The sequence below is a fragment of the Hyperolius riggenbachi genome, chromosome 2 (assembly GCF_040937935.1).
Source record: "Hyperolius riggenbachi isolate aHypRig1 chromosome 2, aHypRig1.pri, whole genome shotgun sequence".
Classification (NCBI taxonomy): Eukaryota; Metazoa; Chordata; class Amphibia; order Anura; family Hyperoliidae; genus Hyperolius; species Hyperolius riggenbachi.
In genome coordinates this window covers 572511539-572583627 of record NC_090647.1, presented here as the reverse complement: position 1 = coordinate 572583627, position 72089 = coordinate 572511539, and the positions used below count along the sequence as shown (strand labels likewise).

The 72089-nt window shown below is 49.9% G+C and overlaps 1 protein-coding gene across 1 annotated transcript; it reads left to right on the top strand.

The window, feature by feature from the left end:
* The first annotated feature begins 21934 nt into the window (after nucleotides 1-21934).
* Nucleotides 21935-53782, top strand: CRYAA (crystallin alpha A). Its single transcript, XM_068271041.1, has 3 exons — nucleotides 21935-22157; nucleotides 49115-49237; nucleotides 53441-53782. The coding sequence occupies exons 1-3, from the start codon at nucleotides 21969-21971 to the stop codon at nucleotides 53648-53650; spliced, it is 522 nt and encodes a 173-aa protein (XP_068127142.1). The 5' UTR covers nucleotides 21935-21968; the 3' UTR covers nucleotides 53651-53782.
* The last annotated feature ends 18307 nt before the right edge of the window (nucleotides 53783-72089 follow it).

Here is a 72089-nt window from a genome sequence, read left to right as displayed (position 1 = left end):
CACTGGGCGGTAGTTAGCAAGTTCGGTGGGGTCTAGAGATGGTTTTTTAAGTAGTGGTGTTACAACAGGTAATTGGGTTCCTTGTTGTCTGCCACCCTGCAAATGTGGGGCATTGCTTTGATCTTTTGTATTAATGTAGACGGCTGCCTGTTAGTCAAAACAATATCCGACTAAGTGAGTCTGCCAAGTTCAAAGTGGACAGGAATGTTTGACATTTACATATGACAGGCCTACTGGAATGGGGAGGAAGCCTTAATCAATGGTCACCTGGCGTGGGGGAAGTCCTTTTTGATGACCTGAAAACTGAGACAGGAAAAACCTTGACATTTGCATGTCACAGCTAGCCAAGACGTGACAAGTGGCTCGGCAGACCGTGATGTCACAAACGGGAAAATTGCGTTAGTCTTGGGGCAAGAAACTGCCTCTGGCCAGGAAATGGCTTATTATGCCAAGAGCAGTCAAGTCCCCACCTTTGATCTGCTGTGAAATACACTTTTAAAACTAGTTCCTCCCCTCCCCAAGGAAGTTGCAGCCTCCAGGCGTATCTCACAGTATAAAACAGCAGCTAGGATAACCACAACTCGTAGTTCTTGGAGGTAGCACACACGGCTAGAACTGACCTGGTACCTGACCAGAAGTGCGTACTCCCGCAACAACGCCAGATCGATACGCTGGTACGTTTATTTCCCTTTTATTTTGGTAAGCAAATCGCTTGTGTGTATCTTTGTAAACTCTTAATTTTGTATCTTTTTATTTTGTTTTTTATAATCTTTTGTATATACTCTGTTCTGCATTGTTCCACTTTTTTCCTGCAATATTAAATTATTATTTAATAAGCTTGACTTCTGCTGTACTAAACTAACACTCATAGCCTAAAGGAGACTGCAGTGTAGCTGTGTATAAGTCCATGCCTAATTGTATGCTTGAGCAACACTACCATATGAAATTGTAATTGCAATGTGTGTATGGGGCACTTCTGCACTCGACAGCAGAGTGGGAGTGGCTAACAGTATCGTTCGCAACGACTGTTAGTGGTTTTGCTGCACGACAGTGTAACTTGCATTACAAATCACTCTCTGATTGTGCTGTGCTACTGTACAACTGTACTGTGTGTGTGGGTGCGTGGCGTTCCCGTTTTCGGCCTAAGCGCAAAGCTGACCCGAATACAAAAACGCAGATTGCGTATTGAGCACTCGACAGCTGAGTGGAAGTGTCTAGCAAACCGCTAGTGGTGGCAGTAAGAAGCTTTTTAGGGGTCCCCGCCTTGTTTGTAACTCGAATAAGGCTGCTCCCTGCTTGATCTGGTCAAATCCGCAGTCGGGAACCGTCTACGCAGGCATGCCGCGGGCCGGTTCCTGACGGGCCCTCAGAATGTGGCGCAGGGAAGGGGCCCTCAGAATGTGGCGCAGGGAAAGGTTCCTTAGAACAAGACTGTGGTGAGCTGAAGTTGCTGGGGATACGAGAGGTGGGGGCTGATGATGCGATCCTCCACTACTTCTCGTAGCTCCACTAGCAGGTCTGTCAGCGGCTCTGCACACTGCTGTCTCCTCTCCTTTTCTCAGCAGTAGGGTGATATCCTGCAGGTTGGCAGTGGGTGATATCCTGCAGGTTGGCAGTGGGTGATATTCTGCAGGTTGGCAGTGGGGGGTGATATTCTGTAGGTTGGCAGTGGGTGATACTCTGCAGGTTGGCAGTGGGGGTGATATTCTGCAGGTTGGCAGTGGGTGATATTCTGCAGGTTGGCAGTGGGTGATATTCTGCAGGTTGGCAGTGGGGGGTTATACTCTGCAGGTTGGCAGTGGGTGATATTCTGCAGGTTGGCAGTGGGGGGTGATATTCTGCAGGTTGGCCGTGGGTGATACTCTGCAGGTTGGCAGTGGGGGTGATATTCTGCAGGTTGGCAGTGGGTGATATTCTGCAGGTTGGCAGTGGGTGATATTCTGCAGGTTGGCAGTGGGGAGTGATATTCTGCAGGTTGGCAGTGGGTGATACTCTGCAGGTTGGCACTGGGGGTGATATTCTGCAGGATGGCAGTGGGTGATATTCTGCAGGTTGGCAGTGGGGGTGATATTCTGCAGGTTGGCAGTGCGTGATATTCTGCAGGTTGGCAGTGGGTGATATTCTGCAGGTTGGCAGTGGGTGACAGTGGTGCTCAGCAGAGCTCGAATATTCGAGTAGCTCGAATATTCGAGCTCTTTTTTCAGCTATTCGAGCTCGAATACCGACCTCGAATAGCTGCAGCTATTCGAATGGGCTATTCGAGTGAACTCGAATAGCCCATTCACTATTCGAGCTATTCGATCAAACAGCGCTATTCGAGCTCGAATACCGAGCTCGAATAGCGTCATAGCCCAGATTGATGTCCTTAGAGCCAATCAGAGGGCTCCCAGGCCCTCTGACGGCAGCCAATCACAGAGGGGGACCCTGGCCAGCCCCTACCCTATAAATAGCGGCCGCCATGTTCCGTTTTTCCGTCCTTGCCTGACTTTGTACAGAGAGAGATCTGCTCCTTTGTGCTTTGGCTTAGCAAGAGCTTTATTGTGGTCAACTACCTAGCGTTTTTGCTCACATACACCTCCTATACACACCTATATTGTTGTTAGTTAGATAGACATTGTATTTTAGTTAGTAGCTTGTGTGTTACATAGAGACAGACACAGCTGCTGCAGGCAAGCTTACACTGCTTTAGGCCTCAGGGCCTTGCCTGTGTGGGCAGCTGTCCTCCTGTCCTCTGTTAGTTTATTATACCAGTGTTTCTGCTGTCCTTTACTACTGAGTGATTGTATTTTGTAGTAACTGTACTAGGACACTCACTGTCACTGTTTGTTCATAGCTCCTGCATGTGTGCGTGCACAGTACACACACTCTATTTCCTTCTGATTACTACTGATTATTGTAATTTCTAGTTGTACACTTACTTACTACTTACTACTAGGGACACTCAGTCACTGTTCATAGGCTAGCTCCTGCGCTGCGTGTGTGTGTGCGTGCACTGTCTGTACAGTACACACACTCTATTTCCTTCTGATTACTACTGATTATTGTAATTTCTAGTTGTACACTTACTTACTACTTACTACTAGGGACACTCAGTCACTGTTCATAGGCTAGCTCCTGCGCTGCGTGTGTGTGTGCGTGCACTGTCAGTACACACACTCTATTTCCTTCTGATTACTACTGATTATTGTAATTTCTAGTTGTACACTTACTTACTACTTACTACTAGGGACACTCAGTCACTGTTCATAGGCTAGCTCCTGCGTGTGTGTGTGCGTGCACTGTCTGTAGTGTACAGTACACACTCTATTTCCTTCTGATTACTACTGATTATTGTTTTTTCTAGTTAGTGTACTAGGGGACACACTCACTGTTCACTGTTCACACTTATACTGATTACTGAATTATTGTATTTTGTATTAGTACTGTACTAGTAATCACTTAGCGATCTAATCACTTAGTGATTAGTGTCACCTCACCCACCAACCCACTCCATTAAAGTACCCCACTTTTTCACCCGCCCTTTTAAAAAACTTTAGTGTTTACGCCCAAAACATCTAAGATGTCTGGAAGTGGCAGCCAGCGCGGTTTGGGCAAGGGGAAGGGCAGCAAGGGAATCAGGAGGAGAGGGAGCAGCATTGTGGCAAGCCGCGCCACCATGCACAGTTCCGCAGCAGCAGCAGCAGCGTCAGTGGCTTACATTCCTCCCATAGCTACTGGCCGTGGACGCCTTGGGCGCCGCCCAGCAGGAGCAACTCACGCTGCAGAGACACAGCAGCAACAGCGTGTAGCACCTGCTCCTATTTTCCTCCAGCCGGGTCGGAAACGTCCCATTGAGGAAAAGGATGCAGACACTGTGGTGCAACTGATGACGGAGGATGAGCAGCCCGCCATCAGCTCTGCATCCGAGGCCTCCACCCTCACCACCACCACCACCCCTGTTCGCAGCAGCCGCCCAGCAGGGCCTAGGGAGGAGGCCAGTTCACCGTCAGTTGGCGATCTGTCATTCAGCAGTCTTTTGACCCCAGGCATCATGAGTAAATTGTCTGCTGTTGTTGGCGATCTTGAGGAGGAGATGCTGATGGGCACTTTGGGGGAGGAGGGATTGGACAGCAAGACTGTGGCGACAGTCAAGCAGCCCATCCATGCATCAGGAGAGGAGTTTGGGGGGTCATCATCCCAGCAGGACATGTTTCAGGAGGGGGAGGATGATGATGACACGGTGACAGACAGAGACTGGGTGCCACCACCTCCAGGGGATGTCGTCCTCAGCAGCTCTGAGGAGGAGGAGGAGGATGCGCTTGTGGGCCTTGCAAGGAGGCGCATCATTGCAAGCATTGGCAGCAGTAGGCAGGTCCCACAGCCTGCTGGTGTCTCAGGCTCAGCAGCAGCAGCAGCAGCATCTGCCAGTACCACCACCAGCCGCACCCAAGCCCCCCCCCCCAACCACCACAGGGAGACAGGCAGCAGCGGTTCCATGCCGTAGGGGGTCGTTTTTGTCACCAATCTGGCGTTTTTTCACCATGCCCACAGTGTACAGCAAGTACGCCACTTGCAACCACTGTCAGCGGAAGTTGAGCAGAGGTGCAGACCCCTTAAAGTTCAGCACCAGCTCGCTCATCAACCACCTTGCTGCGAAACATTTCCACCAGCATGAGGAGTTCCAGAGGCTGAAGGCATCTGGTGCTAGCAGTGGCACCACACCCATCACTGCACAGCCTTCAGCAGCAGCAACAGCAGCCACCCGCCCTCCTGCTCCCCCAGCAGCACCAGCAGGAGTGCGGAAACGCACTGCTCCTCCCCCCTCTACAACTCCTGCCGCCGACACTGAGGCCTGTTCTGGCAGCCAGTCCTCAGTGGCCTCCTCTGCTGTGTCCGCTGATTCCCGTGCCAGCAAAAGGCCACGCCAGAGCCTTTTGAGCGAGTCCTTCCAGGGGGTGGTTAGAGCTCTGCCTCCCAGCAGCCGTCGCGTGCGGCAGCTGAACGGCTTGCTGGCACGGGCCATGAGCTCCCAACTCCTGCCGTACACGGTCGTGCAGGAGGGGAGCGACAGGTTGCTACCTGTCCACTGGGTCAGCTTGGTGGAAGGGGGTGAGGATGGGAGAGCAGCAGGTTCCTCCGATCCTCTGCCATCCTCCGGCACACCTGGCCAAACCCCCCGCCTCAGCAGCAGCGTGAAGGCCCGCCACTGCCAAGCGCTGCTGCACTTGGTCAGCCTTGGGAAGACCAAACTGACGGCAACCCATGTGTTGGCCAAACTCCAGGAGCAGGAGAGGATTTGGCTGACCCCCAGAGGCCTCAGAGTCGGAGAGGTGGTGGCCGACAATGGGGCCAATCTGGTTGCCGCAATAGACAGGGGAAACCTGACCCACATCCCCTGTCTTGCCCACGTGCTGAACCTGGTGGTGCAGAAGTTCTTGCGCACCTACCAGGGGATGGGCGAACTGCTGGAAACGGCAAGGAACGTTGTGCGTCACTTCCGGCGCTCGGCTGCAGCCTGTGCGAGCCTGGAAGACGTGCAAAAGGAGCTGGAGCTGCCACGCCATCGGCTGATCCTTGACGTTCCGACTCGCTGGAACTCCACCCTGGCGATGTTGGAGCGTCTGGTTGAACAGAAGCACGCTGTCAACCAGTACCTTGCCCAGGCCACTGTTTCCGCCGCTCAGAAAAGGGACAAGACCAGCAACATCCCGTCTATCGTCCCCAATGATGACTGGAGGCACATGCAGCAGGTGTGCTTAGTGCTGGCTCCCTTTCTGCAGGCCACTAACATGGTGAGCAGGGACCATGCTATGGTCTGCGAGTGGGTGCCCCTGGTTTGTCTGCTGAACAGGGCCCTCGATGCTTTGCTGGAATAGGGAGCGGCAGCCTTGGCCCAGCAGGAGCGGCATGCAGCTGCACAGTCCACCTCTGAGGGGGAGGAGGAGGAGGACTTGGTGGAGGTCCCTGACCTTGCTGCTGATGAGGGGGATCAGCACAGCGCAGCTGAGTTGGTGCGGGGGTGGAGAGAGGATGAGGCGGCAGAGGAGGAGGATGAGGCCAGCACTGCCGTCGATGTGCCAGCACACGTGGCCCGCCTCTTCCCAATGGCAGCGCACATGCTGACGTGCCTGCGCAAGGACCCCAGGGTGATCCAGATGAAGCAGAGGGAGGACATCTGGATCAGCATGATGTTGGACCCGCGCCTCAAGGGGAAGTTGAGCCAGTTCCTGCCTCCTGCAGGAGGAGACCCAGCACAACAAATAAGGAGCTTGCAGCAGGCCCTTGTTGAGCGCTTGGAGGAAGCCTTCCCCCAGCCTTCCACCCCCACTGTCCAGCCAGAACAGAGGCAGCAGAAGGTGCCTGCATCCAGCAGCAAGCGCCCCACAGACCTGCTGTCTCTCAGCAACGAGCTCTACAGGACTGTAGAGGCTCCAGCAGTGACTAGAGAGGAGGTGCATGCAGCAGCATCCTCCTCCGGTCACAGCCAGCGCCTGACCCGCATGGTGGCTGACTACATGGGGTCCTACAGCGGGCTTGACAGCGATGCCCCTGTTGATCCCATGGAGTATTGGGTCAAGTGCCTGGAGATCTGGAGCGAGCTGGCGCAGTACGCCCTGGAAGTGCTGTCCTGTCCCCCTTCCAGCGTGCTGTCCGAGCGCTGCTTCAGTGCAGCTGGTGGCGTGGTCACCGAGAAACGCTCACGTCTGTCTCACAGACTGACGTTTCTCAAGATGAACCAGGTGTGGGTGGAAGGCGAGTTCCTGGCCCCTGTTGTCGGCGAGAGGGGGACATGAACTGGCTAAGAACCATCGTTAATGTGCCTTACCACCCTTTACCACCTCCTGGCTCCTGCTCACTAAGCCAGCCTGGTTCACTTTGACTATTACGTCGCCTGCAGCCACACATTTTACATCTACAGTGGGCTGCTGTGTACTGCCCTTCTGCTGTCTGTCTGTGTTTCCCACTGCCAGGGTACACAGATTTACCTTCTGCTGCCACTCTGCCACCAGCTATTACGTCAAACAATAGCTGCCCCTGCTGCCTGTATTTACCTTTAAAAAAAAAAAAAAAAAAGGTTTAATTTTTCTGAGGTGCCCGGGTTGAAAACTGTGTTGTCCCAGTTGTGTATTGGACACGATGTGGGCTGCACGACCGCTGTCTGGGACCTCCTGTTGTGTTTATTTACAGCCCTGGTATCAATGCTAGGTACCAGGGCTATTATGTCACGCTGCCTACCTACCTGCTGCCACACTCACACTACTCCTCCATTCCTCCTGCTGCTGCTGCTGTCTGTCTGTGTTTCCCACTGCCAGGGTACACAGAATTACCTTCTGCTGCCACTCTGCCACCAGCTATTACGTCCAACAATAGCTACTCTCATTACTCCTCCATTACTCCTGCTGCTGCTGCTGTCTGTCTGTGTTTCCCACTGCCAGGGTACACAGAATTACCTTCTGCTGCCACTCTGCCACCAGCTATTACGTCCAACAATAGCTACTCTCATTACTCCTCCATTCCTCCTGCTGCTGCTGCTGTCTGTCTGTGTTTCCCACTGCCAGGGTACACAGAATTACCTTCTGCTGCCACTCTGCCACCAGCTATTACGTCCAACAATAGCTATATCTGTGTAATTTGCTGTAAAAAAAAAAAAAAAAAAGTAAACCATTAAAAAAAAAAAAAAAGGTTTAATTTTTCTGAGGTGCCCGGGTTGAAAACTGTGTTGTCCCAGTTGTGTATTGGACACAATGTGGGCTGCACGACCGCTGTCTGGGACCTCCTGATGTGTTTATTTACAGCCCTGGTATCACCGCTAGGTACCAGGGCTATTATGTCACGCTGCCTACCTGCTGCCACACTCACACTACTCCTCCATTCCTCCTGCTGCTGCTGCTGCCTGTCTGTGTTTCCCACTGCCAAGGGTACACAGATTTTACCTTCTGCTGCCACTCTGCCACCAGCTATTACGTCAAACAATAGCTATATCTGTGTAATTTGCTGTAAAAAAAAAAAAAAGTAAACCATTAAAAAAAAAAAAAAAAAAAGGTTTAATTTTTCTGAGGTGCCCGGGTTGAAAACTGTGTTGTCCCAGTTGTGTATTGGACACAATGTGGGCTGCACGTCCGCTGTCTGGGACCTCCTGTTGTGTTTATTTACATCCGTGGTATCAACGCTAGGTACCAGGGCTATTATGTCACGCTGCCTACCTACCTGCTGCCACACTCACACTACTCCTCCATTCCTCCTGCTGCTGCCTGTCTGTGTTTCCCCACTGCCAGGGTACACAGATTTACCTTCTGCTGCCACTCTGCCACCAGCTATTACGTCCAACAATAGCTACTCTCATTACTCCTCCATTCCTCCTGCTGCTGCTGCTGTCTGTCTGTGTTTCCCACTGCCAGGGTACACAGAATTACCTTCTGCTGCCACTCTGCCACCAGCTATTACGTCCAACAATAGCTACTCTCATTACTCCTCTATTCCTCCTGCTGCTGCTGCTGTCTGTCTGTGTTTCCCACTGCCAGGGTACACAGAATTACCTTCTGCTGCCACTCTGCCACCAGCTATTACGTCCAACAATAGCTACTCTCATTACTCCTCCATTCCTCCTGCTGCTGCTGCTGTCTGTCTGTGTTTCCCACTGCCAGGGTACACAGAATTACCTTCTGCTGCCACTCTGCCACCAGCTATTACGTCCAACAATAGCTATATCTGTGTAATTTGCTGTAAAAAAAAAAAAAAAATAGTAAACCATTAAAAAAAAAAAAAAAAAAAAAAAAAAAGGTTTAATTTTTCTGAGGTGCCCGGGTTGAAAACTGTGTTGTCCCAGTTGTGTATTGGACACGATGTGGGCTGCACGACCGCTGTCTGGGACCTCCTGATGTGTTTATTTACAGCCCTGGTATCACCGCTAGGTACCAGGGCTATTATGTCACGCTGCCTACCTGCTGCCACACTCACACTACTCCTCCATTCCTCCTGCTGCTGCCTGTCTGTGTTTCCCACTGCCAAGGGTACACAGATTTTACCTTCTGCTGCCACTCTGCCACCAGCTATTACGTCAAACAATAGCTATATCTGTGTAATTTGCTGTAAAAAAAAAAAAAAGTAAACCATTAAAAAAAAAAAAAAAAAAGGTTTAATTTTTCTGAGGTGCCCGGGTTGAAAACTGTGTTGTCCCAGTTGTGTATTGGACACAATGTGGGCTGCACGTCCGCTGTCTGGGACCTCCTGTTGTGTTTATTTACAGCCGTGGTATCAACGCTAGGTACCAGGGCTATTATGTCACGCTGCCTACCTACCTGCTGCCACACTCACACTACTCCTCCATTCCTCCTGCTGCTGCCTGTCTGTGTTTCCCCACTGCCAGGGTACACAGATTTACCTTCTGCTGCCACTCTGCCACCAGCTATTACGTCCAACAATAGCTACTCTCATTACTCCTCCATTCCTCCTGCTGCTGCTGCTGTCTGTCTGTGTTTCCCACTGCCAGGGTACACAGAATTACCTTCTGCTGCCACTCTGCCACCAGCTATTACGTCCAACAATAGCTACTCTCATTACTCCTCCATTACTCCTGCTGCTGCTGCTGTCTGTCTGTGTTTCCCACTGCCAGGGTACACAGAATTACCTTCTGCTGCCACTCTGCCACTAGCTATTACGTCCAACAATAGCTACTCTCATTACTCCTCCATTCCTCCTGCTGCTGCTGCTGCTGTCTGTCTGTGTTTCCCACTGCCAGGGTACACAGAATTACCTTCTGCTGCCACTCTGCCACCAGCTATTACGTCCAACAATAGCTATATCTGTGTAATTTGCTGTAAAAAAAAAAAAGTAAACCATTAAAAAAAAAAAAAGGTTTAATTTTTCTGAGGTGCCCGGGTTGAAAACTGTGTTGTCCCAGTTGTGTATTGGACACGATGTGGGCTGCACCACTGTCTGGGACCTCCTGTTGTGTTTATTTACAGCCCTGGTATCAACGCTAGGTACCAGGGCTATTATGTCACGCTGCCTACCTACCTGACTGCCTGCTGCCACACACTCATCCTCCTCCTCCTGCTGCTGAATTTACCTCCTGCTGTCTGTGTGTTTCCACTGCCAGGGAGCACATACAATGGCGCTTCCAACATGCGTGCGCCACCAGCTATTTATTACGCTCAAAAATAGCTGCATTTCTTTAAAAAAACAAAAAAAAAATATATTCTTTTTATTAATACTTTGTGATATTATTTTTAGAGGTGTCCGGGTTGAAAACTGTGTTGTCCCAGTTGTGTATTGGACATGATGTGGGCTTCACGACCGCTGTCTGGAACCTCATGCTGTGTATTTATGGCCTGGTACCACCGCTAGGTACCACACAGCCTATTATGTCTCGCTGCCTGCCTCATTGACTGCCTGCTGCCACACAATCATCCTCCTCCTCCTGCTGCTGCTGCTGAATTTACCTCCTGCTGTCTGTGTGTTTCCACTGCCAGGGAGCACATACAATGGCGCTTCCAACATGCGTGCGCCACCAGCTATTTATTACGCTCAAAAATAGCTGCATTTCTTTTAAAAAAAATATATAAAAGAGAAATAAGTGAAGAAGAAGAAGACGATATAGAAGAAGAAGAAGATATAGAAAAAGAAGAAGACGAAATAGAAAAATAATAATAAGAAGAGGATATAGAAAAAGAAGATATACAAAAAGAAGATGAAGAAGATGAAGAAGAAGAAGAAGACGATGAAGAAGAAGATGATGAAGAAGATGAAGATGAAGAAGATGAAGAAGAAGAAGAAGAAGAAGATGAAGAAGAAGATGATGAAGAAGATGAAGATGATGAAGATGAAGAAGAAGATATAGAAGATGATGAAGAAGAAGAAGAAGATATAGAAGAAGATATAGAAGAAGAAGATAAAGAAGAAGAAGAAGAAGTATATACACTACTGAACAGAATTTTGGACACAACTTCTCTTCTCTTTCCACCTTTTTTTTTTAAAGGAACATCCCCACATAATCACTTGCTGTTGTTACTTGGAAAAAAAGATGTTTCTTGCATCATTCACCCCCAAAACAAGTGTTGGAAGCTATTTAAGGCCAATTCGAATAGTCAGCTCGAATAATGAGCTCGAATACCGACTCGAATAGTGAGCTCGAAGTCCGAGGTCGAATCGAATAGTAAAAAATATTCGACTCGAATATTCGACCGAATTCGAATAATTTACTATTCGAATTCGACAAAACTCGAATAATAAAAAGGGGTATCCGAGCATCACTGGTGGGTGATATATATTCTGCAGGTTGGCAGTGGGGGTGATATTCTGCAGGTTGGCAGTGGGTGATATTCTGCAGGTTGGCAGTGGGGGTGATATTCTTCAGGTTGGCAGTGGGTGATATTCTGCAGGTTGGCAGTGGGGGTGATATCCTGCAGGTTGGCAGTGGGTGATATTCTGCAGGTTGGCAGTGGGTGATATCCTGCAGGTTGGCAGTGGGTGATATCCTGCAGGTTGGCAGTGGGGGTGATATCCTGCAGGTTGGCAGTGGGTGATATCCTGCAGGTTGGCAGCGGGTGATATTATGCAGGTTGGCAGCGGGTGATATTCTGCAGGTTGGCAGTGGGGGTGATATTCTGCAGGTTGGCAGTGGGGGTGATATTCTGCAGGTTGGCAGTGGGAGTGATATTCTGCAGGTTGGCAGTGGGGGTGATATTCTGCAGGTTGGCAGTGGTGGGTGATACTCTGCAGGTTGGCAGTGGGGGTGATATTCTGCAGGTTGGCAGTGGGTGATATTATGCAGGTTGGCACTGGGGGTGATACTCTGCAGGTTGGCAGTGGGGGTGATATTCTGCAGGTTGGCAGTGGGGGTGATATTCTGCAGGTTGGCAGTGGGTGATATTCTGCAGGTTGGCAGTGGGTGATATTATGCAGGTTGGCAGTGGGTGATATTATGCAGGATGGCAGTGGGTGATATTCTGCAGGTTGGCAGTGGGTGATATTCTGCAGGTTGGCAGTGGTGGGTGATATTCTGCAGGTTGGCAGTCGGTGATATTATGCAGGTTGGCAGTGGGGGTGATATTCTGCAGGTTGGCAGTCGGTGATATTATGCAGGTTGGCAGTGGGGGTGATATTATGCAGGTTGGCAGTGGGTGATATTCTGCAGGTTGGCAGTGGGGGTGATATTCTGCAGGTTGGCAGTGGGTGATATTCTGCAGGTTGGCAGTGGGTGATATTCTGCAGGTTGGCAGTGGGTGATATTCTGCAGGTTGGCAGTGGGGGTGATATTCTGCAGGTTGGCAGTGGGGGTGATATTCTTCAGGTTGGCAGTGGGGGTGATACTCTGCAGGTTGGCAGTGGGTGATATTCTGCAGGTTGGCAGTGGTGGGTGATATTCTGCAGGTTGGCAGTGGGTGATACTCTGCAGGTTGGCAGTGGGAGTGATATTCTGCAGGTTGGCAGTGGGTGATACTCTGCAGGTTGGCAGTGGGTGATATTATGCAGGTTGGCAGTGGGGAGTGATATTCTGCAGGTTGGCAGTGGGGGTGATACTCTGCAGGTTGGCACTGGGGGTGATATTCTTCAGGTTGGCAGTGGGTGATACTCTGCAGGTTGGCACTGGGGGTGATATTCTGCAGGTAGGCAGTGGGGAGTGATATTCTGCAGGTTGGCAGTGGGTGATACTCTGCAGGTTGGCACTGGGGGTGATATTCTGCAGGATGGCAGTGGGTGATATTCTGCAGGTTGGCAGTGGGGGGTGATATTCTGCAGGTTGGCAGTGGGGGTAATATTCTGCAGGTTGGCAGTGGGGTGATATTCTGCAGGTTGGCAGTGGGTGATATTCTGCAGGTTGGCAGTGGTGGGTGATATTCTGCAGGTTGGCAGTGGGGGTGATATTCTGCAGGTTGGCAGTGGGTGATACTCTGCAGGTTGGCAGTGGGGGTGATATTCTTCAGGTTGGCAGTGGGTGATATTCTGCAGGTTGGCAGTGGTGGGTGATACTCTGCAGGTTGGCAGTGGTGGGTGATATTCTGCAGGTTGGCAGTGGGGGTGATATTCTGCAGGTTGGCAGTGGGTGATATTCTGCAGGTTGGCAGTGGGGGTGATATTCTGCAGGTTGGCCGTGGTGGGTGATACTCTGCAGGTTGGCAGTGGGTGATATTCTGCAGGTTGGCAGTGGGTGATATTCTGCAGGTTGGCAGTGGGGGTGATATTCTGCAGGTTGGCCGTGGGTGATATTCTGCAGGTTGGCAGTGGGGGTGATATTCTTCAGGTTGGCAGTGGGGGTGATACTCTGCAGGTTGGCAGTGGGTGATATTCTGCAGGTTGGCAGTGGGTGATATTCTGCAGGTTGGCAGTGGGTGATACTCTGCAGGTTGGCAGTGGGGGTGATATTCTGCAGGTTGGCAGTGGGGGTGATATTCTGCAGGTTGGCAGTGGGGGTGATATTCTGCAGGTTGGCAGTGGGGGTGATACTCTGCAGGTTGGCAGTGGGGGATATTCTGCAGGTTGGCAGTGGTGGGTGATATTCTGCAGGTTGGCAGTGGGTGATATTCTGCAGGTTGGCAGTGGTGGGTGATATTCTGCAGGTTGGCAGTGGGTGATACTCTGCAGGTTGGCAGTGGGGGTGATATTCTTCAGGTTGGCAGTGGGTGATATCCTGCAGGTTGGAAGTGGGGGTGATATTCTTCAGGTTGGCAGTGGGTGATATTCTGCAGGTTGGCAGTGGGTGATATTCTGCAGGTTGGCAGTGGGGGTGATATCCTGCAGGTTGGCAGTGGGTGATATTCTGCAGGTTGGCAGTGGGTGATATCCTGCAGGTTGGCAGTGGGTGATATCCTGCAGGTTGGCAGTGGGGGTGATATTCTGCAGGTTGGCAGTGGGGGTGATACTCTGCAGGTTGGCAGCGGGTGATATTATGCAGGTTGGCAGCGGGTGATATTCTGCAGGTTGGCAGTGGGGGTGATATTCTGCAGGTTGGCAGTGGGGGTGATATTCTGCAGGTTGGCAGTGGGAGTGATATTCTGCAGGTTGGCAGTGGGGGTGATATTCTGCAGGTTGGCAGTGGGTGATATTCTGCAGGTTGGCAGTGGGGGTGATATTCTGCAGGTTGGCAGTGGGGGTGATATTCTTCAGGTTGGCAGTGGGGGTGATACTCTGCAGGTTGGCAGTGGGTGATATTCTGCAGGTTGGCAGTGGTGGGTGATATTCTGCAGGTTGGCAGTGGGTGATACTCTGCAGGTTGGCAGTGGGGGTGATATTCTGCAGGTTGGCAGTGGGTGATACTCTGCAGGTTGGCAGTGGGTGATATTATGCAGGTTGGCAGTGGGGAGTGATATTCTGCAGGTTGGCAGTGGGGGTGATACTCTGCAGGTTGGCACTGGGGGTGATATTCTTCAGGTTGGCAGTGGGTGATACTCTGCAGGTTGGCACTGGGGGTGATATTCTGCAGGTTGGCAGTGGGGAGTGATATTCTGCAGGTTGGCAGTGGGTGATACTCTGCAGGTTGGCACTGGGGGTGATATTCTGCAGGATGGCAGTGGGTGATATTCTGCAGGTTGGCAGTGGGGGGTGATATTCTGCAGGTTGGCAGTGGGGGTAATATTCTGCAGGTTGGCAGTGGGGTGATATTCTGCAGGTTGGCAGTGGGTGATATTCTGCAGGTTGGCAGTGGTGGGTGATATTCTGCAGGTTGGCAGTGGGGGTGATATTCTGCAGGTTGGCAGTGGGTGATACTCTGCAGGTTGGCAGTGGGGGTGATATTCTTCAGGTTGGCAGTGGGTGATATTCTGCAGGTTGGCAGTGGTGGGTGATACTCTGCAGGTTGGCAGTGGTGGGTGATATTCTGCAGGTTGGCAGTGGGGTGATATTCTGCAGGTTGGCAGTGGGTGATATTCTGCAGGTTGGCCGTGGTGGGTGATACTCTGCAGGTTGGCAGTGGGTGATATTCTGCAGGTTGGCAGTGGGTGATATTCTGCAGGTTGGCAGTGGGGGTGATATTCTGCAGGTTGGCCGTGGGTGATATTCTGCAGGTTGGCAGTGGGGGTGATATTCTTCAGGTTGGCAGTGGGGGTGATACTCTGCAGGTTGGCAGTGGGTGATATTCTGCAGGTTGGCAGTGGGTGATATTCTGCAGGTTGGCAGTGGGTGATACTCTGCAGGTTGGCAGTGGGGGTGATATTCTGCAGGTTGGCAGTGGGGGTGATATTCTGCAGGTTGGCAGTGGGGGTGATATTCTGCAGGTTGGCAGTTGAGGTGATACTCTGCAGGTTGGCAGTGGGTGATATTCTGCAGGTTGGCAGTGGTGGGTGATATTCTGCAGGTTGGCAGTGGGTGATATTCTGCAGGTTGGCAGTGGTGGGTGATATTCTGCAGGTTGGCAGTGGGTGATACTCTGCAGGTTGGCAGTGGGGGTGATATTCTTCAGGTTGGCAGTGGGTGATATCCTGCAGGTTGGAAGTGGGGGTGATATTCTTCAGGTTGGCAGTGGGGGTGATATTCTGCAGGTTGGCAGTGGGGGTGATATTCTGCAGGTTGGCAGTGGTGGGTGATATTCTGCAGGTTGGCAGTGGGTGATATTCTGCAGGTTGGCAGTGGGTGATACTCTGCAGGTTGGCAGTGGGGGTGATATTCTTCAGGTTGGCACTGGGGGTGATATTATGCAGGTTGGCAGCGGGTGATATTATGCAGGTTGGCAGTGGGTGATATTCTGCAGGTTGGCACTGGGGGTGATACTCTGCAGGTTGGCAGTGGGTGATATTCTGCAGGTTGGCAGTGGGTGATACTCTGCAGGTTGGCAGTGGGGGTGATATTCTTCAGGTTGGCAGTGGGTGATATTCTGCAGGTTGGCAGTGGGGGTGATATTCTGCAGGTTGGCAGTGGGTGATATTATGCAGGTTGGCACTGGGGGTGATACTCTGCAGGTTGGCAGTGGGGGTGATATTCTGCAGGTTGGCAGTGGGGGTGATATTCTGCAGGTTGGCAGTGGGTGATATTCTGCAGGTTGGCAGTGGGTGATATTATGCAGGTTGGCAGTGGGTGATATTATGCAGGATGGCAGTGGGTGATATTCTGCAGGTTGGCAGTGGGTGATATTCTGCAGGTTGGCAGTGGTGGGTGATATTCTGCAGGTTGGCAGTCGGTGATATTATGCAGGTTGGCAGTGGGGGTGATATTCTGCAGGTTGGCAGTCGGTGATATTATGCAGGTTGGCAGTGGGGGTGATATTATGCAGGTTGGCAGTGGGTGATATTCTGCAGGTTGGCAGTGGGGGTGATATTCTGCAGGTTGGCAGTGGGTGATATTCTGCAGGTTGGCAGTGGGTGATATTCTGCAGGTTGGCAGTGGGTGATATTCTGCAGGTTGGCAGTGGGGGTGATATTCTGCAGGTTGGCAGTGGGGGTGATATTCTGCAGGTTGGCAGTGGGTGATATTCTGCAGGTTGGCAGTGGGTGATATTATGCAGGTTGGCAGTGGGTGATATTATGCAGGATGGCAGTGGGTGATATTCTGCAGGTTGGCAGTGGGTGATATTCTGCAGGTTGGCAGTGGTGGGTGATATTCTGCAGGTTGGCAGTCGGTGATATTATGCAGGTTGGCAGTGGGGGTGATATTCTGCAGGTTGGCAGTCGGTGATATTATGCAGGTTGGCAGTGGGGGTGATATTATGCAGGTTGGCAGTGGGTGATATTCTGCAGGTTGGCAGTGGGGGTGATATTCTGCAGGTTGGCAGTGGGTGATATTCTGCAGGTTGGCAGTGGGTGATATTCTGCAGGTTGGCACTGGGGGTGATATTCTGCAGGTTGGCAGTGGGTGATATTATGCAGGTTGGCAGTGGGGGTGATATTCTGCAGGTTGGCAGTGGGTGATATTATGCAGGCTGGCAGTGGGTGATATTCTGCAGGTTGGCAGTGGGTGATATTATGCAGGTTGGCAGTGGGTGATATTATGCAGGCTGGCAGTGGGTGATATTCTGCAGGTTGGCAGTGGGTGATATTATGCAGGTTGGCAGTGGGGGTGATATTCTGCAGGTTGGCAGTCGGTGATATTATGCAGGTTGGCAGTGGGGGTGATATTATGCAGGTTGGCAGTGGGTGATATTCTGCAGGTTGGCAGTGGGGGTGATATTCTGCAGGTTGGCAGTGGGTGATATTCTGCAGGTTGGCAGTGGGTGATATTCTGCAGGTTGGCAGTGGGTGATATTCTGCAGGTTGGCAGTGGGGGTGATATTATGCAGGTTGGCAGTGGGTGATATTCTGCAGGTTGGCAGTGGGGGTGATATTCTGCAGGTTGGCAGTGGGTGATATTCTGCAGGTTGGCAGTGGGTGATATTCTGCAGGTTGGCAGTGGGGGTGATATTCTGCAGGTTGGCAGTGGGGGTGATATTCTGCAGGTTGGCAGTGGGGGTGATATTCTGCAGGTTGGCAGTGGTGGGTGATATTCTGCAGGTTGGCAGTGGGTGATATTCTGCAGGTTGGCAGTGGGTGATACTCTACAGGTTGGCAGTGGGGGTGATATTCTTCAGGTTGGCAGTGGGTGATACTCTGCAGGTTGGCAGTGGGGGTGATATTCTTCAGGTTGGCAGTGGGTGATATTCTGCAGGTTGGCAGTCGGTGATATTATGCAGGTTGGCAGCGGGTGATATTCTGCAGGTTGGCAGTCGGTGATATTATGCAGGTTGGCAGCGGGTGATATTCTGCAGGTTGGCAGTGGGGGTGATATTCTGCAGGTTGGCAGTGGGTGATATTCTGCAGGTTGGCAGTGGGGGGTGATATTCTGCAGGTTGGCAGTGGGTGATATTCTGCAGGTTGGCACTGGGGGTGATATTCTGCAGGTTGGCAGTGGGTGATATTCTGCAGGTTGGCAGTGGGTGATATTCTGCAGGTTGGCAGTGGGGGTGATATTCTGCAGGTTGGCAGTGGGTGATATTCTGCAGGTTGGCACTGGGGGTGATATTCTGCAGGTTGGCACTGGGGGTGATACTCTGCAGGTTGGCAGTGGGGGTGATATTCTGCAGGTTGGCCGTGGGGGTGATACTCTGCAGGTTGGCAGTGGGTGATATTCTGCAGGTTGGCACTGGGGGTGATATTCTGCAGGTTGGCAGTGGGTGATATTCTGCAGGTTGGCAGTGGGTGATATTCTGCAGGTTGGCAGTCGGTGATATTATGCAGGTTGGCAGTGGGGGTGATATTATGCAGGTTGGCAGTGGGTGATATTCTGCAGGTTGGCAGTGGGGGTGATATTCTGCAGGTTGGCAGTGGGTGATATTCTGCAGGTTGGCAGTGGGTGATATTCTGCAGGTTGGCAGTGGGTGATATTCTGCAGGTTGGCAGTGGGGGTGATATTATGCAGGTTGGCAGTGGGTGATATTCTGCAGGTTGGCAGTGGGGGTGATATTCTGCAGGTTGGCAGTGGGTGATATTCTGCAGGTTGGCAGTGGGTGATATTCTGCAGGTTGGCAGTGGGGGTGATATTCTGCAGGTTGGCAGTGGGGGTGATATTCTGCAGGTTGGCAGTGGTGGGTGATATTCTGCAGGTTGGCAGTGGGTGATATTCTGCAGGTTGGCAGTGGGTGATACTCTGCAGGTTGGCAGTGGGGGTGATATTCTTCAGGTTGGCAGTGGGTGATACTCTGCAGGTTGGCAGTGGGGGTGATATTCTTCAGGTTGGCAGTGGGTGATATTCTGCAGGTTGGCAGTCGGTGATATTATGCAGGTTGGCAGCGGGTGATATTCTGCAGGTTGGCAGTGGGTGATACTCTGCAGGTTGGCAGTGGGTGATATTCTGCAGGTTGGCAGTGGGTGATATTCTGCAGGTTGGCAGTGGGGGTGATACTCTGCAGGTTGGCAGTGGGTGATATTCTGCAGGTTGGCAGTGGGGGTGATACTCTGCAGGTTGGCAGTGGGTGATATTCTGCAGGTTGGCAGTGGGGGTGATACTCTGCAGGTTGGCAGTGGGTGATACTCTGCAGGTTGGCAGTGGGTGATATTCTGCAGGTTGGCAGTGGGTGATATTCTGCAGGTTGGCAGTGGGGGTGATATTCTGCAGGTTGGCAGTGGGTGATATTCTGCAGGTTGGCAGTGGGTGATATTCTGCAGGTTGGCAGTGGGGGTGATACTCTGCAGGTTGGCAGTGGGTGATACTCTGCAGGTTGGCAGTGGGTGATATTCTGCAGGTTGGCAGTGGGTGATATTCTGCAGGTTGGCAGTGGGGGTGATATTCTGCAGGTTGGCAGTGGGTGATATTCTGCAGGTTGGCAGTGGGTGATATTATGCAGGTTGGCAGTGGGTGATATTCTGCAGGTTGGCAGTGGGGGTGATATTCTGCAGGTTGGCAGTGGGTGATATTCTGCAGGTTGGCAGTGGGGGTGATACTCTGCAGGTTGGCAGTGGGTGATACTCTGCAGGTTGGCAGTGGGTGATATTCTGCAGGTTGGCAGTGGGTGATATTCTGCAGGTTGGCAGTGGGGGTGATATTCTGCAGGTTGGCAGTGGGTGATATTCTGCAGGTTGGCAGTGGGTGATATTATGCAGGTTGGCAGCGGGTGATATTCTGCAGGTTGGCAGTGGGGGTGATATTCTGCAGGTTGGCAGTGGGTGATATTCTGCAGGTTGGCAGTGGGGGTGATACTCTGCAGGTTGGCAGTGGGTGATACTCTGCAGGTTGGCAGTGGGTGATATTCTGCAGGTTGGCAGTGGGTGATATTCTGCAGGTTGGCAGTGGGGGTGATATTCTGCAGGTTGGCAGTGGGTGATATTCTGCAGGTTGGCAGTGGGTGATATTATGCAGGTTGGCAGCGGGTGATATTCTGCAGGTTGGCAGTGGGGGTGATATTCTGCAGGTTGGCAGTGGGTGATATTCTGCAGGTTGGCAGTGGGGGGTTATACTCTGCAGGTTGGCAGTGGGGAGTGATATTCTGCAGGTTGGCAGTGGGTGATACTCTTCAGGTTGGCAGTCGGTGATATTATGCAGGTTGGCAGCGGGTGATATTCTGCAGGTTGGCAGTGGGGGTGATATTCTGCAGGTTGGCAGTGGGGGTGATATTCTGCAGGTTGGCAGTGGGTGATATTCTGCAGGTTGGCAGTGGGTGATATTCTGCAGGTTGGCACTGGGGGTCTGGGCTATGGCATTTGCAGACAGCCAGCTGGTATGGGAACAGTTGTGTTATGGTTGTATTGGTGCCAGGCTGCTGCGTTCTCAGCTCAGAGATAATAGATGGGCATCCAGCCTGATCACTTTTCCTCTTCTCTGATCCGCCTGCCAGACTGTTTACCCTGCGCTAAACCTTGTGTCCTCATTACCGGAGACCGCCCCCCCCCCCCAACATGTAGAAGCACCCGACACCCATTGTGACACCCATCCTGTATAGCCTGGCAGTGCCCGGTGTGAGGGTGGTAGATGAGGGTGTAGTGAGTATTGGCATGGTCTCTGTGATGCCCAGCATGGCAGTGCCCGGTGTGAGGGTGGTAGGTGGTGGTGTAGTGAGTATTGGCATGGTCTCTGTGATGCCCAGCATGGCAGTGCCCGGTGTGGGGGTGGTAGGTGAGGGTGTAGTGAGTATTGGCCTAGTTTCTGATGCCCAGCATGGCAGTGCCCAGTGTGAGGATGGTAGGTGAGGTTGTAGTAATGCCCTGGCAGTGCCTGGTGTGGTAGGTCAGGTTGTAGTAATGCCCTGGCATTGCCCAGTTTGGGGGTTGTAGGTCAGGGTGTAGTATTGCCCTGGCAGTGCCCAGTGTGGGAGTGGTAGGTGAGGGTGTAGTAATGCCCTGGCAGTGCCCGGTGTGGGGGTGGTAGGTCAGGGTGTAGTATTGCCCTGGCATTGCCCGGTGTGGGGGTGGTGGGTGAGGATGTAGTAATGCCCTGGCAGTGCCCGGTGTGGTAGGTCAGGCTGTTGTAATGCCCTGGCAGTGCCCGGTGTGGTAGGTGAGGGTGTAGTATTGCCCTGGCAGTGCCTGGTGTGGGGGTGGTAGGTCAGGGTGTAGTATTGCCCTGGCATTGCCCGGTGTGGGGGTGGTAGGTGAGGATGTAGTAATGCCCTGGCAGTGCCCGGTGTGGTAGGTCAGGGTGTAGTATTGCCCTGGCAGTGCCTGGTGTGGGGGTGGTAGGTCAGGGTGTAGTATTGCCCTGGCAGTGCCCGGTGTGGTAGGTGAGGGTGTAGTATTGCCCTGGCAGTGCCCGGTGTGGTAGGTCAGGGTGTAGTATTGCCCTGGCAGTGCCTGGTGTGGGGGTGGTAGGTCAGGGTGTAGTATTGCCCTGGCATTGCCCGGTGTGGGGGTGGTAGGTGAGGATGTAGTAATGCCCTGGCAGTGCCCGGTGTGGTAGGTCAGGGTGTAGTATTGCCCTGGCAGTGCCTGGTGTGGGGGTGGTAGGTCAGGGTGTAGTATTGCCCTGGCAGTGCCCGGTGTGGTAGGTGAGGGTGTAGTATTGCCCTGGCAGTGCCCGGTGTGGTAGGTCAGGGTGTAGTATTGCCCTGGCAGTGCCTGGTGTGGGGGTGGTAGGTCAGGGTGTAGTATTGCCCTGGCAGTGCCCGGTGTGGTAGGTGAGGGTGTAGTATTGCCCTGGCAGTGCCCGGTGTGGTAGGTCAGGGTGTAGTATTGCCCTGGCAGTGCCTGGTGTGGGGGTGGTAGGTCAGGGTGTAGTATTGCCCTGGCAGTGCCCGGTGTGGTAGGTGAGGGTGTAGTATTGCCCTGGCAGTGCCCGGTGTGGTAGGTCAGGGTGTAGTATTGCCCTGGCAGTGCCCGGTGTGGGGGTGGTAGGTGAGGGTGTAGTATTGCCCTGGCAGTGCCCTGTGTGGGGGTGGTAGGTCAGGGTGTAGTATTGCCCTGGCAGTGCCCGGCATAGAGTGAAGTTGCTGGCACAGGGAATGTTGACAGAGGAATGTGCTGACAGTTGCAGGATGATGAGGTAATGTCTCTGGGGTAATCCTTCCCCCGGCACAATATAATCCCCCTACTGTCCCTGTGGGGTATAAAAGGGGGGAGCTGATGACTGTGACTCACAGGTCTGTGCCACCCTCAGCCATGGACATCACCATCCAGCACCCCTGGTTCAAGCGCGCCCTCGGCCCCTTCTACCCCAGCCGCCTCTTCCAGCAGATATTCGGGGAGGGCATGTTAGACTATGACCTCTACCCCTTCATCTCCTCCACCATCAGCCCCTTCTACAGACAGAGCCTCCTGCGGGGGTACCTGGACTCCGGCATCTCTGAGGTGAGGGTATTAGAGTGTAAGCTCCTCTGGTGCAGTGATCTCTGTACAGTGCTATGGAATATGTCAGAGCTATATAAATGTGTAATAATAATAGTGTGTGGCTGTGGTGAGGACATTAGAGTGTAAGCTCCTCTGGTGCAGAGACTGATGGGAATGGATCAGTGATCTCTGTACAGCGCTGTGGTATATGTCAGAGCTATATAAATGTATAATAATAATAGTGTGTGACTGGTGAGGACATTAGAGTGTAAGCTCCTCTGGTGCAGAGGCTGATGGGAATGGATCAGTGATCTCTGTACAGCGCTGTGGTATATGTCAGAGCTATATAAATGTATAATAATAATAGTGTGTGACTGTGGTGAGGACATTAGAGTGTAGGCTCCTCTGGTGCAGAGACTGATGGGAATGGATCAGTGATCTCTGTACAGCGCTGTGGTATATGTCAGAGCTATATAAATGTATAATAATAATAATAGTGTGTGATTGTGGTGAGGACATTAGAGTGTAAGCTCCTCTGGTGCAGAGACTGATGGGAATGGATCAGTGATCTCTGTACAGTGCTGTGGTATATGTCAGAGCTATATAAATGTATAATAATAGTGTGTGGCTGTGGTGAGGACATTAGAGTGTAAGCTACTTTGGTGCTGAGACTGATGAGGGGAGCGTCTGGTAATGGGGGCAGCAGGTGTGCAGAGTTGGGAACTCAGGTGCACAGGGATCTCACCACCAGATCCCCTGAGAGATAGGAGAATCCAGCAGGGGGAGGAGCCTCTGGTAGTGGGTGCAGCAGGTGTGCAGAGCTGGGAACTCAGGTGCACAGAGATCTCACCACCAGATCCCTGAGATATAGAAGAATCCAGCAGGGGGAGGAGCCTCTGGTAATGGGTGCAGCAGGTCGCAGAGCTGGGAACTCAGGTGCACAGAGATCTCACCATCAGATCCCTGAGATATAGAAGAATCCAGCAGGGGGAGGAGCCTCTGGTAATGGTTGCAGCAGGTGTGCAGAGCTGGGAACTCAGGTGCACAGAGATCTCACCACCAGATCCCTAAAATATAGAAGAATCGAGCAGGGGGAGGAGCCTCTGGTAATGGGTGCAGCAGGTGTGCAGAGCTGGGAACTCAGGTGCACAGAGATCTCACCACCAGATCCCTGAGAGATATAGAATCCAGCAGGGGGAGGAGCCTCTGGTAATGGGTGCAGCAGGTGTGCAGAGCTGGGAAATCAGGTGCACAGAGATCTCACCACCAGCGCCCCTGAGAGAGAGAGGAATCCAGCAGGGGGAGGAGCCTCTGGTAATGGTTGCAGCAGGTGTGCAGAGCTGGGAACTCAGGTGCACAGAGATCTCACCACCAGAGCCCCTGATATATAGAAGAATCCAGCAGGGGAGGAGCCTCTGGTAATGGGTGCAGCAGGTGTACAGAGCTGGGAACTCAGGTGCACAGAGATCTCACCACCAGAGCCCCTGAGAGATAGGAGAATCCAGCAGGGGGAGGAGCCTCTGGTAATGGGTGCAGCAGGTGTGCAGAGCTGGGAACTCAGGTGCACAGAGATCTCACCACCAGCGCCCCTGAGAGAGAGAGGAATCCAGCAGGGGGAGGAGCCTCTGGTAATGGGTGCAGCAGGTGGGCAGAGCTGGGAACTCAGGTGCACAGAGATCTCACCACCAGATCCCTGAGAGATAGGGGAATCCAGCAGGGGGAGGAGCCTCTGGTAATGGGTGCAGCAGGTGTGCAGAGCTGGGAACTCAGGTGCACAGAGATCTCACCACCAGATCCCTGAGAGATAGGGGAATCCAGCAGGGGGAGGAGCCTCTGGTAATGGGTGCAGCAGGTGTGCAGAGCTGGGAACTCAGGTGCACAGAGATCTCACCACCAGATCCCTGAGAGATAGGAGAATCCAGCAGGGGGAGGAGCCTCTGGTAATGGGTGCAGCAGGTGTGCAGAGCTGGGAACTCAGGTGCACAGAGATCTCACCACCAGATCCCTGAGAGATAGGGGAATCCAGCAGGGGGAGGAGCCTCTGGTAATGGGTGCAGCAGGTGTGCAGAGCTGGGAACTCAGGTGCACAGAGATCTCACCACCAGATCCCTGAGAGATAGGGGAATCCAGCAGGGGGAGGAGCCTCTGGTAATGGGTGCAGCAGGTGTGCAGAGCTGGGAACTCAGGTGCACAGAGATCTCACCACCAGATCCCTGAGAGATAGGGGAATCCAGCAGGGGGAGGAGCCTCTGGTAATGGGTGCAGCAGGTGTGCAGAGCTGGGAACTCAGGTGCACAGAGATCCCACCACCAGATCCCCTGAGAGATAGAAGAATCCAGCAGGGGGAGGAGCCTCTGGTAATGGGTGCAGCAGGTGTGCAGAGCTGGGAACTCAGGTGCACAGAGATCTCACCACCAGAGCCCCTGAGAGATAGGGGAATCCAGCAGGGGGAGGAGCCTCTGGTAATGGGTGCAGCAGGTGTGCAGAGCTGGGAACTCAGGTGCACAGAGATCTCACCACCAGATCCCTGAGAGATAGTATAATCATGCAGGGGGAGGAGCCTCTGGTAATGGGTGCAGCAGGTGTGCAGAGCTGGGAACTCAGGTGCACAGAGATCTCACCACCAGATCCCTGAGAGATAGGGGAATCCAGCAGGGGGAGGAGCCTCTGGTAATGGGTGCAGCAGGTGTGCAGAGCTGGGAACTCAGGTGCACAGAGATCTCACCACCAGATCCCTGAGAGATAGGGGAATCCAGCAGGGGGAGGAGCCTCTGGTAATGGGTGCAGCAGGTGTGCAGAGCTGGGAACTCAGGTGCACAGAGATCTCACCACCAGATCCCTGAGAGATAGGGGAATCCAGCAGGGGGAGGAGCCTCTGGTAATGGGTGCAGCAGGTGTGCAGAGCTGGGAACTCAGGTGCACAGAGATCTCACCACCAGATCCCTGAGAGATAGGGGAATCCAGCAGGGGGAGGAGCCTCTGGTAATGGGTGCAGCAGGTGTGCAGAGCTGGGAACTCAGGTGCACAGAGATCTCACCACCAGATCCCTGAGAGATAGGGGAATCCAGCAGGGGGAGGAGCCTCTGGTAATGGGTGCAGCAGGTGTGCAGAGCTGGGAACTCAGATGCACAGAGATCTCACCACCAGATCCCTGAGATGAGAGATAGGAGAATCCAGCAGGGGAGGAGCCTCTGGTAATGGGTGCAGCAGGTGGGCAGAGCTGGGAACTCAGGTGCACAGAGATCCCACCACCAGATCCCCTGAGAGATAGAAGAATCCAGCAGGGGGAGGAGCCTCTGGTAATGGGTGCAGCAGGTGTGCAGAGCTGGGAACTCAGGTGCACAGAGATCTCACCACCAGAGCCCCTGAGAGATAGGGGAATCCAGCAGGGGGAGGAGCCTCTGGTAATGGGTGCAGCAGGTGTGCAGAGCTGGGAACTCAGGTGCACAGAGATCTCACCACCAGATCCCTGAGAGATAGTATAATCATGCAGGGGGAGGAGCCTCTGGTAATGGGTGCAGCAGGTGTGCAGAGCTGGGAACTCAGGTGCACAGAGATCTCACCACCAGATCCCTGAGAGATAGGGGAATCCAGCAGGGGGAGGAGCCTCTGGTAATGGGTGCAGCAGGTGTGCAGAGCTGGGAACTCAGGTGCACAGAGATCTCACCACCAGATCCCTGAGAGATAGGGGAATCCAGCAGGGGGAGGAGCCTCTGGTAATGGGTGCAGCAGGTGTGCAGAGCTGGGAACTCAGGTGCACAGAGATCTCACCACCAGATCCCTGAGAGATAGGGGAATCCAGCAGGGGGAGGAGCCTCTGGTAATGGGTGCAGCAGGTGTGCAGAGCTGGGAACTCAGGTGCACAGAGATCTCACCACCAGATCCCTGAGAGATAGGAGAATCCAGCAGGGGGAGGAGCCTCTGGTAATGGGTGCAGCAGGTGTGCAGAGCTGGGAACTCAGGTGCACAGAGATCTCACCACCAGCGCCCCTGAGAGAGAGAGGAATCCAGCAGGGGGAGGAGCCTCTGGTAATGGGGGCAGCAGGTGTGCAGAGTTGGGAACTCAGGTGCACAGAGATCTCACCACCAGAGCCCCTGAGATATAGAAGAATCCAGCAGGGGGAGGAGCCTCTGGTAATGGGTGCAGCAGGTGTGCAGAGCTGGGAATTCAGGTGCACAGAGATCTCACCACCAGAGCCCCTGAGAGATAGGGGAATCCAGCAGGGGGAGGAGCCTCAGGTAATGGGTGCAGCAGGTGTGCAGAGCTGGGAACTCAGGTGCACAGAGATCTCACCACCAGAGCCCCTGAGAGATAGGAGAATCCAGCAGGGGGAGGAGCCTCTGGTAATGAGTGCAGCAGGTGGGCAGAGCTGGGAACTCAGGTGCACAGAGATCTCACCACCAGAGCCCCTGAGAGATAGAAGAATCCAGCAGGGAGAGGAGCCTCTGGTAATGGGGTGCAGCAGGCGGGCAGAGCTGGGAACTCAGGTGCACAGAGATCTCACCACCAGAGCCCCTGAGAGATAGAGGAATCCAGCAGGGGGAGGAGTCTCTGGTAATGGATGCAGCAGGTGTGCAGAGCTGGGAACTCAGGTGCACAGAGATCTCACCACCAGAGCCCCTGAGAGATAGGGGAATCCAGCAGGGGGAGGAGCCTCAGGTAATGGGTGCAGCAGGTGTGCAGAGCTGGGAACTCAGGTGCACAGAGATCTCACCACCAGATCCCTGAGAGATAGGAGAATCCAGCAGGGGGAGGAGCCTCTGGTAATGGGTGCAGCAGGTGTGCAGAGCTGGGAACTCAGATGCACAGAGATCTCACCACCAGAGCCCCTGAGAGATAGAGGAATCCAGCAGGGGGAGGAGCCTCTGGTAATGGGTGCAGCAGGTGTGCAGAGCTGGGAACTCAGGTGCACAGAGATCTCACCACCAGATCCCTGAGAGATAGGGGAATCCAGCAGGGGGAGGAGCCTCTGGTAATGGGTGCAGCAGGTGTGCAGAGCTGGGAACTCAGGTGCACAGAGATCTCACCACCAGATCCCTGAGAGATAGGGGAATCCAGCAGGGGGAGGAGCCTCTGGTAATGGGTGCAGCAGGTGTGCAGAGCTGGGAACTCAGGTGCACAGAGATCTCACCACCAGATCCCTGAGAGATAGGGGAATCCAGCAGGGGGAGGAGCCTCTGGTAATGGGTGCAGCAGGTGTGCAGAGCTGGGAACTCAGGTGCACAGAGATCTCACCACCAGATCCCTGAGAGATAGGAGAATCCAGCAGGGGGAGGAGCCTCTGGTAATGGGTGCAGCAGGTGTGCAGAGCTGGGAACTCAGGTGCACAGAGATCTCACCACCAGCGCCCCTGAGAGAGAGAGGAATCCAGCAGGGGGAGGAGCCTCTGGTAATGGGGGCAGCAGGTGTGCAGAGTTGGGAACTCAGGTGCACAGAGATCTCACCACCAGAGCCCCTGAGATATAGAAGAATCCAGCAGGGGGAGGAGCCTCTGGTAATGGGTGCAGCAGGTGTGCAGAGCTGGGAATTCAGGTGCACAGAGATCTCACCACCAGAGCCCCTGAGAGATAGAGGAATCCAGCAGGGGGAGGAGCCTCTGGTAATGGGTGCAGCAGGTGTGCAGAGCTGGGAACTCAGGTGCACAGAGATCTCACCACCAGATCCCTGAGAGATAGGGGAATCCAGCAGGGGGAGGAGCCTCTGGTAATGGGTGCAGCAGGTGTGCAGAGCTGGGAACTCAGGTGCACAGAGATCTCACCACCAGCGCCCCTGAGAGAGAGAGGAATCCAGCAGGGGGAGGAGCCTCTGGTAATGGGGGCAGCAGGTGTGCAGAGTTGGGAACTCAGGTGCACAGAGATCTCACCACCAGAGCCCCTGAGATATAGAAGAATCCAGCAGGGGGAGGAGCCTCTGGTAATGGGTGCAGCAGGTGTGCAGAGCTGGGAATTCAGGTGCACAGAGATCTCACCACCAGAGCCCCTGAGAGATAGAGGAATCCAGCAGGGGGAGGAGTCTCTGGTAATGGATGCAGCAGGTGTGCAGAGCTGGGAACTCAGGTGCACAGAGATCTCACCACCAGAGCCCCTGAGAGATAGGGGAATCCAGCAGGGGGAGGAGCCTCAGGTAATGGGTGCAGCAGGTGTGCAGAGCTGGGAACTCAGGTGCACAGAGATCTCACCACCAGATCCCTGAGAGATAGGAGAATCCAGCAGGGGGAGGAGCCTCTGGTAATGGGTGCAGCAGGTGTGCAGAGCTGGGAACTCAGGTGCACAGAGATCTCACCCCCAGATCCCCTGAGAGATAGAAGAATCTAGCAGGGGTAGGAGCCTCTGGTAATGGGTGCAGCAGGTGTGCAGAGCTGGGAACTCAGGTGCACAGAGATCTCACCACCAGATCCCTGAGAGATAGGAGAATCCAGCAGGGGGAGGAGCCTCTGGTAATGGGTGCAGCAGGTGTGCAGAGCTGGGAACTCAGGTGCACAGAGATCTCACCACCAGATCCCTGAGAGATAGGGGAATCCAGCAGGGGGAGGAGCCTCTGGTAATGGGTGCAGCAGGTGTGCAGAGCTGGGAACTCAGGTGCACAGAGATCTCACCACCAGAGGCTCTGAAAGCCCCTGTATTTGTCAGACACCTCCTAGCAATCCTTCCCATATTCTGTTATGAGTCACAGGTGGGTAAATGTAAGAATCTATACGTCGGTTGCTATGGGCAACAACACTACACCTTCGTTCGGCACCATATCACAGGAAGTGTGATAACTTGACTCTCATCACAGCGACAGCCTAGGAGATAGAACTTCTTAGGTATCATCACAGTTTCAAGGAGTTTATTCAGTAAACAGATATACAGATGCTCATCCCTACACAGCGAAGCAATTGTTCTGTAGTAAGTCCTCTTTGCGTTACAGCTCTTGGTTCCATTGCATGGCAGCCAGGTTCCCTCTTATGTTCCATCTATACTACGGAGCCCGTAGGCCTATATACAGCATACAGTTAGATAAGATGACAATACATTACACATAAAAGGAAAGGGTAGAAGTCATCAGCCAGACATCAGAAGAAGCAGCAGTGGTCAGAAGTGGCTCTCTGGAGCCCATCAGCTGCTTTAGTACCAACCACTAAAGCGTTAAGTGTGACATCATCTGAGCAGGTTATCGCCTGCTATTGCCTGATAAAACCTTGTGATACAATGACAGGTACGGTCTTTACTGCACATGCCCGAACTATCACCTATCTCTGATACAGCCTTGGGAGTTCCTGTATCACACTGTTCTTCAGTGCTTCTAGAAATCCTTTTTAAAGGCATACTCTGCAAATCAAGTCTTTTAACTAACCTCAGTTAAAGTAACTGAGGCATATGAATTCAATCATATAATACTTAAATTCTAACAATTCCCCCCTGAAAAAGCTTGATCTGCAGATCCCTTCTACTGGTTCATACAGTACCCATGAGCCTGTTTTTGGTATGTTTCACCCCTCCATGCCTGTTTCCAAACACACTCTCTGCTCTAGGTGAATGCCCCTGGGAGGGAGAGCAAGACCTCTTGTCTCTCTGGGAAGGCCCTTCTTCTAAGCTCTCATCCCATTCTCCGCTCACCATTCTCGTCACAGGCGTATCCCTTACATACCCCACTTGACCATGGAAAAGTGAAACTTGTTTGTACCCAAAGCGACGGAACAGTGCTAGGGGTCTTCTAGAAAACCACCTTTCTACAATCAGCTCCATCCCCATAGGTACCTGCTGAAAGCACCTAACCTTGTATATTGCTTAGCTTGGAAATATTGGCTTACGAGATTGTTTATCTGGCACCAATCTCTTAACCATGTTAATTTGCGTAATTTCACACACAAACTCACCTGTGTAATGATGCATATGATAGTAATCCCACCATTATGACCAGTGGGTGTAGAAAAAAGTTTGGAACTGCAGAGGCCCAGTCCGAGTGTCCCTGGAATATCGCCAGAAACCTTCTCCACCAGGTCAGACTGGAACTCACCTGATTATATTTGTGTTCAACCTCTTTAAGATCCCCTTGATCATGGTGAAATATCACCTCTAGTTTAGTGTTCTGTTTGTTTAACCATTGTAACAAAGTGTGATGTTGTGTCAAAACCTGTACCCATTTGTCCCATGGCGTGTTATCCCTCAGGATGGGCACTTCCTGTGGAGCTTTGAACTTTAGAGTTCTCTTAACAATTTGAGGAATAACGTAGTCAAACCTTGATGACTGGATCCATATGGGATCTCCGCTCACACAATATGTTCCCTTTTGAAAGATCAACCTTATCGGAACAATTATGAAAATGTACCCTGAATGTGTCATTAGACATTATGTTTAAAAACAAACTTTTCCTTCAGCCACCGGAGATATTGGTTTGGCATTAGGAGGGATCTTTTGGATGGCAGCTGCGCACTCTGTGTTATTGAGCCAGCAGGCTTCCTCTCTAAATCTGACTTGCCCCGGCAAACACAGGTACCTCTCTGAGAATTGCCCGCATGAGGACAAATCTACTTGTTTCACCTCCCCGTCTAGCATCAAAAACCGTTGACCTCTCAGGTCCTGGTGTAAGACATGTGTTGAGGAAACAGGTGTCCCCAGGGATACTACTGGAAAAACTACCTGGGTTTCTCCATCATTAGGAACTAAGGAAGTAGCGGTGCATAAAAAATTGTCGCACCTTTTCCACCTGTTTATCCACTAGTGTTGGGCGAACACCTGGATGTTCGGGTTCGGGAACGTTCGCCGAACATGGCCGCGATGTTCGGCATGTTCGGGCCGAAACCCGAACTCCCCGAACATCCCGCTTTTGGGGGCCCTATGGGGTTGCAGGCATAAGGGGGGAGCATGCCCCGATCGCGGGGGGGGGGGGGGTCGGAAATTCCCCCCACCCCCTCTGCTAGCGCTCCCCCCTCTGCCCGCTTCCCCATACAAAAGTTTAAGGAAAGTAAAATGGTACCGGTAGTAGTGGCTGGCAGTGGCACTGTGAAGTGAGTCAGGAGGAGGAGTCCGGAGAGTGACGCGTTGAGGCAGGCCGGGCAGCGGGCAGTTCAGCGGTAGTACCCTTGTGGTACTTCCGCCCTTTCTCTGACCTCACGTCCTCTGCATACGAGGGTACGCGTCACGCGTACCCTCGTATGCGTCATCACGCAGAGGACGTGAGGTCAGAGAAAGGGCGGAAGTACCACAAGGGTACTACCGCTGAACCGCCCGCTGCCCGGCCTCCCTCAACGCGTCACTCTCCTCACTCACTTCACAGTGCCACTGCCAGCCACTACCACCGGTACGGTTTTACTTTCCTTAAACTTTTGTATGGGGAAGCGGGCAGAGGGGGGAGCGCTAGCGGAGGGGGTGGGGGGAATTTCCGACCCCCCCCGCGATCGGGGCATTCTCCCCCCTTATGCCTGCGACCCCATAGTGGGGCCGTATTCGGCCGAACAGGGCCCTGTTCGGCCAGGCATTAAGCCGTTCGGGCGAACCCGAACAGTTTGGCTGAACACCACCAGGTGTTCGGCCGAATTTGAACATCACCCGAACAGGGTGATGTTCTGCAGAACCCAAACAGTGGCGAACACTGTTCGCCCAACACTATTATCCACACATCTCGGTGCCTCCATGCAAAAGATCCTTCCCCCGGAAAATCGACAAATCGCTCCTTGTCAAGTCTCAGCTGTAAAGGAGTTTTACCTTCTGAAAAGGCTTGAGCCATTATCTTAAAATCTGCTGTTACCGCGGTCTGCATTGACAGGCATGCTGTCTCCCATGCAGTACCCCTAGCATGTGCAATCATCTTCTGAAGAATTATTTGAATGTGCCTTTGAGTGTACCCCGGAACTCTATAGGTGTTGTGCATTAACTGTTCCAAAACCAAGTTCAGATGATGTTGGGTACCCACATTCTGTTGTCCCAATGTGCCTAATTGTTGAATGACCTCTGTCATCCCTTCTATGTCTACACTGTTTGCTACCCCCATTCCAGCGCCCATGCCTCCCAAGCAGGGATGCTTTAGAATTCGGATGAAATTCCAATAGGGTTATTCGAATTTCATCCTGCTAATTACTGCGGCTGTGCGTGTGGCCGAGGGGGGGATAATCTTACCCATCAGCCGCCTTCTTGCTCCGTCCCTCGGCGCCTCCCATGCTGCGTTCCAATACGGCGGTCACGTGATTACATACACTTCCTCCTTCCGGGTTGAAGGAGGAAGTGTATAGTCACATGACGCCGGAATGCAACGCATCGTGGGAGGCGCCGAGGGACGGAGCAAGTAGACGCCTGATGGGTAAGATTAACCCCCCTCGGCCACCCGCACAGCCGCAGTAATTAGCAGGATGAAATTCGAATAACCCTATTCCAATTTTATCCGAATTGGAATTTGAGAGCATCTCTACTCCCAAGATTGTATCTGCTAAATCCTGGGACCTTCTTCTGGCTACGCTATTCCCTGTGGAATGTGCCCATGACATAAAAGCCTTTACCTGGGTGGCAGCGACAGTGCTGCAGTTGGGGGAGATATTAGATATTACCCACTCTTCTAAGTTAATCTGCCAAGTGATCAATTGAAGCTGGGCCTCCATGATAACTGGAGTCGCCCTCAGTTGAGTTAACTGAAAAGGGCCACTTTTTACAACCTGATGTGTCTCACATGACCCAGCAGCCTTATACACTCACGCCCAACTACATACACTACCCTAGCACCCTTTCCCCCCACCAAACACTTCCCACCAACAGAACCAAATTTTTTTTTTTTTTTTATATATATATATCAGCCATGACCGACCCACTCACCTACACTCACACTTAAAGAATACTACATACTCCAAGATGTACGATGGAGTGATACTTTAATCGGCCACAGCTGAACCAAATTAATAATAAACAACTTTCATTAACACAGCATTGAACAACTCATTAACACAAACCAATAACAAATAAATAACAGTGCATCCAACATAAGGTGCTCGAAGAAGACTTCATCCCCCTCTGCTGTTAGGTGGCGACCGAGGAGCCCCCTGTTTACTTCCAACCATCCCACTGAGCATGCAGCCATACCCCCAGCCGTGCTACCTGGCCCGGGAGTTCCATGGGCTTACATGCAGCATATCTTATTTGACATATTACCCAATACTTTCCAATCCGAATCTCGTCCATTTTCTTGATCATACCCCGATTTATCACTCTGACCCCTCAGTCCCTTTACTTGCCACCTCTCCAAGCAGAAGGGGACCGCCGCCGCAGCTGTGACATCTGGAAAACAAAAACAGTATTAAAATACTGACTATACACCACCTAACTAAACTTACCCCCTACCTAACAAACGCATGTCTCCCACCACCCAAAAAATGCGCCGAAACTTTCCGGCTACTATTTAAAAAACAAAAAAGCCACCATCCCCCCTCCCGTCCTAACTAACATTAAACTAAGGGTGGGTGGGTGGGACGTTTACTCAGACTGCCATCCACAGAGGTAATGACTACCCCCGGCCCCTTCACTTCCTGTCCTCCTTCTAGCTCAGCCCCCCAGCCCTGCCTCCAGCTACTTCTCCCTCCCCTCATTATTAACCCCTACCACCCCACTGGGAGTTCGTGAGAACTCGCCTGGGGTCATGATGCCGCTGGGCTAAAGGCACAGCGCATCGCTTGACGGTAGGTGGGGTTCCTGGGTAGTCACTGGCAGGGTGACTACCTGAGCTTTAGGCGTTGTGGGAACCCCCACTTTTACTGTCACGGTTCCCCTTCTCATTATGCACGATCTATTTGGACCCTTAAACTCTAGGGACTGTGGGATGCAAAAACCATATGTCCATGGTCCTTCATCCTTCCGGACTAAGGGTGCTATTTTTAAACTCCCCCGTTTTAGTCCCATCACCCTTCCATCATAGAGAGTCCCCGGAGAGCTACCTGATGTATCCCAGGATTCTACCTCTCTACTCCAAAAAGTCCCCGGATCCATCCAACTCACGTCCCATGCTAACTCTTGTGGCCCTCCCCAGAAGAATACGGTAGGTACTCTCTCTTCTGGGAAATTGATTAGCATTTCAATGACAACATATGTTCCCAAATGTCCTGATTGGACCTTTGCCCCCCTTTATGTCCTGAGGCAAAATGCGTACCTTAGGTCGGGAAGAATGTACTCTCTACAATCTTTCATTTAAGAGTGCCTCTTCACTTACCCATCTAGCACAGTGGCGTATCTATAGGGGTGCACATAGGGAACCTGCCAGGGGCGCCCCTTGTCACTCACCTGGGGGGGCGCATCCCCCTGTAAGCAATAGATCACCCCTTTAGGTCCTTCAAGAGAACGGGACTCCCCGCTGCTCTGTCTCTGGCTTCTGTGGTCACCTTAGCAACGTCGGTGACTCAGTCCTTTCTCGCGCCTGACGCCTCCACTTGCTGCCGTCCATCCCCAGCGCAGCGAATCCTCAGGTCCAGACAGCTGCTCTCTCTGTCCTCTGCGCCTGGTCTGTCAGTGTGGTTGCCATAGCAACGTTGGCGGGCGACTCACCTCCAGGCTCCACTTGTCGCCTCGCTCGAATCCTCCTCCTGATCGGCCGGGCATGCTTCTCCGCCAGGCGCCGCAGGTCCAGAGAGTCCTCCTCCCGCTGCGCTGCCCCGGTGGCCAGTCCCAGCGTCTGCAGTATCCATAGTAACGGCGCCCGCTGGCCTCTTTGTTGCCTTTCATTCCCGGCGATTCCCCTTCCTGATAGGCTGCCTCTGTGCCGCTGGGGCTGATGGGGGTGGGAAAGTGCGTAGCTACAGAAGCGGCTGGTCAGGTGACAGTGCACAATGCACATAGAGTGACTGACTGTCAGAGAAGCAGCTGGCGGGCAGAACAGGCAGCAGAGCGAGATCAACTGGCTGCTGGTGAAAATAAGTAACACAGATCAGGTAATAATATAATAAGTGACTGTCCACTTGCTGACTAAATATACCAGAGCCAAAGCGATGTCATATATTGTGTATGTGTGTGCATGTTTACCAGTGTAGTGTATTATCTGTGTGAGTTTCTGCTGTGGTTTCTGGAGTGTAGGGGAGCTTATGTCAGGGGGTGTATGTGTGTTTTGTAGTGTACTCTCTGTGTGAGTTTCTGTTGTGTGGTGGTTATTGGAGTATAAGCAGGGGCATAATACGCTGCTCTCCTCTACCGCCTGCACGGGCTAATAGAAAAAAATGGTGCCTTGTGTGCACTGCTGTGTCCCCTCCCCCACAATCCTCATATGTCCGGTACCTGTCTCCACCCTCCACATATCTTGCAGAATAGTGCAGCAGTGGAGTTTCATGCTTAACCTTCACGACGGAACAGGACCTCTTCACTTCCTCTTCAGTGCAGTGCTCACCTTGCAGCTCCAGACACTGTACCATGACTTGACTCGCATGGGGAGCTGCAAGGTGATTGGTTGCATGGTGCGGCTACACTGAAGAGGAAGAAAAGAAGACCTGTCTCGTTGCTGGAACGAGGTAAAGTATGAGGCTCCGCTGCAGCGCTACTCTGCAAGCTCTGAGGTGAGGGTGTGGTTATTCAGGGGGTTCTAATGGGGGGGGGGGGGCGCAATTTCAGTGTTTGCCATGGGCGCCGTTTTACCTAAATATGCCTCTGATCCAGGGGTGTTTCTAGCCACTTTGTCACTCCAGGCAAGAAAACCTGCGGCGCCCCCCCCCCCCCCCCACACACACACACACACATAGTGCCAACCCTTATTCCACCCCCACCCCTGTGCTTGTGATCACGCCAGCTACTTTTTTCCACTGTCCATGTTCCGCCATCGGGAATGTAACACCATCATGACAAGAATCGCGCTGGCCGGCGATCGTATTTCTGCAAAAACCAAACCACGATCGAAGCAGCATAATGGAAAATGAGCACCACAATTTACATACGGTGCTCTTGCGTCTAGAAAAACGGCTGCGATTCTCTTTTTGAATTGGATCACAGCCAGTGGAAAAGGGCCCTAACAACTCTGCTCACAGTGCCCAGCACAGCTTGCCCAATGCCCACCTACACCTAGTGACAGTCTGTCCAACTCACAACTAGAGATGGCCTGAACCGTTCGCCGGGCGAATCTCTCTGGGCCCTGTACTACCGGGTCGCTATGACCTGGAGTAGTACGCCTACGTGGCCCGGCGGTGCGCAACCTAGTATCGCACTCCTGTTGCCGGGCACTCTCTGCGCATGAGTGTGATGTCACTCACATGCGCAGAAAGTGCCCGGCAACAGGAGCGCTATACTAGGTTGCGCGCCGCCGGGCCACGCAGGCGTACTACTCCAGGTCATAGCGACCCGGTAGTACAGGGCCCAGATGTTCGCCAGCATCTCTGCTCACAACTCCCCCCCCCCCACTGAAATCTCAGGGCCAGCCAGGGGAGAGGGGGGCATATAATATGAAGAGGGGGCTCGCCACTCACTATGAGGGTCTCCCCTCTGCAGACTGTGTGCACACTGTGCAGCATGTGTGTCTCCCTCCCTCTGAGTCCTGCCCAGACCCACACACAGCAGCAGGCATGATGCTATATTATTTAATCCATCCCATAGAGGAGCCACTGCCTGTAAAGTGATATATGGGCGAGCGTGGGGGGGAGGGGAGGATGGGAATCAGGGCCAGCCAGGGGGGCATATAAAAAAATTATCAAGAGCTGCGAGCAGCAGAGGCAGAGGGCACTCACTGTGAGCCGGTGTCGCCTCTGCATTTGTGTAGCCAAGTCAGCCAGCGATAGCCCTGGTGCGTCACAGTGCCTTCAACCATGTGTGCATACCTCCCAACATTTTAAGATGAGAAAGAGGGACACTCAAGCCACACCCCTACTCATGCCCCCGACACACCCCTAGTCACGCTCCCGACACACCCCTAGTCACGCTCCCGACACACCCCTAAGCACGCCTATCATAAACATTTTGTAGGAAAAATGTTTTATAATTCAAACCACACTGATTCCTTCTATCCTGGTTCATTTCCCTTCATATTAACATTTAAAAATAAAAAAATACATCAATTTAAAGGATGGAAATCAAGTTTACAGTAAATTACACACTTTTTCAGTAGAAAAAATTAGCAGGGACAGGGTTCTCAAAGAGGGACAGTTGGGAGCTATGTTACGCACAGTGGCTAACACATTCCACAAAGAACACACTTACACACATTGCAAAGACAATACTCTTACACACATTGCACAGACAGTACACTTACACACAGTGACTAAATAACACAGACACATTGCACAAAGAACACACACACTGTGCACAGACAGTACACTTACACACATTGCACAGACAGTACACTTACAAACATTGCACAGACAATACACTTACACACTGTGCACAGACAATACACTTACACACTGTGCACAGACAATACACTTACACACTGTGCACAGACAATACACTTACACACAGTGACTAAATAACACAGACACATTGCACAAAGAACACACACACTGTGCACAGACAGTACACTTACACACATTGCACAGACAGTACACTTACAAACATTGCACAGACAATACACTTACACACTGTGCACAGACAATACACTTACACACTGTGCACAGACAATACACTTACACACTGTGCACAGACAGTACACTTACACACTGTGCACAGACAGTACACTTACACACATTGCACAGACAGTACACTTACACACTGTGCACAGACAATACACTTACACACTGTGCACAGACAATACACTTACACACTGTGCACAGACAATACACTTACACACTGTGCACAGACAGTACACTTACACACTGTGCACAGACAGTACACTTACACACTGTGCACAGACAATACACTTACACACTGTGCACAGACAATACACTTACACACTGTGCACAGACAATACACTTACACACTGTGCACAGACAGTACACTTACACACATTGCACAGACAGTACACTTACACACATTGCACAGACAGTACACTTACACACTGTGCACAGACAATACACTTACACACTGTGCACAGACAGTACACTTACACACTGTGCACAGACAGTACACTTACACACTGTGCACAGACAATACACTTACACACTGTGCACAGACAATACACTTACACACTGTGCACAGACAATACACTTACACACTGTGCACAGACAGTACACTTACACACATTGCACAGACAGTACACTTACACACATTGCACAGACAGTACACTTACACACTGTGCACAGACAATACACTTACACACTGTGCACAGACAATACACTTACACACTGTGCACAGACAATACACTTACACACTGTGCACAGACAGTACACTTACACACATTGCACAGACAGTACACTTACACACTGTGCACAGACAATACACTTACACACTGTGCACAGACAATACACTTACACACTGTGCACAGACAATACACTTACACACATTGCACAGACAGTACACTTACACACATTGCACAGACAGTACACTTACACACTGTGCACAGACAATACACTTACACACTGTGCACAGACAATACACTTACACACTGTGCACAGACAATACACTTACACACATTGCACAGACAGTACACTTACACACATTGCACAGACAGTACACTTACACACATTGCACAGACAGTACACTTACACACATTGCACAGACAGTACACTTACACACTGTGCACAGACAATACACTTACACACTGTGCACAGACAATACACTTACACACTGTGCACAGACAATACACTTACACACATTGCACAGACAGTACACTTACACACTGTGCACAGACAGTACACTTACACACATTGCACAGACAGTACACTTACACACATTGCACAGACAGTACACTTACACACATTGCACAGACAGTACACTTACACACTGTGCACAGACAATACACTTACACACTGTGCACAGACAGTACACTTACACACATTGCACAGACAGTACACTTACACACTGTGCACAGACAATACACTTACACACTGTGCACAGACAATACACTTACACACATTGCACAGACAGTACACTTACACACTGTGCACAGACAATACACTTACACACTGTGCACAGACAATACACTTACACACATTGCACAGACAGTACACTTACACACATTGCACAGACAGTACACTTACACACTGTGCACAGACAATACACTTACACACTGTGCAGCCAGCATGCATGAAGCACGGACTCCGGGTCAGCACCTGCCTGAGTAGTCAGGCAGGCAGCATTCCATAACTTCAGGGATGGAGACTGGAGTCCTCTTCTCTTTCCTCTCCACGATGACACATGCTTGAGGGGCGGGGCAATGAAGACTGCCAGCAGGATTGGATGCAGTAGCTGGCAACTAGCATGCTGCTCTGTCTCTGCACCCGGGAGTAGAGATGGGAAGTTCGGATCTTTTCAATGATCCGGATGATTCGAATCGGATCATTGAAGAGATCCGGATCTTTGATCCGAATCTCGGATCATTTTACTACCGGAAGCATTCGGGGGTGAAATGAACAGCAGGACAGGTCTGTGGACAGAGAAGGGGAGGGAGTGGACACACAGAGAAGGGGAGAAGATGGACAGAGGGCAGGGAGTGGACAGAGAAGGGAGGAGGGACGAGCAGAGAGCAGAAATGTTTGCACGTAATACCCACATGCTGAAGTCATATGCTTTACATATATTTCACCTATATGTTCATCTGTATACCTTGAATGCAAATGTCGCACAGTGAAAGAAAGCATTCCCAGAAGTGAAGTGCAGCTGTTTAGTGCCGAGTGCAGGAGGATCATATTGCCTTTCAATCACACTGTCTGCAAAGTTACTGAGCTGTGCTGAGCCAAAAGCTTCCAATGTGTTCACTGTGCAGCACTACTGAACAGACAGCCTGTAATGAGCAGCACGTTACAGCCAGTATGTGGGCTCTACACATATCTGGCAGTGGCAGCCATGTCCCCTCTCTCTCATCTACCTGTCTCCCTGCAAGGCTGGCTCCCCTCCAACAGAGCGATCCATCTCTGCTCTGCTTCCAGGACCCCGCTGCCCGCTGAGAGGGGGCGTGTCGCTCCTGGCCCCGCCCCTTTTGCGATCCGAATCACTCATTTTGATGATTCGGATGATCGACTCATAAAATAGATTCGGATCAAAGATCCGAATCGTTCATGATCCGGACAACACTACCCGGGAGTACTAGAGCATGGCCTACAAGCTAGGTTCTCTTCTCCTCGTTCTGCTCCCCGTTCTCTACCCTCCCGCACAGCGCTCAGTGTTGTTGCCCGCCCCGCATCAAGTAAAGCATAGGCAGCGAGGTGAGGAGAATATCTGCAGAGCTGAGCAATCACCGCAGGGCTTTGTAAATGTATATCTTTACTCTGTTTACGATGCAAGTCCTGCGGTGACAGCTCTGTTCTCTGCAATCCCTATGCCGCTCTCCATCCTGAGTGCTCAACCCGGGACACAGGCAGGCTATAGCGGGAGGGGGGATTAATCCTCACAAACCGACATGGTAAACAAACCTGCATGCGGCGATCGCACGCTCAGCAAAGAGAAGGAGAGGGGGCGGACCAGTAAGCGGCAGCACGCAGCTCACATATAAACTAACGTGCGTGCTGCTCGGAGGCTCTGCACGGAGGAGAGGAAGGGGGCGGACCAATAGGCGGCAGGCACAGGCTGAGCTGCCTGTCACAGCCCGCGCCGACCTGGCTCAGGCTGGCTGAAAGAAAAAAAATAAATAAACACGCACAGAGCGCCCACTGCCACCAACGGCGCCATAGGCAAAAATTTATAGTTGCCTAATGACACAGACGCCCCTGCTCTGATCTAGCATGAGGATAAGTGGCTGCATATGGACTGTGTAATATTGACCCCTGTTGTGACCCATGTAGTGAGGATGATGTTACCTGTGTTGACACTCCCTTTCCTGGGATCGCTCTCCCCACCCTCTTTGTCACCTGAACATGTGGCTGGATCTCGATTTTTTACTTCTTGTTTCGAGAACTACAAACCCTTCTGCTTTCCAGCCTTTACGTGTGTATAGTTGTTTCAGAGACACCCTCTGTTGGTAGTTCCAGAGTGTGATGTTGTCCCCCGCGTCTCTCCGGCAGGAGAATTGACGCCTCCTACTCGTTCCTCTCCAATCTGGAACCATCTCACTCTGCATAACCAAGACAAGGTACCCCCGAATCACACACTCCACCTTTTGCACGTACCCATTGTACTGCAATGTACCTTTTAACAAAACTTTGGATCGGTGCGTTGGTTCGGGAGTGTGACATTCCACAGCAGATTTACACTGCCATTCAATTCCCACTGCCCGCACACCTGACCCTTCAGACCTGTCACCCACCTTGTGCCATGAAATTTGTTTTCTCCTGGCACTTGTGCTCTTTTCCTCCATCCCTGCTTGGTCCATCTGTGCCAAGCGGAGGGAGGTGTGAAAGGATCAGTACCTTTGTCACCAAACATTAACATGCTTGGGCCTTGCATTCTCATTAACCCCTTATTATACATGAGAATGTCCTCTCTTCGTTCTCCTAGGACGGAATGGCAACCTAGGATCACCATCAGCACGGTACTCTTCATTATAAAAGCACAACCTTGGGAAAGAAAAACATTAGCAATTTGCACTATGCTTTGCTCAGTCAGTGTTTATTTTTTTATTTATTTTTTTATTTATTTTTTTTTAGTCTCTTTCCGATCTCGGAAATCTCGCTGTTCTCCAAACCAGGATTGGCCTCTGGAAACTTTTGCTTATCCGACTGACATCTCTGTCTCTGCTGCCAGCATCTCAGCTTTCTCGATTCCATATTGCCAAACTCCTGTGTGCAGTTAGACGCTCTGCAAATCGAATGACAGTTCGTACAGCCATGGCAAATCTTTCTCACGAATCTCTGGATGCCCTCTGAGTTTCTGAGACCTCTGCTCAGCTGATCCATTCGTTCCCCTCACGGCAATTTGCACAGCCGCTGCCCTGGATCACTTCTTCTCTGGATCCTGTTTTGGCATTAACTGTGTGTACAGCACAGTTTCTCTGACGCCCCAAGAGATTTGCCGCTATATTTACTCAAACTTCATTCCGCACTCCTTACCGCCTCGCACACACTTATCTTACTTGATAAGCTTCCAGCGTCTTCTCCGCTTGTTTTGCTGTGAAAGTCCTTGATAGACTGACATCTATGGCCCCGGACCTTTTCTGCGAGACAGCACTGGGTTTCATGGCACTAATTGTAAAAATCTATACGTCGGTTGCTATTGGCAACAACACTACCCCTTCGTTCGGCACCATATCACAGGAAGTGTGATAACTTGACTCTCATCACAGCAACAGCATAGGAGATAGAACTTCTTAGGCGTCATCACAGTTTCAAGGAGTTTATTCAGTAAACCAATATACAGATGCTCATCCCTACACAGGGAAGCAATTGTTCTGTAGTAAGTACTCTTTGCATTACAGCTCTTGGTTCCATTGCATGGCAGCCAGGTTCCCTCTTATGTTCCATCTATACTATGTAGCCCATAGGCCTATATACAGCATACAGTTAGATAAGATGACAATACATTACACATAAAAGGAAAGGGTAGAAGTCATCAGCCAGACATCAGACAAAGCAGCAGCAGTGGTCAGAAGTGGCTCTCTGGAGCCCATCAGCTGCTTTAGTACCAACCACTAAAGCGTTAAGTGTGACATCATCTGAGCAGGTTATCGCCTGCTATTGGCTGATAAAACCTTGTGATACAATGGAAGGCACAGTCTTTCCTGCGCATGCCCGAACTATCACCTAGTTCTAAGAACTGTCCTCTTGTTCTGAAGAGGCCATTTGTTTAATGTTCTTGTGAGAATATTTTCATAACAATGGCTCATGTTTATGTTGTTCGTCGCCAGCTAGTCTCGCCTCTGTACTGGATATCTCTGATACAGCCTTGGGAGTTCCCAAATCACACTGTTCTTCAGTGCTTCTAGAAATCCTCTTTAAAGGGAGACTCTGCAAATCAAGTCTTTTAACTAACCTTTGTTAAAGTAACTGAGGCCTACAAATTCAATCATATAATACTTAAATTCTAACAAACGTGTTGCCATGTAATAGCAGACTGCGGGGCCGTTGGGTGTTCCGCTCCTATCCAGTGTTAGTAGATCGTGTCTGAGTCATGTACCGCCTGTTTATCGTGGGAGTAAAGGTTCCTGGATTGGCAGCACACTATTAAAGGGACTCCGAGCACCTCTCATGGGCATGCTTTTAAGAAAGACGACTTCCAACAAAGTCGTGCTATGACCCCTCTGGAGGAGCCTTATGCAACGGCCATGCGTGTCACTTCCTCTTCCTGCCTCATTCAGTGATGCACTTCTCTAACAGAGAAGACAGGGGTGACCCGGAAGTAATAACATAGCCAAGATGGCAGCCGCAATATTGAAATCAAATGAAAACTATTTGGTGTAGAACGACGATTCAGGCATCAAATAAAAGTGGAAAGCACAAGCTGCAGAACGGTATGCATCTTTAATTACTTTGCACTACTGGTCTTAAAGGCATGCCTATGAGAGGTGCTCTGAGTCCCTTTAAAGGTCTGAGATTTAGTAAATGTCAAAGCCGTCCGCAGAACCACCAACAACGCTTTCGGGGTCATGGAGGGTGTGACAATCCAGCCCCGCGATCCCGTCCAATCTGCTCCCGTTAGCGTACACCGGAAGTACGGGTGCAGACGGACAACAAAGACCAGTTGCTGGATTGTCAGAGAAAGGAGGTGAATGCGACAGAGCGTGTCAATCCCGTCTAATCTGCTCCCGTTAGCATACGCAGGAAGTACGGTGAGCAGACGGACAACGAAGACCGGTTGCTGGATCGTCAGAGGACGGAGGTTAATGTGACAGAGCGTGCCAATCCCGTCTAATCTGCTCCCGTTACCATACGCAGGAAGTACAGTGAGCAGATGGACAACGAAGACCGGTTGCTGGGTTGTCAGAGGAAGGAGGTTAATGTGACAGAGCGTGCCAATCCCGTCTAATCTGCTCCCGTTAGCATACGCAGGAAGTACGGTGAACAGACTGACAATAAAGATTGATCGCGCAGCTGCCGACAATATGTAATGGGACAATCCCTTACCAATCCCGTATTACTAGGCCACTGTTGCCATGCAGGTCTCATGCACTAGAGACTGCTGGAGGCAAAGTCACTGTGTGCGTAGTAAACGGTTAAGATTGGTTGGCGGTGCCCATACATGTACAATCCCGATTGTATGTACAATCGGTAAACTAAAAATATCGATTTCGCGCTGGAAATCGGGTAATTACACTGCCACCACTGTCTGATTGGATGAATGGAGCAGACAGTCTCTAACTAGGGCGAAGAGACCCCAACGTTGTCATAATACGGTAGCCAGCCCAATCGCGTTCGACATGCTCCAGTCACCGTTCGGGGAATAATCACTTCCAAAGGCTTAAAGACTGTGAGCAATGTGACATTTAAAGAAAGGTTACTGGGTCCATATATGATGCAATCTCGAATTGTATGTCCAATCGAGAAACTAAAGTTATCAATTTCGCACAGGAAATCTGGTACTAGCTAATCCTAGAAGGAAGAAACGGTTATTTACAACCTAGCTAGCAAATCAACAAGTTATAAGCAAATCATAAAACAATGCGGTAGTATGACTGACTCTTCAGAGGGCAGATTCATTGTAGCAGCAATCAGATGACCAGAAAAGGCACAAGACTGAAAGATAAAATCGTTTAGTTTTATTCTAAACTACATACACACAGCATAATTCAGCCCACAGATAGATATACCTGTCCGGCAGAACAGATTGTTTTGATAGAAAGAGAGTAGAGATGAAAAGAAACAGAATGTCTTATTGTATAGTTCAAATACTGTTATTGGTAGTCCATGCGGCAATCGCAAGTCTTTGGAGGAAGTCCAAAATGGCGGTTTTGGCCCGTGCCCTGGCGGGCTGGTCGATTGATGTTACTTCGACGTCAGATTAAAGGTGAAGGACCCTCGACAACCTGGGCCCAGTTAAGTTATACCCCTCACTTCAGCAAGGAGGAGTTAGGGGGCGGGAATCACACACCTCTTTGGAACATGAGATATGCCCGCCCCTTCTCATGGACACAGGAATATACCTGAATCAGGATAGGTGTGCTAATCTTCAAAACCATACAGGTTATGTTAAATCTAATAACATCTTTAGGTTTGTCAGAATTTATCGATAACAATGATATCAAACTTGGGGGATCACACCCCTGGGGTATTAGAGGGTTATTTTAAAACAGTCTTACGCTAGATCTAGGAGTCCGATTGTTCCGTAAACCTCTCAGAACCAGCGTCCTGCGGAATCCCACAACCTGTGCAGATTTAATGGGCATAGAGAATTGCTATGCCATGAATTATGAAGAAAATGTGAAGGAAATATGGATATTGGGGATTCCTGGGTCACAGTAGGTCAGCTGCTTCCAGAGAGACCCTGATAAGACCTGTGCATTTGCTAGTTCTGTGTGGAGGTGTGAAAGCTGGAGTCTGCTTGTCTCTCCTTGCTCAGTTTTTATTAGATTCTGTCAGGCTTATCTGTGATGGATGACATTGTCACACAGCAGGGGGGGGGCTATGTCCTTCCAGGTCACAGCTTTTAACACTGAGGTGAGAGGTCCTGTAATTAGAAGCTACCAATGAGCCAGGGAGAAGAGAAAAAAAAAGTGGATTTAAACCCCAAAAAATGTAATTTTGGTTGTTTTTGCAAATAAACTTGCGTTTTATCGCTCACATGACGCATAAGCGATTTTCTTGGGAACCGCAGAGCGTCACAGAGGGCTCTCTTTATCAAGGTAACAACAATCGGCCATGGAACAGTCGGTGGTGGAACTGTGAAGCACTTTCGTGCTGAATTATTCCGAGATCTCCACCTTCAATGGTGTGCTGGTTACTTTGGACCTGTTAAAGTGTATTCTGGATGCAGCCAGGAAGGGCGGTGCTACCCTGGGGCACTGCCCCACCCCCCCTCCGGAAATCACTGTTCCCCTCTAAGTGTCCCCCCACTCACTAACATGCAGTTGACTGTTTCCAGGCTCCAGCAGTGTACAGTGAGCAGGACAGGGTCTGTATAAAACTCTTTATGTCAGCCTGAGTCTATGCAGGTAATAAGTAAACCAAGGGTGTTATCTATTTGCCATAAATACATCACAATCCTTGCAAGATCCCTTGTAATTAATGTATCTGGATGATACTTGTCACGGAACAGCCGAAACACAGGTGAATCGGAAGGATTTGCAAAGTCGATTCCCTGATCGCTTTCTTGGTTAGATTTGCCAGTCATTGCAGCGATCAGAGACTGACATTCCTGGTTTTTTTTTATAAGACAGTTTTTTTCCCTCTGTTCCCAGCTGGCAGGAAACCTGGCCCTGTGACTTGCTAATGAAGCCAGAGGTGTAACACTCAGATGTTAATTAACAAACCAGGAGTCTTTTCAGAGCCATAGAAGCTAATCCCAGCAGGGGGCAGACTTAGCGGAACCCAGGGCCGGGCCGAGGCATAGGCTGGAGAGGCTCCAGCCTCAGGGCGCAGTGTATGAGGGGGCGCAGAATTCATTCAGCTGTCATTCCTAATTGTGTATGAAGCAGAAAGAAATAAGAAAAGGGGATACATGGCAGTGACTGCAAGCCAGATAACTAGATATTAAGGTGTTGGGGAGGTTGTGGGCCCAGGGGCCCTCTTAGTGTAATAGCAATCAGTGTGTGACAGCTGGGGTGGCAGGGATGGAGGGGCGCACTTTGGTGTCTCAGCTTTGGGTGCTGGAGGACCTTGTCCCGGCTCTGGCGGAACCATTCAGCCAGGATAGGGAAACATAGAGTTATGATCTTTATGCATGTTTTAGAAGTACCATACATCGGAGAGCTGTGGGAGTTATATCATTCTGCTGGTCCGGATCTTGTGAGTATTTTGATATTAAATTGGGGCCACTGGCAGAATCAGAACTCGAGGTACTCCACTGTTTTGTAACCGGGCATGCAAACATGCCCAAGTTTGGTATTATATGAACTGGCCTATTCTGAGGAATATGAATCTGTGATGGTCATGTGTGTGCAGAAAGCGTAAGCCGAGATATGACAAATGTCATATTTGGTGGGCAGAGAGCACCCAGCCAGGGGGCTCACCGGCCCTGTCCAACCCCTGGGCTGAACCTGAGACTCCACCCAAAGATAGGGGCCAGTCAAAAGTGTCTGCGAGGGACTCCTCCCTCATTCCTCCACATTCCACCTTCATGGGAGCATGCTGCCACTTTGAGGAACAGTGGCGGCCATCTTGTCTGAACTTTGCTCCTAACTGAACTGAACTGAAACCAAGAACCTTATGATTTTCCCAGAAAGGACATCTTTCCACAAACTAAGTATTTTCTCCCTTTTTATTTTTCATACTGGCTATTGATGTTTCTATAATTGTTGATTTTAATGATTTTCTGTATATAATAATTATTTATGTTGCATTCTTAATAAAAGACACTAACCGTCCTTTATTGATTCAGCTACCCTGCTATTCATCCGCACAAACTGAACCTGGTTTCTGAAGAGACGCTACTATTGTCGCTAGCTAGACAGAATAGAGTGTGTTTAACCATTTTTATTTGCAGGTCTAGAATCAGCCAGTCAGTGAGTTCCTCTGTCTCATGGTAACAGAGGTGGTGGCAGTTATACCCTGAAATGGTGTGTAATTTGTAATTACCGTAACTCACAGGCTCCCTTCTAGTCCGTCTGCTGCCAAATTTCCAGTGGTTTCTGCGCACCAACTGTGACCACAGCTTGCATGGTCTGTGAGCTGAAACCGATTGGAAGGCAATTTGCGGTCCGGCCACTAGGGGCCCTGTGACAATACCTCCTTCTGATTGTATGTTCTAACATTGTCAGTCAACATGAATAGAGTCTGAAGAAAGCTTACAAGCTGAAAGCTTACTGTTTTTCCTATAAATTGGCCAACAACCCAGAGCTTGGATTTTACAGACAGGTAGCTTGATTCACTATGCGGGGCTAACCTACTTAGCACGTCTAAAGTCTTTAGGCGCGCTAACCAGGGTGCTAAGTAGGTTAGCACCGGTTTTCTCAACCAGATCGTGCGCTAAGTACTGCGCGCAAAGTTTTGCGTGCGCAAAGTCCTATACTCGCGCAAAGTCCTATACTCGCGCAAAGTCCCATAGGCTTTAATGGGCGCTTTGCGCTCTGTACAGTGCGCGCGTAAAGTTTTATGTGCATAAAGTTTTGCGCGCGAAAAGCTCATTTAGACGTGCTAAGGGGGTTTTCACAGGCGTGCTAACAGTTAGCACCGATTTGTGAATCAAGCCCAGGAAGTTTTGAATCAGGATAAAAAGAAAACTTCAGATCTGTAAAATACAAGCTTTAGTCTCCAGCAATACTCAGCTACTAAGATAAGGCATTACACACACACACACACGGTTTCTCCCCCTCCTGGCTCCTCCCCCTCCCCTTGCTTGTAAAGTCCCGAGACACAGGCTGGGGGCTGGAATGATTTGTCTGCAATCTGTCCACACAGGAGCAGCTTGCTAGCAAGTAAGGATTAAAGCATGCCAGAAAACTACCCAAGTACATCTGTAGGTAACGTTTCTTCTATAATAGCACCATCATTTGGACAATCTGCTCTGCTAAAAAGCCTCTAAGTTATGTTTGTGATGTATACATTTGGTTCCTATCGTTTTAGCACCTGAATTAGGCAAAAGATAGCTAAAGCGCCCTACCAACCTTGATTTTGATCACCCAAAAAAGCCCCACCCATCAGTAGTCATGCCCCTTTTGCACAGCCCTAACAATATGACGCTGGAGCTGCCCCTTTCAGGCAGGCATTGCTGAGAGAGAACCTCCTCACCGAGGGAGGTGTACGACTCCTTGCCTTCACTCTTATGGACTGGCAGCCCTGCAGTGGTTGTGGTGAAATGGATGAACAGACCACCATCCTTGGACCCTCCAGGGGTGTGATGGTTGGGGGTCCCCCATAACGCTAGGATATTCTGGAATTTTCCTTTGTGTAACCATCTGCCTGCCCTGCTGAGGTGTGATGCTGTCTCTTCCCAGGTGCGCTCAGACCGCGATCGCTTTGTCATTAACCTGGATGTGAAACATTTCTCCCCTGAGGACCTGACGGTGAAGATTGTGGAAGACTTTGTGGAGATCCATGGAAAGCACAGCGAGAGACAGGTAAGCGGTCATCTGCTGGAACCAATGTTCTCTTCCTAACCTGGAGACCTTCAAGGCAGCCAATATTAGTTACATGACTGAACTAATCTGTGGCCCCGCCCCTCCATACCCCAGCATGACATTCAGCCAGTTATCTGGCATAAAGTTGGTCATGTGAGGGGGTGGTATGCATACGCTAATTCCAGGCCACCGAGGTTCTATGATTTCCATATGACAGGGACCTCCAGATGTCTCCCGCCTTTAGGAACACCCCAGGGTGGGAGACAGCAACCAAACCCTAAGAGACGTAGCTGTCCTCCCAATCCTGTCTGACACTAAAACAGGGCTATTGGATAAAACGGGCACAATCTGGACTGCACCGGTGGGGTGTGGGGACGGGGGGGGGGGGGGGGCTGGGTGTGCAATGTGTTGATCCTCTGGGATTTGGGAGTTCAGGGAATGAAGAAAAAGCAATGCTGAATGCCTCCAGCACACCACTATTCCCTCTTCCAGAACAGACAAGTCACCTGAGATATCAGGAGCCACACACACAGCAATAGGATTGTACAATCAATTGCATGGACATCTAATGTGTGAGTAATCGGAATTCTATACTACATATTTCAATCAGATTGTACAATGTGTGCAAGACCTTCCCCCTTCTCGATCCAGATGGATTTGTTGTGGCTGACCTTCACAGAGGGGGATATTTGCTTTACATTTACATTATAGATACAATTAACCCTCCTGGCGGTTTAATTATTTCCGCCAGGAGGCAGCGCAGCAGTTTTGTTTTTTAAATCATGTAGCGAGCCTAGGACTCGCTACATGATAGCCGCTGCTCAGCCGCATCCCCCCGCCCGCTTCGATCAGGAAATCCCGTTCAAAGAACGGGATTTCCTGGAGGGCTCCCCCCGTCACCATGGGAGTCCCGATCCACCCCTCGGCGCTGCCTGGCACTGATTGGCCAGGCAGCGCACGGGGTTTGGGGGGGGGCGCGCGGCGTGACGGATAGCGGCGATCGAGCGGGGGGAGGCGATCGGTGTGCTGACGCAGCTAGCAAAGTGCTAGGCGTCCAGCAAAAAAAAAATTAAGTAAATCGGCCCAGTAGGGCCTGAGAAAACCTCCTGCGTGGCTTATACCGCCAGGAAGGTTAATGGTGAAAGTTTTACTGATAAGTAGTGAAGGCCATGTCTAGAAGAAGTCATGGAGAAGCATTTGATCAGCTGATAGATTTGCAAAGCTCTGATTTGCTGTGATCACTGTCAGGAACCGGCCCCACGGCAAGCCTGCAGAAACGGTTCCCAACTGGGGTTTTGACTAAATCGTGAGGGGAAGCAGCCTTATTTAAGCCAACACAAGGCTGTCACTCCTCATAAACACTTCTCACTGCCACCACTAGCTGCTGCTAGACACTTCAATAATTCCCACTCTGCTGTCAAGTAGCCTGCACTCAGTCCAGCGTTTTCGTATTTGGTTCAGCCGCGTGCTTCGGCCAAAATACGGGAACGCCACACACACACAATACAAACACAGTAGCAAGGCACATTCAGGCACTGAACTTGTAATGCAAATTACACTGCAGTCTCTCCCAGACTATGAGTTTTGCAAGTACATCAGAAGTCAAACTTATTAAATAAATATTTAATATTTCAGAAAAAAGTGGAACAGTGCAGAAAGTAATATATACAAAAGATTTACAAAAACAAAGTAAAAATACAAGGACACACAAGACAGTTTGCTCAAAAATAAAAACGGGAATAAAATGTTACCAGCATGAAGGTCTGAACGTTTTTGCGGGAGAACGTAACAGCTGGTTGGACCAGGGCAGTTCCAGCGTCTTTGCTATCTCCAGGGGACTACAAGTCCTAAGTCTCTCAAGCCAATTTTTATAGCGAGCAGCGTATCCCGAGGGTACAAGTCCAGATATAATTTAATTTCCTCAGAAGGTTTGCACAGAACTCTTGTCATATCCTTGCTGGATGTGATATGCAAACTTCAAAGGTTCCTGTTTTAGCTTCCAACATTTCAGGCTGTTTACATGCATACAAAGTTCAAAGCAATGCAACACCTTTTGAGCAGATTCAGGACAAAAGAGTGGGTCGTTACCTAATTAACTTAAGAAACTGAATGCAAATGTACTTTACACTGCCATACAGACAATAAAATTAGCAGCTTCCTTCAGCCAGGTGACAATTATTTCCAAAGCCAGCTGCCAGACTGGCTTCTTAACATACATACACATCTGAAATAGTACACAGCAGACAGAAAATAAACAAAAAAAATGCTTCTGTATTATATACAATATCACAAATGGCTGCTATATTATGACAATTACATCCTGCTTTATCACATGACCATCACTAGAAAAATCAAAGACTTACATATCTATCACCTGACCAGACTGATCACATGCTTCTCCATGACTTCTCCTAGACACACCCATCACTAATCAGAGACTTACATATCTATCCCCTGACCAGACTGATCACATGCTTCTCCATGACTTCTCCTAGACACAACCATCACTAATCAGAGACTTGCATATCTATCACCTGACCAGACTGATCACATGCTTCTCCATGACTTCTCCTAGACACAACCATCACTAATCAGAGACTTACATATCTATCACTTGACCAGACTGATCACATGCTTCTCCATGACTTCTCCTAGACATGACATCACTAATCAGAGACTTACATATCTATCACCTGACCACACTGATCACATGCTTCTCCATGACTTCTCCTAGACAGACCATCACTAATCAGAGACTTACATATATATCAGCTGACCAGACTGATCACATGCTTCTCCATGACTTCTCCTAGACACAACCATCACTAATCAGAGACTTACATATCTATCACTTGACCAGACTGATCACATGCTTCTCCATGACTTCTCCTAGACACGGCCATCACTAATCAGAGACTTGCATATCTATCACCTGACCAGACTGATCACATGCTTCTCCATGACTTCTCCTAGACACAACCATCACTAATCAGAGACTTGCATATCTATCACCTGACCAGACTGATCACATGCTTCTCCATGACTTCTCCTAGACACAACCATCACCAATCAGAGACTTGCATGTCTATCACCTGATCACACTGATCACATGCTTCTCCATGACCATCACTACAATGGGCTCTATTCTCAATGAGTTACCGCATGAGTTAAATTAGGTAGTGATAAACACCGACCAAAATATCTCCATTTTGAAATTCACACATTTTTTTCTCAATAAATTACCTCATGCAGTAAAAGTGTGGTAATTACCTCAAAATTTATCTCCAATTTAAAATTCTCAATTGAAAAGTTGGTGTTAATTAAGGATGTTTTTATCACCTACAAATGGTAGGTGATAATTATCACTTCTCTGCTTTTGGCCTTCAGGATGGAGCCTTTTGAGCTTTCTTTGCTTGAGTTCATGTCAATTTTACACAGAAGGCAGAAAAGACGAGTGTGTCTAATCTCAAGGCGCACTTTCACACCTTGTACAGTCTTTTAGATGATTTTATAGATGCCGAGGAGGAAATTCCTCTCTGCTGTAAAAGATAAGCAGCAGCATAATTACCTTTAAAGAAAAACATTTCTTTGTTACAGCTGATACAAATCCAGCAAAAAATCTCCAGTGTATGTACTTCCTGCTTTCATGGAAGCAGACATAGGGTTAACATCCTGTATTTACACATTAGCTGCTCTGCTGAGGCAGCCAGCTGGCACAGCTGAGAGCTCAAATTACAGTTGTGATTATTCACAGATGCGGGTGAAATAGACAGGCTAAATTATATACATACGGGGTGCATTTATATATGTTTTCCTTCTGTCCTGTGCAAGAGTTGAGGTCCAACTTTAAATGTGACAGGCTATCCTGGGTGGTCTCTGTGTAATGGGTGGCAAGTATTTGGGCTGCCCTACAGTGGTCAAAAAAAGCTTTATTTCCGTTCATATTACTGACAGTTTTATCACCTGTTTTATCACCAGTTTATCACCTGTTTTATCACCTGTTTTACCGCACTTTTATCAAACATTTATCACACTTGGTACATTTTTAGTGAATACTCACTATTTTCACTATTTTTAGTGAATTATAACTGGAGGTAATTTTTCACCCAAAAAAGAGTTACCGCACATGGTTTTGTGAATAGAGCCCAATATGGTGGAATCTCATATTGACCTTGTTCCTTCCCTCCCCATTCTTTCCTCCAGGATGACCATGGATACATTTCCCGGGAGTTCCACCGCCGCTATCGCCTCCCCTCCAGCCTGGACCAATCCTCCATCAGCTGTTCACTCTCTGCCGATGGCATCTTGACCTTCACTGGTCCCAAAATGATGTCCAATATGGACTCCAGCCACAGCGAGAGGCCCATTCCTGTGTCCCGGGAGGAAAAACCCACTTCTGCCCCCTCCTCCTAAATGCCAGAAACCTCTCAGAGTTCAACACTGATCAGCTGTGATGCCTTTTGCACAGCCCTCCAACCCAAGTCTCTGCTGATGTCTCTGTACCGACTACGGGGCCAAATAGCCAATAAACGTTTCCTCAATCACCATCTGTGTCGGCTATTCTTTCCATGTGTTGAGGGGTGGGAATACAAAAATGACAAAGGGAGGGCAACACTATCCTGATTTGAGACGCTCTTTAGTGTAGACCAGGCATGGGCAAACTTGGCCCTCCAGCTGTTAAGGTACTACAAGTCCCACAATGCATTGCAGGAGTCTGACAACCACAGTCATGACTCATAAAGGCAAATGCATTGTGGGACTTGTAGTTCCTTAACAGCTGGAGGGCCGAGTTTGCCCATGCCTGGTGTAGACACATCTGGGCAAATGCAAGATCTCATATCAGTAAAAACCCCAGGAAACCTCCAGCCAGGTCTTCATCACATCTCAGTCACTCCTCCATCACATCTCATTACTGACCAAAGGTCCAGCAACCCCTCCAACTCCACCTCAGTCACTCCTCCAGCAACACCTGAAGCTACACCTCCATCAAAGCTTTCAATCACACCCCCAGACAGTCCTCCAGCAATACCTCCAATCACACCTCTGGCCACTCCTCTAGCCACACCTCCACCACATGTCAAGCCATACTTCCATCAGGCCTCCAGCCATACCTCCAATCACACCTCTAGCCATGCCTCTAGCCACACCTCCTGTTCTCCCAGTCCATGCCCTGCCAGACCTATATACCATCACTGCAGCCCATATAGGTCCTGGTGTACAGATATATTGGTGTAATCTCCTGGTCCATGCCTTCCCAGATCTATACACCCATCACTGCAGCCCATATAGGTCCTGGTGTACAGATATATTGGTGTAATCTCCTGGTCCATGCCTTCCCAGATCTATACACCCATCACTGCAGCCCATATAGGTCCTGGTGTACAGATATATTGGTGTAATCTCCCACGTCCATGCCTTCCCAGATCTATATACCCATCACTGCAGCCCATATAGGTCCTGGTGTACAGATATATTGGTGTAATCTCCCGGTCCATGCCCTGCCAGATCTATACACCCATCACTGCAGCCCATATAGGTCCTGGTGTACAGATATATTGGTGTAATCTCCTGGTCCATGCCTTCCCAGATCTATACACCCATCACTGCAGCCCATATAGGTCCTGGTGTACAGATATATTGGTGTAATCTCCTGGTCCATGCCTTCCCAGATCTATACACCCATCACTGCAGCCCATATAGGTCCTGGTGTACAGATATATTGGTGTAATCTCCCACGTCCATGCCTTCCCAGATCTATATACCCATCACTGCAGCCCCTATAGGTCCTGGTGTACAGATATATTGGTGTAATCTCCCGGTCCATGCCCTGCCAGATCTATACACCCATCACTGCAGCCCATATAGGTCCTGGTGTACAGATATATTGGTGTAATCTCCCCGTGCATGCCTTCCCAGATCTATATACCCATCACTGCAGCCCGTATAGGTCCTGGTGTACAAATACATTGGTGTAATCTCCCACGTCTATGCCTTCCCAGATCTATATACCCATCACTGCAGCCCATATAGGTCCTGGTGTACAGATACATTGGTGTAATCTCCCCGTCCATGCCTTGCCAGATCTATATACCCATCACTGCAGCCCATATAGGTCCTGGTGTACAGATATATTGGTGTAATCTCCCGGTCCATGCCCTGCCAGATCTATACACCCATCACTGCAGCCCATATAGGTCCTGGTGTACAGATATATTGGTGTAATCTCCCCGTCCATGCCTTACCAGATCTATATACCCATCACTGCAGCCCATATAGGTCCTGGTGTACAGATATATTGGTGTAATCTCCTGGTCCATGCCTTGCCAGATCTATACACCCATCACTGCAGCCCATGTAGGTCCTGGTGTACAGATATATTGGTGTAATCTCCCCGTCCATGCCTTGCCAGATCTATACACCCATCACTGCAGCCCATATAGGTCCTGGTGTACAGATATATTGGTGTAATCTCCCCGTCCATGCCTTGCCAGATCTATACACCCATCACTGCAGCCCATATAGGTCCTGGTGTACAGATATATTGGTGTAATCTCCCAGTCCATGCCTTGCCAGATCTATACACTCATCACTGCAGCCCATATAGGTCCTAGTGTACAGAAATATTGGTGTAATCTCCCCGTCCATGCCTTGCCAGATCTATACACCCATCACTACAGCCCATATAGGTCCTAGTGTACAGATATATTGGTGTAATATCCCCGTCCATGCCTTGCCAGATCTATACACCCATCACTGCAGCCCATATAGGTCCTGGTGTACAGATATATTGGTGTAATCTCCCTGTCCATGCCTTGCCAGATCTATACACCCATCGCTGCAGCCCATATAGGTCCTGGTGTACAGATATATTGGTGTAATCTCCCCGTCCATGCCTTGCCAGATCTATACACCCATCGCTGCAGCCCATATAGGTCCTGGTGTACAGATATATTGGTGTAATCTCCCCGTCCATGCCTTGCCAGATCTATACACCCATCACTGCAGCCCATATAGGTCCTGGTGTACAGATATATTGGTGTAATCCCCCCGTCCATGCCTTGCCAGATCTATTCACCCATCACTGCAGCCCATATAGGTCCTGGTGTACATATATATTGGTGTAATCTCCCAGTCCATGCATTGCCAGATCTATACACCCATCACTGCAGCCCATATAGGTCCTGGTGTACAGATATATTGGTGTAATCTCCTGGTCCATGCCTTGCCAGATCTATACACTATCACTGCAGCCCATATAGGTCCTGGTGTACAGATATATTGGTGTAATCTCCCAGTTCATGCCTTGCCAGATCTATACACCCATCACTGCAGCCCATATAGGTCCTGGTGTACAGATATATTGGTGTAATCTCCCCGTCCATGCCTTGCCAGATCTATACACCCATCACTGCAGCCCATATAGGTCCTGGTGTACAGATATATTGGTGTAATCTCCTGGTCCATGCCTTGCCAGATCTATACACTCATCACTGCAGCCCATATAGGGCCTGGTGTACAGATATATTGGTGTAATCTCCGGTCCATGCCTGGCCAGATCTATACACCTATCACTGCAGCCCATATAGGTCCTGGTGTACAGATATATTGGTGTAATCTCCCCGTCCATGCCTTCCCAGATCTATACACCCATCACTGCAGCCCATATAGGTCCTGGTGTACAGATATATTGGTGTAATCTCCCAGTCCATGCCTTGCCAGATCTATATACCCATCACTGCAGCCCATATAGGTCCTGGTGTACAGATATATTGGTGTAATCTCCTGGTCCATGCCTTGCCAGATCTATACACCCATCACTGCAGCCCATATAGGTCCTGGTGTACAGATATATTGGTGTAATCTCCCACGTCCATGCCTTCCCAGATCTATATACCCATCACTGCAGCCCATATAGGTCCTGGTGTACAGATATATTGGTGTAATCTCCTGGTCCATGCCTTGCCAGATCTATACACCCATCACTGCAGCCCATGTAGGTCCTGGTGTACAGATATATTGGTGTAATCTCCCCGTCCATGCCTTGCCAGATCTATACACCCATCACTACAGCCCATATAGGTCCTGGTGTACAGATATATTGGTGTAATCTCCCCCGTCCATGCCTTGCCAGATCTATACACCCATCACTACATTCCATATAGGTCCTGGTGTACAGATATATTGGTGTAATCTCCCCGTCCATGCCTTGCCAGATCTATATACCCATCACTGCAGCCCATATAGGTCCTGCTGTACAGATATATTGGTGAAATCTCCTGGTCTATGCCTTGCCAGATCTATACACTCATCACTGCAGCCCATATAGGTCCTAGTGTACAGATATATTGGTGTAATCTCCCCGTCCATGCCTTGCCAGATCTATACACCCATCACTACAGCCCATATAGGTCCTAGTGTACAGATATATTGGTGTAATATCCCCGTCCATGCCTTGCCAGATCTATACACCCATCACTGCAGCCCATATAGATCCTGGTGTACAGATATATTGGTGTAATCTCCCTGTCCATGCCTTGCCAGATCTATACACCCATCGCTGCAGCCCATATGGGTCCTGGTGTACAGATATATTGGTGTAATCTCCCCGTCCATGCCTTGCCAGATCTATACACCCATCGCTGCAGCCCATATAGGTCCTGGTGTACAGATATATTGGTGTAATCTCCCCGTCCATGCCTTGCCAGATCTATACACCCATCACTGCAGCCCATATAGGTCCTGGTGTACAGATATATTGGTGTAATCCCCCCGTCCATGCCTTGCCAGATCTATTCACCCATCACTGCAGCCCATATAGGTCCTGGTGTACATATATATTGGTGTAATCTCCCAGTCCATGCATTGCCAGATCTATACACCCATCACTGCAGCCCATATAGGTCCTGGTGTACAGATATATTGGTGTAATCTCCTGGTCCATGCCTTGCCAGATCTATACACTATCACTGCAGCCCATATAGGTCCTGGTGTACAGATATATTGGTGTAATCTCCTCGTCCATGCCTTGCCAGATCTATACACTATCACTGCAGCCCATATAGGTCCTGGTGTACAGATATATTGGTGTAATCTCCCAGTTCATGCCTTGCCAGATCTATACACCCATCACTGCAGCCCATATAGGTCCTGGTGTACAGATATATTGGTGTAATCTCCCCGTCCATGCCTTGCCAGATCTATACACCCATCACTGCAGCCCATATAGGTCCTGGTGTACAGATATATTGGTGTAATCTCCTGGTCCATGCCTTGCCAGATCTATACACTCATCACTGCAGCCCATATAGGGCCTGGTGTACAGATATATTGGTGTAATCTCCGGTCCATGCCTGGCCAGATCTATACACCTATCACTGCAGCCCATATAGGTCCTGGTGTACAGATATATTGGTGTAATCTCCCGGTCCATGCCTTGCCAGATCTATACACTCATCACTGCAGCCCATATAGGTCCTGGTGTACAGATATATTGGTGTAATCTCCTGGTCCATGCCTTGCCAGTTCTATACACCCATCACTACAGCCCATATAGGTCCTGGTGTACAGATATATTGGTGTAATCTCCGGTCCATGCCTGGCCAGATCTATACACCCATCACTGCAGCCCATATAGGTCCTGGTGTACAGATATATTGGTGTAATCTCCCCGTCCATGCCTTCCCAGATCTATACACCCATCACTGCAGCCCATATAGGTCCTGGTGTACAGATATATTGGTGTAATCTCCCAGTCCATGCCTTGCCAGATCTATATACCCATCACTGCAGCCCATATAGGTCCTGGTGTACAGATATATTGGTGTAATCTCCCCATCCATGCCTTGCCAGATCTATACACCCATCACTGCAGCCCATATAGGTCCTGGTGTACAGATATATTGGTGTAATCTCCTGGTCCATGCCTTGCCAGATCTATACACCCATCACTGCAGCCCATATAGGTCCTGGTGTACAGATATATTGGTGTAATCTCCGGTCCATGCCTGGCCAGATCTATACACCTATCACTGCAGCCCATATAGGTCCTGGTGTACAGATATATTGGTGTAATCTCCTGGTCCATGCCTTGCCAGGTCTATACACCCATCACTGCAGCCCATATAGGTCCTGGTGTACAGATATATTGGTGTAATCTCCCCGTCCATGCCTTCCCAGATCTATACACCCATCACTGCAGCCCATATAGGTCCTGGTGTACAGATATATTGGTGTAATCTCCCGGTCCATGCCCTGCCAGATCTATACACCCATCACTGCAGCCCATATAGGTCCTGGTGTACAGATATATTGGTGTAATCTCCCCGTCCATGCCTTGCCAGTTCTATACACTCATCACTGCAGCCAATATAGGTCCTGGTGTACAGATATATTGGTGTAATCTCCTGGTCCATGCCTTGCCAGATCTATACACCCATCACTGCAGCCCATATAGGGCCTGGTGTACAGATATATTGGTGTAATCTCCCCCGTCCATGCCTTGCCAGATCTATACACCCATCACTGCAGCACATATAGGACCTGGTGTACAGATATATTGGTGTAATCTCCCCGTCCATGCCTTGCCAGTTCTATACACCCATCACTGCAGCCCATATAGGTCCTGGTGTACAGATATATTGGTGTAATCTCCCCCGTCCATGCCTTGCCAGATCTATACACTCATCACTGCAGCCAATATAGGTCCTGGTGTACAGATATATTGGTGTAATCTCCTGGTCCATGCCTTGCCAGATCTATACACCCATCACTGCAGCCCATATAGGTCCTGGTGTACAGATATATTGGTGTAATCTCCCCGTCCATGCCTTGCCAGATCTATACACCCATCACTGCAGCCCATATAGGTCCTGGTGTACAGATATATTCCTGTAATCTCCCGGGCCATACCTTGCCAGATCTATATACCCATCACTGCAGCCCATATAGGTCCTGGTGTACAGATATATTGGTGTAATCTCCCCCGTCCATGCCTTGCCAGATCTATACACTCATCACTGCAGCCAATATAGGTCCTGGTGTACAGATATATTGGTGTAATCTCCTGGTCCATGCCTTGCCAGATCTATACACCCATCACTGCAGCCCATATAGGTCCTGGTGTACAGATATATTGGTGTAATCTCCCCGTCCATGCCTTGCCAGATCTATACACCCATCACTGCAGCCCATATAGGACCTGGTGTACAGATATATTGGTGTAATCTCCCAGTCCATGCCTTGCCAGGTCTATACACCCATCACTGCAGCCCATATAGGACCTGGTGTACAGATATATTGGTGTAATCTCCCCGTCCATGCCTTGCCAGATCTATACACCCATCACTGCAGCCCATATAGGGCCTGGTGTACAGATATATTCCTGTAATCTCCCGGGCCATACCTTGCCAGATCTATACACCCATCACTGCAGCCCATATAGGTCCTGGTGTACAGATATATTGGTGTAATCTCCCCCGTCCATGCCTTGCCAGGTTTATACACTCATCACTGCAGCCAATATAGGTCCTGGTGTACAGATATATTGGTGTAATCTCCTGGTCCATGCCTTGCCAGATCTATACACCCATCACTGCAGCCCATGTAGGTCCTGGTGTACAGATATATTGGTGTAATCTCCCCGTCCATGCCTTGCCAGATCTATATACCCATCACTGCAGCCCATATAGGTCCTGCTGTACAGATATATTGGTGAAATCTCCTGGTCTATGCCTTGCCAGATCTATACACTCATCACTGCAGCCCATATAGGTCCTAGTGTACAGATATATTGGTGTAATATCCCCGTCCATGCCTTGCCAGATCTATACACCCATCACTACAGCCCATATAGGTCCTAGTGTACAGATATATTGGTGTAATATCCCCATCCATGCCTTGCCAGGTCTATACACCCATCACTGCAGCCCATATAGGTCCTGGTGTACAGATATATTGGTGTAATCTCCCCGTCCATGCCTTGCCAGATCTATACACCCATCGCTGCAGCCCATATAGGTCCTGGTGTACAGATATATTGGTGTAATCTCCCCGTCCATGCCTTGCCAGATCTATACACCCATCACTGCAGCCCATATAGGTCCTGGTGTACAGATATATTGGTGTAATCCCCCCGTCCATGCCTTGCCAGATCTATTCACCCATCACTGCAGCCCATATGGTCCTGGTGTACATATATATTGGTGTAATCTCCCAGTCCATGCATTGCCAGATCTATACACCCATCACTGCAGCCCATATAGGTCCTGGTGTACAGATATATTGGTGTAATCTCCTGGTCCATGCCTTGCCAGATCTATACACTATCACTGCAGCCCATATAGGTCCTGGTGTACAGATATATTGGTGTAATCTCCTGGTCCATGCCTTGCCAGATCTATACACTATCACTGCAGCCCATATAGGTCCTGGTGTACAGATATATTGGTGTAATCTCCTCGTCCATGCCTTGCCAGATCTATACACCATCACTGCAGCCCATATAGGTCCTGGTGTACAGATATATTGGTGTAATCTCCCAGTTCATGCCTTGCCAGATCTATACACCCATCACTGCAGCCCATATAGGTCCTGGTGTACAGATATATTGGTGTAATCTCCCCGTCCATGCCTTGCCAGATCTATACACCCATCACTGCAGCCCATATAGGTCCTGGTGTACAGATATATTGGTGTAATCTCCTGGTCCATGCCTTGCCAGATGTATACACTCATCACTGCAGCCCATATAGGGCCTGGTGTACAGATATATTGGTGTAATCTCCGGTCCATGCCTGGCCAGATCTATACACCTATCACTGCAGCCCATATAGGTCCTGGTGTACAGATATATTGGTGTAATCTCCCAGTCCATGCCTTGCCAGATCTATACACTCATCACTGCAGCCCATATAGGTCCTGGTGTACAGATATATTGGTGTAATCTCCTGGTCCATGCCTTGCCAGTTCTATACACCCATCACTACAGCCCATATAGGTCCTGGTGTACAGATATATTGGTGTAATCTCCGGTCCATGCCTGGCCAGATCTATACACCCATCACTGCAGCCCATATAGGTCCTGGTGTACAGATATATTGGTGTAATCTCCCCGTCCATGCCTTCCCAGATCTATACACCCATCACTGCAGCCCATATAGGTCCTGGTGTACAGATATATTGGTGTAATCTCCCAGTCCATGCCTTGCCAGATCTATATACCCATCACTGCAGCCCATATAGGTCCTGGTGTACAGATATATTGGTGTAATCTCCCCATCCATGCCTTGCCAGATCTATACACCCATCACTGCAGCCCATATAGGTCCTGGTGTACAGATATATTGGTGTAATCTCCTGGTCCATGCCTTGCCAGATCTATACACCCATCACTGCAGCCCATATAGGTCCTGGTGTACAGATATATTGGTGTAATCTCCGGTCCATGCCTGGCCAGATCTATACACCTATCACTGCAGCCCATATAGGTCCTGGTGTACAGATATATTGGTGTAATCTCCTGGTCCATGCCTTGCCAGGTCTATACACCCATCACTGCAGCCCATATAGGTCCTGGTGTACAGATATATTGGTGTAATCTCCCCGTCCATGCATTGCCAGATCTATACACCCATCACTGCAGCCCATATAGGTCCTGGTGTACAGATATATTGGTGTAATCTCCCAGTTCATGCCTTGCCAGATCTATACACCCATCACTGCAGCCCATATAGGTCCTGGTGTACAGATATATTGGTGTAATCTCCCCGTCCATGCCTTGCCAGATCTATATACCCATCACTGCAGCCCATATAGGTCCTGGTGTACAGATATATTGGTGTAATCTCCCACGTCCATGCCTTCCCAGATCTATACACCCATCACTGCAGCCCATATAGGTCCTGGTGTACAGATATATTGGTGTAATCCCCCCGTCCATGCCTTGCCAGATCTATACACCCATCACTGCAGCCTATATAGGACCTGGTGTACAGATATATTGGTGTAATCTCCCCGTCCATGCCTTGCCAGTTCTATACACCCATCACTGCAGCCCATATAGGGCCTGGTGTACAGATATATTCCTGTAATCTCCCGGGCCATACCTTGCCAGATCTATATACCCATCACTGCAGCCCATATAGGTCCTGGTGTACAGATATATTGGTGTAATCTCCCCCGTCCATGCCTTGCCAGATCTATACACTCATCACTGCAGCCAATATAGGTCCTGGTGTACAGATATATTGGTGTAATCTCCTGGTCCATGCCTTGCCAGATCTATACACCCATCACTGCAGCCCATATAGGTCCTGGTGTACAGATATATTGGTGTAATCTCCCCGTCCATGCCTTGCCAGATCTATACACTCATCACTGCAGCCCATATAGGTCCTGGTGTACAGATATATTGGTGTAATCTCCCAGTCCATGCCTTGCCAGGTCTATACACCCATCACTGCAGCCCATATAGGACCTGGTGTACAGATATATTGGTGTAATCTCCCCGTCCATGCCTTGCCAGATCTATACACCCATCACTGCAGCCCATATAGGGCCTGGTGTACAGATATATTCCTGTAATCTCCCGGGCCATACCTTGCCAGATCTATACACCCATCACTGCAGCCCATATAGGTCCTGGTGTACAGATATATTGGTGTAATCTCCCCCGTCCATGCCTTGCCAGGTTTATACACTCATCACTGCAGCCAATATAGGTCCTGGTGTACAGATATATTGGTGTAATCTCCTGGTCCATGCCTTGCCAGATCTATACACCCATCACTGCAGCCCATGTAGGTCCTGGTGTACAGATATATTGGTGTAATCTCCCCGTCCATGCCTTGCCAGATCTATATACCCATCACTGCAGCCCATATAGGTCCTGCTGTACAGATATATTGGTGAAATCTCCTGGTCTATGCCTTGCCAGATCTATACACTCATCACTGCAGCCCATATAGGTCCTAGTGTACAGATATATTGGTGTAATATCCCCATCCATGCCTTGCCAGGTCTATACACCCATCACTGCAGCCCATATAGGTCCTGGTGTACAGATATATTGGTGTAATCTCCCCGTCCATGCCTTGCCAGATCTATACACCCATCGCTGCAGCCCATATAGGTCCTGGTGTACAGATATATTGGTGTAATCCCCCCGTCCATGCCTTGCCAGATCTATTCACCCATCACTGCAGCCCATATAGGTCCTGGTGTACAGATATATTGGTGTAATCTCCTGGTCCATGCCTTGCCAGATCTATACACTATCACTGCAGCCCATATAGGTCCTGGTGTACAGATATATTGGTGTAATCTCCTGGTCCATGCCTTGCCAGATCTATACACCCATCACTGCAGCCCATATAGGTCCTGGTGTACAGATATATTGGTGTAATCTCCCCGTCCATGCCTTGCCAGATCTATACACCCATCACTGCAGCCCATATAGGTCCTGGTGTACAGATATATTGGTGTAATCTCCCAGTTCATGCCTTGCCAGATCTATACACCCATCACTGCAGCCCATATAGGTCCTGGTGTACAGATATATTGGTGTAATCTCCCCGTCCATGCCTTGCCAGATCTATATACCCATCACTGCAGCCCATATAGGTCCTGGTGTACAGATATATTGGTGTAATCTCCTGGTCCATGCCTTGCCAGATCTATACACTCATCACTGCAGCCCATATAGGGCCTGGTGTACAGATATATTGGTGTAATCTCCGGTCCATGCCTGGCCAGATCTATACACCTATCACTGCAGCCCATATAGGTCCTGGTGTACAGATATATTGGTGTAATCTCCCAGTCCATGCCTTGCCAGATCTATACACGCATCACTGCATCCCATATAGGTCCTGGTGTACAGATATATTGGTGTAATCTCCTGGTCCATGCCTTGCCAGCTCTATACACCCATCACTACAGCCCATATAGGTCCTGGTGTACAGATATATTGGTGTAATCTCCGGTCCATGCCTGGCCAGATCTATACACCCATCACTGCAGCCCATATAGGTCCTGGTGTACAGATATATTGGTGTAATCTCCCCGTCCATGCCTTCCCAGATCTATACACCCATCACTGCAGCCCATATAGGTCCTGGTGTACAGATATATTGGTGTAATCTCCCAGTCCATGCCTTGCCAGATCTATATACCCATCACTGCAGCCCATATAGGTCCTGGTGTACAGATATATTGGTGTAATCTCCCAGCCCATGCCTTGCCAGATCTATACACCCATCACTGCAGCCCATATAGGTCCTGGTGTACAGATATATTGGTGTAATCTCCCCATCCATGCCTTGCCAGATCTATACACCCATCACTGCAGCCCATATAGGTCCTGGTGTACAGATATATTGGTGTAATCTCCTGGTCCATGCCTTGCCAGATCTATACACTCATCACTGCAGCCCATATAGGGCCTGGTGTACAGATATATTGGTGTAATCTCCCGGGCCATGCCTTGCCAGATCTATATACCCATCACTGCAGCCCATATAGGTCCTGGTGTACAGATATATTGATGTAATCTCCGGTCCATGCCTGGCCAGATCTATACACCTATCACTGCAGCCCATATAGGTCCTGGTGTACAGATATATTGGTGTAATCTCCTGGTCCATGCCTTGCCAGGTCTATACACCCATCACTGCAGCCCATATAGGTCCTGGTGTACAGATATATTGGTGTAATCCCCCCGTCCATGCCTTGCCAGATCTATACACCCATCACTGCAGCTCATATAGGTCCTGGTGTACAGATATATTGGTGTAATATCCCCATCCATGCCTTGCCAGATCTATACACCCATCACTGCAGCTCATATAGGTCCTGGTGTACAGATATATTGGTGTAATCTCCTGGTCCATGCCTTCCCAGATCTATACACCCATCACTGCAGCCCATATAGGTCCTGGTGTACAGATATATTGGTGTAATCTAGGGTCCATGCCTTGCCAGATCTATACACTCATCACTGCAGCCCATATAGGTCCTGGTGTACAGATATATTGGTGTAATCTCCCAGTCCATGCCTTGCCAGATCTATACACTCATCACTGCAGCCCATATAGGTCCTAGTGTACAGAAATATTGGTGTAATCTCCCCGTCCATGCCTTGCCAGATCTATACACCCATCACTACAGCCCATATAGGTCCTAGTGTACAGATATATTGGTGTAATATCCCCGTCCATGCCTTGCCAGATCTATACACCCATCACTGCAGCCCATATAGGTCCTGGTGTACAGATATATTGGTGTAATCTCCCTGTCCATGCCTTGCCAGATCTATACACCCATCGCTGCAGCCCATATAGGTCCTGGTGTACAGATATATTGGTGTAATCTCCCCGTCCATGCCTTGCCAGATCTATACACCCATCGCTGCAGCCCATATAGGTCCTGGTGTACAGATATATTGGTGTAATCTCCCCGTCCATGCCTTGCCAGATCTATACACCCATCACTGCAGCCCATATAGGTCCTGGTGTACAGATATATTGGTGTAATCCCCCCGTCCATGCCTTGCCAGATCTATTCACCCATCACTGCAGCCCATATAGGTCCTGGTGTACATATATATTGGTGTAATCTCCCAGTCCATGCATTGCCAGATCTATACACCCATCACTGCAGCCCATATAGGTCCTGGTGTACAGATATATTGGTGTAATCTCCTGGTCCATGCCTTGCCAGATCTATACACTATCACTGCAGCCCATATAGGTCCTGGTGTACAGATATATTGGTGTAATCTCCCAGTTCATGCCTTGCCAGATCTATACACCCATCACTGCAGCCCATATAGGTCCTGGTGTACAGATATATTGGTGTAATCTCCCCGTCCATGCCTTGCCAGATCTATACACCCATCACTGCAGCCCATATAGGTCCTGGTGTACAGATATATTGGTGTAATCTCCTGGTCCATGCCTTGCCAGATCTATACACTCATCACTGCAGCCCATATAGGGCCTGGTGTACAGATATATTGGTGTAATCTCCGGTCCATGCCTGGCCAGATCTATACACCTATCACTGCAGCCCATATAGGTCCTGGTGTACAGATATATTGGTGTAATCTCCCCGTCCATGCCTTCCCAGATCTATACACCCATCACTGCAGCCCATATAGGTCCTGGTGTACAGATATATTGGTGTAATCTCCCAGTCCATGCCTTGCCAGATCTATATACCCATCACTGCAGCCCATATAGGTCCTGGTGTACAGATATATTGGTGTAATCTCCTGGTCCATGCCTTGCCAGATCTATACACCCATCACTGCAGCCCATATAGGTCCTGGTGTACAGATATATTGGTGTAATCTCCCACGTCCATGCCTTCCCAGATCTATATACCCATCACTGCAGCCCATATAGGTCCTGGTGTACAGATATATTGGTGTAATCTCCTGGTCCATGCCTTGCCAGATCTATACACCCATCACTGCAGCCCATGTAGGTCCTGGTGTACAGATATATTGGTGTAATCTCCCCGTCCATGCCTTGCCAGATCTATACACCCATCACTACAGCCCATATAGGTCCTGGTGTACAGATATATTGGTGTAATCTCCCAGTTCATGCCTTGCCAGATCTATACACCCATCACTGCAGCCCATATAGGTCCTGGTGTACAGATATATTGGTGTAATCTCCCCGTCCATGCCTTGCCAGATCTATATACCCATCACTGCAGCCCATATAGGTCCTGGTGTACAGATATATTGGTGTAATCTCCTGGTCCATGCCTTGCCAGATCTATACACTCATCACTGCAGCCCATATAGGGCCTGGTGTACAGATATATTGGTGTAATCTCCGGTCCATGCCTGGCCAGATCTATACACCTATCACTGCAGCCCATATAGGTCCTGGTGTACAGATATATTGGTGTAATCTCCCAGTCCATGCCTTGCCAGATCTATACACGCATCACTGCATCCCATATAGGTCCTGGTGTACAGATATATTGGTGTAATCTCCTGGTCCATGCCTTGCCAGCTCTATACACCCATCACTACAGCCCATATAGGTCCTGGTGTACAGATATATTGGTGTAATCTCCGGTCCATGCCTGGCCAGATCTATACACCCATCACTGCAGCCCATATAGGTCCTGGTGTACAGATATATTGGTGTAATCTCCCCGTCCATGCCTTCCCAGATCTATACACCCATCACTGCAGCCCATATAGGTCCTGGTGTACAGATATATTGGTGTAATCTCCCAGTCCATGCCTTGCCAGATCTATATACCCATCACTGCAGCCCATATAGGTCCTGGTGTACAGATATATTGGTGTAATCTCCCAGCCCATGCCTTGCCAGATCTATACACCCATCACTGCAGCCCATATAGGTCCTGGTGTACAGATATATTGGTGTAATCTCCCCATCCATGCCTTGCCAGATCTATACACCCATCACTGCAGCCCATATAGGTCCTGGTGTACAGATATATTGGTGTAATCTCCTGGTCCATGCCTTGCCAGATCTATACACTCATCACTGCAGCCCATATAGGCCCTGGTGTACAGATATATTGGTGTAATCTCCCGGGCCATGCCTTGCCAGATCTATATACCCATCACTGCAGCCCATATAGGTCCTGGTGTACAGATATATTGATGTAATCTCCGGTCCATGCCTGGCCAGATCTATACACCTATCACTGCAGCCCATATAGGTCCTGGTGTACAGATATATTGGTGTAATCTCCTGGTCCATGCCTTGCCAGGTCTATACACCCATCACTGCAGCCCATATAGGTCCTGGTGTACAGATATATTGGTGTAATCCCCCCGTCCATGCCTTGCCAGATCTATACACCCATCACTGCAGCTCATATAGGTCCTGGTGTACAGATATATTGGTGTAATATCCCCATCCATGCCTTGCCAGATCTATACACCCATCACTGCAGCTCATATAGGTCCTGGTGTACAGATATATTGGTGTAATCTCCTGGTCCATGCCTTCCCAGATCTATACACCCATCACTGCAGCCCATATAGGTCCTGGTGTACAGATATATTGGTGTAATCTAGGGTCCATGCCTTGCCAGATCTATACACTCATCACTGCAGCCCATATAGGTCCTGGTGTACAGATATATTGGTGTAATCTCCCAGTCCATGCCTTGCCAGATCTATACACTCATCACTGCAGCCCATATAGGTCCTAGTGTACAGAAATATTGGTGTAATCTCCCCGTCCATGCCTTGCCAGATCTATACACCCATCACTACAGCCCATATAGGTCCTAGTGTACAGATATATTGGTGTAATATCCCCGTCCATGCCTTGCCAGATCTATACACCCATCACTGCAGCCCATATAGGTCCTGGTGTACAGATATATTGGTGTAATCTCCCTGTCCATGCCTTGCCAGATCTATACACCCATCGCTGCAGCCCATATAGGTCCTGGTGTACAGATATATTGGTGTAATCTCCCCGTCCATGCCTTGCCAGATCTATACACCCATCGCTGCAGCCCATATAGGTCCTGGTGTACAGATATATTGGTGTAATCTCCCCGTCCATGCCTTGCCAGATCTATACACCCATCACTGCAGCCCATATAGGTCCTGGTGTACAGATATATTGGTGTAATCCCCCCGTCCATGCCTTGCCAGATCTATTCACCCATCACTGCAGCCCATATAGGTCCTGGTGTACATATATATTGGTGTAATCTCCCAGTCCATGCATTGCCAGATCTATACACCCATCACTGCAGCCCATATAGGTCCTGGTGTACAGATATATTGGTGTAATCTCCTGGTCCATGCCTTGCCAGATCTATACACTATCACTGCAGCCCATATAGGTCCTGGTGTACAGATATATTGGTGTAATCTCCCAGTTCATGCCTTGCCAGATCTATACACCCATCACTGCAGCCCATATAGGTCCTGGTGTACAGATATATTGGTGTAATCTCCCCGTCCATGCCTTGCCAGATCTATACACCCATCACTGCAGCCCATATAGGTCCTGGTGTACAGATATATTGGTGTAATCTCCTGGTCCATGCCTTGCCAGATCTATACACTCATCACTGCAGCCCATATAGGGCCTGGTGTACAGATATATTGGTGTAATCTCCGGTCCATGCCTGGCCAGATCTATACACCTATCACTGCAGCCCATATAGGTCCTGGTGTACAGATATATTGGTGTAATCTCCCCGTCCATGCCTTCCCAGATCTATACACCCATCACTGCAGCCCATATAGGTCCTGGTGTACAGATATATTGGTGTAATCTCCCAGTCCATGCCTTGCCAGATCTATATACCCATCACTGCAGCCCATATAGGTCCTGGTGTACAGATATATTGGTGTAATCTCCTGGTCCATGCCTTGCCAGATCTATACACCCATCACTGCAGCCCATATAGGTCCTGGTGTACAGATATATTGGTGTAATCTCCCACGTCCATGCCTTCCCAGATCTATATACCCATCACTGCAGCCCATATAGGTCCTGGTGTACAGATATATTGGTGTAATCTCCTGGTCCATGCCTTGCCAGATCTATACACCCATCACTGCAGCCCATGTAGGTCCTGGTGTACAGATATATTGGTGTAATCTCCCCGTCCATGCCTTGCCAGATCTATACACCCATCACTACAGCCCATATAGGTCCTGGTGTACAGATATATTGGTGTAATCTCCCCCGTCCATGCCTTGCCAGATCTATACACCCATCACTACATTCCATATAGGTCCTGGTGTACAGATATATTGGTGTAATCTCCCCGTCCATGCCTTGCCAGATCTATATACCCATCACTGCAGCCCATATAGGTCCTGCTGTACAGATATATTGGTGAAATCTCCTGGTCTATGCCTTGCCAGATCTATACACTCATCACTGCAGCCCATATAGGTCCTAGTGTACAGATATATTGGTGTAATCTCCCCGTCCATGCCTTGCCAGATCTATACACCCATCACTACAGCCCATATAGGTCCTAGTGTACAGATATATTGGTGTAATATCCCCGTCCATGCCTTGCCAGATCTATACACCCATCACTGCAGCCCATATAGATCCTGGTGTACAGATATATTGGTGTAATCTCCCTGTCCATGCCTTGCCAGATCTATACACCCATCGCTGCAGCCCATATGGGTCCTGGTGTACAGATATATTGGTGTAATCTCCCCGTCCATGCCTTGCCAGATCTATACACCCATCGCTGCAGCCCATATAGGTCCTGGTGTACAGATATATTGGTGTAATCTCCCCGTCCATGCCTTGCCAGATCTATACACCCATCACTGCAGCCCATATAGGTCCTGGTGTACAGATATATTGGTGTAATCCCCCCGTCCATGCCTTGCCAGATCTATTCACCCATCACTGCAGCCCATATAGGTCCTGGTGTACATATATATTGGTGTAATCTCCCAGTCCATGCATTGCCAGATCTATACACCCATCACTGCAGCCCATATAGGTCCTGGTGTACAGATATATTGGTGTAATCTCCTGGTCCATGCCTTGCCAGATCTATACACTATCACTGCAGCCCATATAGGTCCTGGTGTACAGATATATTGGTGTAATCTCCTCGTCCATGCCTTGCCAGATCTATACACTATCACTGCAGCCCATATAGGTCCTGGTGTACAGATATATTGGTGTAATCTCCCAGTTCATGCCTTGCCAGATCTATACACCCATCACTGCAGCCCATATAGGTCCTGGTGTACAGATATATTGGTGTAATCTCCCCGTCCATGCCTTGCCAGATCTATACACCCATCACTGCAGCCCATATAGGTCCTGGTGTACAGATATATTGGTGTAAT

Coding starts and splice junctions, on each gene's coding strand:
- CRYAA (XM_068271041.1), top strand. CDS start 21,969: ATGGACATCACCATCCAGCACCCCTGGTTCAAGCGCGCCCTCGGCCCC. Junction 22,158..49,114: donor TGGACTCCGGCATCTCTGAG/GTGAGGGTATTA, acceptor GTCTCTTCCCAG/GTGCGCTCAGACCGCGATCG. Junction 49,238..53,440: donor GAAAGCACAGCGAGAGACAG/GTAAGCGGTCAT, acceptor TCTTTCCTCCAG/GATGACCATGGATACATTTC.